At 36.3% G+C, this 62,473-nt stretch overlaps 1 protein-coding gene across 1 annotated transcript; it reads right to left on the reverse strand.

Annotated features, from left to right (window-relative positions):
- Positions 1–1,077: 1,077 nt before the first annotated feature.
- Positions 1,078–53,520, reverse strand: LOC109052320 (sodium/potassium-transporting ATPase subunit beta-1-interacting protein 2-like). The gene is made up of 3 exons (XM_042778114.1): positions 52,521–53,520; positions 6,304–6,441; positions 1,078–2,546 (listed from the first exon to the last, which is right to left on the reverse strand). The coding sequence occupies exons 1-3, from the start codon at positions 52,572–52,574 to the stop codon at positions 2,388–2,390; spliced, it is 351 nt and encodes a 116-aa protein (XP_042634048.1). The 5' UTR covers positions 52,575–53,520; the 3' UTR covers positions 1,078–2,387.
- Positions 53,521–62,473: the final 8,953 nt, after the last annotated feature.

The raw sequence follows: 62,473 nt of genomic DNA on the forward strand, positions 1-62,473 counted from the left end.
GAACAGCAATGAAGACTCACGGAGAGCCTCTCGAGAGGGCTGTGGAGGCTCTTGATTTTTCCCACAAAGCTATAGCCGTGACAAGCTGCCAGCCCCTCTGACGACGAGCTTCAGAAATGCACATCAAGTCTGCCAATCCAGTGGACCAACAGCACCAAAGCTGCACCACATCAACTGGGCTTCACTTTATGGGTGGCATTTTGAGGCTTGTTCTGTGAACACAAGCACTGAAAAGGATCTGATCACTATAAATAAAAAGGGATAGCTTACATAAAACTGAAAATTCTTTACCTTCAAAAGATCACAAAAGATGATATTTTGAAGAATTTGAATTTGTCCATTCGATGGAAGTCAAGAGGGTTCAATGTCATTTGGATCAGAATTGTGACTGTCAACTAATATGTTTTTAATTTTTTTCTTTAACTGAAATATGTACTAAGTTAATAAGTATTAAAATTACTAAAATAAAGTTATATAGAAGTTATATAGAAATATAAAAAATAACAAAACACAAAAGCAAACAGCAAAATAACTAAAACCTAAACTATATTTTTGTTTTTTATTTTAAAGAATTCAAAATAGCAATACTATAACATAAACAATACTAAAATTATTAAATATACTAAATTCCAACAGATTTGGAAAAACACAAGAGTGAGTAAATAATGACAATTTTAACTGTTCGGTGAACTGAGTGCGGTATGAAAGCATGAAAGCTAAATAGAAACATTTAAAATAAAAAATAATAAAAATGACAAACGCGAACATAGCAAAATTACTAAAACCTAACAAAAAAAATAATAAATAATAATATATATATTACTGTTCACAAAACAGTAGAAAGATGAGGGAAATTTCAGTACCAATATTTCCTTTTTCTAATCCCTATTAACATCCTTTACTGTGGGAATTTTTCTAAACTACAACTCAACGCTAAAATAAAAAACAAAAAGATTAAAAAATAAAAATGTAATACATATAAAGTGCTCCATGGATCTGGTAATCAAGTTACATGCCTGGTTTGCCATTTTTTGCCATTTTAAGCCAAGATGGAAAAATTTCTATACACATGAGCAGACGATTGACTATTTAATAAATTATTAGCTGAAATGAAAGAAGCAAAGATGGAAAAATAGAGAGATTTTTTTTTTTTTTACAGATTTAGGCTACAAATATATGCAAGAACTAGATGTTTACAGTTTCAGAAAAAGTTTACAATTTCAGTGCGTGGCGCTGGGCTGTGCAAAACTTATCGCTACGTTGCTAAGGCATTTTGAGTAGTTGTTATTGCATTGCAACATATCTTGGTTTCTAATGTTTTGAGTGGTTGTTAATATGTTGCTATGCAGCTTCTGGAGTGTTCTGATTGATGGTCTTTGCATTGATAAGCAGTTGCTATGGTGTTCTATGTATATGTAAAGTGACCTTGAGCTATGGAAAGGTGCTACACAAATAAAACTTATTCTTCTTCTTCTTGCATTGTAACATATTTGGTTGCTAAGGTGTTCTGAGTGGTTGTTAATATGTTGTTATGGAACTGCTAGAGTATTCTTAGTGGTTATTGCGCTGCTGTGGGGTTGCAAAGATGTTCTGATTGGTTGCCATTGTGTTGCTATGCAGTTGCTGGGGTGTTCTAAGTGGTTGTTATTTCATCGCTAAGTTCTCAGTGGTTTTTATTGTGTTACTATGGGGTTGCTGGGGTGTTGTCATTGCATTTCTACTTACATGGTAGCTAAGGTGTTCTGAGTGGTTGTCATTGTGTTGCTACTTTTACAGTTGCTAAGGTGTTGTGAGTGGTTGTCATTGCATTGCTATGTGGTTGCTAAGGTGTTGTTAGTGGTTGTTAATGCATTGCTATGCGGTTGCTGGGGTGATCTGAGTGGTCGCTAGGTTACGTCACTATCTTGCTCTCATAAACAGCTAGACGGATGCAACAATGGAAGAGAATGCAAGGGGTCTCCAGATGCATTTCTTAAAGTTGACACCATCTTAAAAACGCAACAATCATGGTGGCACAGGCAACAAACAGCACAAGACGGCCAAAGATGTCCATTTTAATGTTTATGAGAGGATTTGAAAAAGCATGGGACATATGCTAATTGAAGCACAAAAATTTAAAAACTAGCATATAGGAAAAATAATAATAATAATAAAACCATCTAGATAAACTAGTCAGTCTCACTATTTGATTAGTCACCAGTTGGATGATAGGCAAACAGGCTCTAATAGCTTAAAACTCTCCTTCCAAACACTGCTTCCAGCTCTAAATAGGATTTTAGACCCAGCTGTGACAGTGAAACACTGACAAAAAAACAATAAATCTCTTTTTTTGACCTTACTACTAATGCAAGTTGATCTGCAACATACTTATTAAAAAGCTTACAGAGCTAAGACATAAACAGAAAACACTGATAGCCAAGCTGAGGGATTACACATTGCAAAAGAAGTACAAAATCAGTTGTTACCTTTGAAAGGTCACCCACTTCCAAATAGAAACAGATGATGAAGACGTTCCAGGCGACCCACAACACCAACCAGACTGCATACTGTGAAAGAGACAGGAAGAGGGTGTTTGAAAGACCTATTTTAACCTATTCAGACCCCCCCAACAACCAACTAACCATATACACATTTGCATATGTTTGATTAATTGGCCTGTAAAAGCGTAAGTGGGATATTTTCTCTGTAATTAATTCTCCGATGTGTGTTCCTTAAAACATTCAGCCTCCACAAATCTGGAATCTACCAAAGAAGCGGTGCAGGCAGATGATGCATTTTGCAGCGGAAGCAGGAACCCTGTGTGGGAGTTTGTGAGGGTGGCTCGCTCCCTGGTTCATGAGCTAATGCTTATCGAAATAGCGGGATGTGATTATAAAACAATGAAACAGATTCCCCAGCAAAATCGCAGCCGGCGCAGGGGGGTGTCTTTACAAATAAAGCAAATTTTGGTTAAATAAACACAGGTCTCATCCTGTTTCAGATCATTAGGGAATGCAACAAACCAACATTATGTTAAACGAATTTGTTCAAAAGACGAGGTTACACGCTCACGAGTATTAGCAGCTCATAGCATATTTTACTGATTAAAATGTAAGAGGTCTGTTAGGCAGGCAGTGATCTTTAGATAAAATAGATCCAATTCAAAGTAATACAGGTGAGTGCAAATGAAATACTGAGCGAGGGGAAATGCAAAATCAATCTGAATTACCTTATGGGACTTGAGCGGAAAAACACGGCCTTTAGCACTTGAAAATGAGCAGTTAGCGACATGAATTTTGAGTAACTTCCCAAAAGTGGCTCTAATAGATAGATCAATATGGACTTAGCTTTGATAAAAATGAGCATGTGCAAAGACACTACAACCTTCCTTTACAAATGTACCAGATCGATTCTAGGGGTATGCACCAATCAGATTCGAACTGTGAATTATTTTTAATTTTTTTATTCAATTCCTTAATTTGAACTGTGATAGGGTATGAAGAATTTTAATGTAAGAAAATAGAATTAAAACAAAATTAAATTCAAATAAAATTATAAAAATAATTTTAGCAACAAAATCAAAGTTCATCAAACTTTGACTGTTAACTTGATAATTTTTTTTTTTTTTAACTTTCAAGTGCAAAAGTGTTCAGCGAGACAGACAGATAGATAGACAGACATTCCCTGTGTAGCATTTCTTTGAATTCCAATTCAGTAAATTTATTTTCCTGTCATTCGAATTCAACTTCCTGTGGTGCTAGGCCAATTTGAAATCCCAAGTTTCTTCTCTCTACCAGTGCTGGAAAACTGCTAAATGTAAGCAAGCAAAAGCAAAAAGGTACCTTGCCAAGCTACCTATCCAACACTGTACCAATAAATTAGCTAAGCTAAGCTGAAAGCTACCTTTTACAGAAGATGGTTAGCTCGCTACAAGCTACATGGTGAAAGTAGCTTCTTACATTCTTTTAATAAATATGGATTATTAAAAACACTTATGTAATTTGATCTACAGGTATACATATTCATTTATTTGCTAATTGGTCATCTCTAGTTTCTATACAACCAACCAATGGACATGCTAATATATTGTCCAGGAAAAACGTAATGAAGTCTGTCAGTGCTACCCAGCAACTAAAGTCAACAGAAGTCAATAAAACAGCTTTGCTAATGAAATTTGCTAATAATAATACATGCTAATTAAAAAAACTAATGATACTCTTGATACTGAGAAAAGTAGCTAATATATTAACTAGTTATAGCAATGCTACTGCTCAATCCTGGACAGCACTTGTTAATACGTCCCTAAAAAAAGAAAAAAAAGCAAAGCTAAAACCAGCTGGTTCGCAGGGTGGTTTTAGTGAGGATTTGAGCACTTCTTTAGCTTGGAGACCAACTGAACATCAGCTTAAATCAGTAAGACCAGCCAACCATCAGTCAAAATGATCTCCAGCAAAATTGAGCATCATTGCAGCCATTTACTATTAACAGATGGTCTCTTGCACAAGAGGGCTGACCCACTTCGGCCATCCAGTGTACAGAAGATGTTCTATACTTACAAATTTGCAGTTATATATGCAGAAATCTGTGAGAGCCTCAGGCTAGGGCCAAAGATCAACACATCACTCTTGTCTTCCAACTAAAGCGTGGTTGAAGTATCTCCACATATTGCTGTATAAGAAGGAGCCTCCTCCACATGTTAGAGCTGGAGGGGTCCAGACAGAGCAATTGACTTCAATTAAGTCTCATAATCCTGCTTGATATCTCCAGCACGCATTCCAAGTTGATCCAGAGGGAGGAGGTTATGAACACGTTTTCAGCTAGGGCTGTTTCGGCCTAACCTTTCTCCCAGGAACTCACACTTGCAAACGGAGCGCACCAGACCATTGAGACTCAGAATTTTGCCATCTTGAAATCTGACATGTTGTCAGGACATTAGATACAGAAGATGTGGGCATGTAGTGGAACCTCATTTGGCCCTTTGCCAACCACTGGAACGTGCCAAGTTGAATTAGAATAAAAATTTATCTGGCCTGACAGCATTCCCAAAACGGATATAAGCAAGAGTAATGTTCGAATGTGAGCAATTTATCTCTGTAGGAGGCTCTCTCTCCATCTCTCGGACCGGCCACTGCTACTAGACTGAAAAATCGAGCGTTGTTTATTCCAAAGGGAGACACATAACACTAAAAAGGCAATCTGCTTCATCTCAAATGGGTGACATGGCCCGAGTCACATTTGAGGCAATGACCCTGTCCGTCTGTACATTGATATCTCTCTGTTATGCTGACCAGGGTGTTAAATGTCCGTTGTATCTGACTGTAGAGAAAAGGCAGTCACAACAAGCGGTTCAGTTGTTTAGTTATATATTTACACAGCAATCACTGGGATTAAAAAATTGGACCAAAACTACCATAAGGAATATTCATTTCTATGAACCAAGAGAAAGCTGCAATAAACCCATTGATCTTTGTTGATTAATCTTAAACATTCTGACCAATGAAGGAAGAGTTTGCTCATATCCAAAAAAAAAAAAATCTTAACATCAGCCTAAACTGGTCTTAGCTGATCTCCCTGCCTGGTCAGGCTGGTCTGTTGCCTGGTTTTACAAAGGGTTTTGGGTGCTTTTCGGACGGTCAGGCTGAGAGACCAGCTCACCACTCAGCTTAACAAAAGTTTAGCCAACCCCTGGAAACTAAACCAACTGAAAACTAGCCTGACCAGAATGGGAAACGATCTTCAAGCCAGATAGAAAGCTATAATAAACTCACTGAGCAAACTAGTTTTCTGTTCTAGAAGACCATCTTAAAGTAGCTTAGACCAGCAAACCAATTTAGGCTGGTTTAAGTTGGCCATTTATTTTAGCAAAGATGTGACATTTATTAACAGATGGTTGTCTTTATTTAAATGTAGAGAACCAAAGTAAGAAGGAACTACAAACTACAGGTCTAAAAAAAACACCCTACAACTGTCTGAGAACTGTGCATGATACAAAAAAAAATACATTGACAAGTCAGTCCATGGTCAGTGTGAAATAACAATCACATCCAATCATAACACATTTGATGCTTAAGAGCTCATGTGGAGCAGGATAGACCAGTGAGATTCCATTGAAACCAAACGACTGTCAAAATGTCATCACGGTTGTAAAACGTTAAGACAAAAACTTATATTTGTTGCTTATTGTTATGTTGTGTTGCGCCTGCTAGGATTTGAAGTGAGACACTTTTCTGACACCGGTGGTATTAATACAGCAAAATGACAGCATAACCTGCAAAGGGGAAAGAGAATGTCACAAACTGAATATGAAAATATGTGGAAACTCACCCCGGTCACATATCGCGGTCTGAACTGTACTGTCCCAAAGAGACCTAGAATCACTGTGATGATATGGATGAAGTTTGTGAGGATTGGAGCCCACTGGTATCCAAGGAAATCAAATATCTGTCGCTCCAGGATGCTGATCTAGAAATGAAACACAGAGGAAAAAGATACTGACTTACAAAGCAAAGACGAGGACAATACACTGACATGTAACCATTTATTTGCATAAAGGCGTAAACAGATTTCCTTTTAAACCAGCTTCAGGGGTTGCTGTAATGACACCCCTCTGATGTCAGCTGGAAGGCAGGGTGAGATGACGGACTGCGGGGCCACATGCGCCTACATTCTACATGCAGCCAGAGGAATAGCCCTGTTACACAGGCGATTAATTAGGACCGAGACGTGCCGCTCTCCGGAGTCATACCCCCCACATTTTTCCGCAAAAACCAGAGATGACTTGGAAATTAAAGCTGGCAAGTCCAGCCTCGCAGCTCTGGGTGCTCCAATCTCAGCCAATGATTGGACACGACACTGATGTCAATACCACAAGCTATGGCACTTCCAAAAGCAGACCAAAACGGGGTCACGGCTTCATCCCCAAAGGACCTACAAGCAGCCAGCCTCATAAAACTAATGCTAATAGCACCCGTGTCTCCAGCTGCATTCACAAGAAGCTGTGTTTAACAACCTCGGATGCTCAAGGTCTTTTCTGGAAAGGAAACCAAACAAAAATCACAGCACTGAATCACTTGATTTGTCTTGTGATGTAATAGGGGGTAAGTAAAGAGCAAAGATGCGGGATGAAGGTTGTTAAATTAAGCTATTGAGGTCACAATGACATTTGTGTTTTCAGCGGTTGTATTTTCAAACATCTACTCAAGTGAACATCAATAGAGGCTTCAGAGGGTTCAATAGCAGCATGGATCAAATGACTTAAACTCGTACCGAGATGCTGTATTTAAGGGTTTCCTATTCAGTGCTGTTTTTGCAGCAGGGAGACCCTGTTCAACCCTACAGTCCACCCAGTGGATCAAATAAATAAAATATTTCAACTTTTGCTGAAATTAATTATTAATTGTGAAAGTTACAAAACAGATTTCAGTACTTCAATAGGTTGATATATTAACATTATATCAGTTAATGGTATTTAAATGTAAATTTTAGTTAAACTGTAAAACCTAAAATGTTTCTACTGTATTTTTTATGGTATAATTCTGGTAACCACAGCTGCTGTTTTTTTTACCATAAATTTTTAAGAATTTTTTTTTTTTTTTACAGTAAAATTGAGCAATAGTTCATGCTATAAATCTATCACCAGTGAACAAAGCTCAGGATCAGTTCTGCCCAGTCATCTGCCCAGTGATGACCAGTTTGTGACCCCCTACACCCCTAGTCTCCCCAAGGGACATGTCTTCTGTTATCTGGGCATTTCCTTTGAGCTTCTGCTAGAGTACATCTGGTAAGCGTGCCTGTCCCAAACACTTATGTCGTTGATCATAATTAAATGTATTATACTGACAACACCAGCGCACTTCACACAAGGCTCTTAAGAATCATCACAGCTCCAGGGTGCAGTTGAGATAAGTCTTGTGTCAAAATAAAACTGGTTCCCTTTCCAAGTGGCATCTACTTTTTTTAAAACACAATAATGTTTTGCCTTTCCATTCAGCCTTCAAATAATTCTCTGGTTTTGGTGTGTTTTTATGAATCATAGAATGTGATTTCCCCCTGCTCTAGCTCTTGTTTATTTTCCCTGTCCTCCATATATTCTATATGAAACAGAAGAATGATAAGATGAATGCATTACCATCTGATTTCTTAAAGAAATAGTTCACAAATGAAAATATTGTCATTATTTACCCACCCTCATGTTGTTCCAAACACACAGACTTTCTGAAACACAAAATGATGTTTGTGAAGAACCAATTATACTGGTTGCTCTCTTCAATGCAACGACAATGCATGGGAACTAAGGATTTCAGTCTTCCGAAAAGGACACAAAAGAACCATAAAAGTATCACTTCAGTAAGATATTTTAAGACTTATGAAGTAAGACAATAGCTTTGTGTGAAGAAAGCGTCAGAATATAAAGATATAAAGTCACATGGTCTAATTTTAACATTTTGGAGTCTTCATTCTTGCATGGAAAAGAGTGACCAGAACAAATCTTCAAATATTCTCCTTTTGTTTTCTTTTTTAGAAGAACGAAAGTACAAGTCTGAAATGCCAACTGGATGAATACATAATGACAAACAAAACAATAATTTTGAAGGAGTATTCATTTAATAGGTTGTTTTCCATTATCCACCAAAAACTGCGTAAATATGAGCTGGAGAGCATGATAGGACTATGCTCAATCCATAACACCTTCATTATCAAAAGCACTTCTCGTCAGATGAGCCATGCATTACACCATATTCTCAGCAGAATTGTTCGCCCATAGTTGTGTAGCAACTACAAGCACACAGAAAAAAAGAAAAACGATTGATTGACCCAACTCAGCAGTTCCATTGCTTTTGCAATGCCTTGTGAAAAACTACAGCCACCCCAGAAATCCACTAATAAACCACATGCCATGGTGTTGAAAGGAGCCCATATGCCAGCACAAAACACAATCTGCCCTGCCTGCGAAGATGCAAAATGCAAATATGGCTAATTATGCTATATTATGTTGTTCGGTGAAAGATGGTGCATTGACAATGGCTTTAAAACACATCTTAATGGCACTCAAATTCACGGTTCTCTTCTGTCAGGATTTTGTGGACACCTGCGCTTATTGACAGAATTCCCAAAAGAGCCCTGGCATTAACACATGTCCAGTAGGGGGAGGGGGTTACATGCTTAAGGGGTTTTATGAAGAGGCTGCAGGTTCTTGTTTGAGGATCATCATTACTGTGGCCCATGGGGCCCCTTTTATATAAACAGTAATATAAACAACATTGTGGGGCAGCTGTGCTCAGGGTGACAGATTTATTAAGTCATTTTATACATGAGTAATTAGATCTATAAATATGAAAGGAAAATCCACTAACAACAAAGAGATATCCTACGGTGTCAAGCAGAAAGAAAACAGTCAGTACTTCAGAATGGTATCCATGAGTATGTATTTATAAAAATACTGAGGCTCTAAAATCTGAATAAGCTAATACATGATACATGCCATTCAAAAGTCAGAAGTCAGTATTTTTTAAAGAAGTTTCTTATGCTAACCAAGGCTGTTTATTTGCTCAAACTACCGATACAATAAAAACTGTAATATTGTGAAATATTATTACAATTTCAAATAAATTTTTTATATTTTAATATATCTTAAATCTTTTTTTTTTTTTTTTTTTTTTTTTTTTTTTTTAGCCACATTAATCCAGTCTTCAGTGTCACATGATCCTTCAGACATCAAATATTATCAGTTGAAACCAGTTGTGTTGCTTAATATTTTTGTGGAAACCGTAACATGTTTTTCCAGGATTCAGTGATGTACATAAAGTAAAAAAAAATATGTATTTCAAATATATTTAAATTGTTTTAATATAAATGTAAAATCTCAAACACTTTTAATAATTAACAGCATTAATAATCTAATATATCCTTGTTGCATAAAAGTATTAATTTCTTTAAAAAACATCCCACTGATCAAAAACTTTGAATGTTAGTATAAACACATCAACTCGATTCTACATGAAATGCTGCATGTTGCTTCAATTTACATTTTCTTATTTGGTAGACGCTTTTATAACTTACAGTTCATTCAATGTAATCGTTATAGCAGTATGTGGTAATTGAACCAATGACCTTGCTGGCACCATGTTTTGTCAGTTTGAGCTATGAGAACATTGCTTTAAGCTATTAAAGTGGTAAACAGCCCACAGTTAGCATAATATAACTTGACGGAAGAATTGTTTAGTGCAATTATTAATAGTATGCAATTATTTATTGTACATATTGCAGTTGGCATCATTTTATTGAAGCAATAAGCCACTCAAGAACATGTTCTATCATTCTACCATGGTTGAGGAGGATTTTTGCATTGTTTTTTGGTAACAACACCCTTTAACTGTGGTAAATTGTCAATAAGGAGTGAGAGTGTCAAGCTAAAAGCATCCCTAAACCGATTCTGTAATGAATATCGAATCCAAAGGTCAGCATAACCAGTTCCTGTAATGATATTTCCCTTCCTTATGTGCACATAATGTTTTTTCATGATTATTACTTGGCAGCAGAAGCATCCCATTAGCGATTAGCTGCTATAGGGCATGCTTTCAGTCCGTGATTGAGATTAAAGTTCATTCTCCCTGTGAGAAAGCTGAATCTCATTCTCCCAACCTTGTGCTTTCGCTCGCCTCTCTCCCGCTTCGCTTCTCTCTCCCTTTCCCCATTTATATATTTCATTCGGTGCGCAGGGACATGAGCAGCCTTTAATCATAGAGACAAAAGCTAATCAATCAGCAGGGGCAGGTTGAATAGAGAGCTTCACGGCACATTCAAACGAAGCTGGCCGAGTTATAGTGTTTCCCAGTGTTAGAGCCACAGAGCATTAACTACAGAAGGAGCTTGGGCTAATGAAGGCGGCTCCCATGCAGCACGACAGAGGGAAGGCGCATCTTGGCCTGCCTCTATTGTCCATCAGTAATCCAATTCCATCTGCTGCTGCCGCCAGTGATTTTAATGTTGCTCTGCAGAGATGAGGCTGCAAGTGCCATTGTGTCTCATTTATGTCTAAACAGTGGATTTGGATGAAATATAGCTCTATAAGTCTCACAACGAACTTTATGCAACAGAAAAAGACACATTTATGATTCCAAATGAATATGATGCTTTTTCTTTAAGGTCTATTTCTTTTATCGCCAGAATATTCTCAGACAAAGCCAAAAACTGTAAATAAATATTTGCAAGTGATCAAAGAACATATAAAACTTCCCTTGTACAGTAATGTGAAGAAATCTAAAATGCACAGTGACAATCAGACACATTCAAGGACCCCTGCTGTTTTCCCCTGCATGTTATTCACAATGGACATGTTCATGCAAAAATTAAATTGGGTATACTGTATCAATGAACTATTTGCAAGATAGAATGCATATCAAAGCTGATAAACGCACAAATCATACATCCGTCCATGAAATTATTTTACAATGACGGCATTAAAAAAGGAACTCTAAAGAAAAAGGAACATTTTATTTTTCTCCATTAACTGCATTAGGAGGGGAAATCTGAAGGAAGAAAGGAATGAAGAAAAGAAGAAAAAAAATTTTCACACTATTTTAATATATATTAAAATGTAAGTTATTCCTGTGATGAATTTTCAGCATCATTACTCTAGTCTTCAGTGCAGTAAAAGGGAAAAAATGATGGAAAGAAGGTAAGAAGGAAGGAAGGAAGGTTGTCCAGCTGGAAGTGCTTCATCTATCATGCATGGAAGAATATTGGAATATGATGTTTAACAAAATATGGTGTATATATCACAAATATCCATTTTCATACAAAGTAAACACATTCATGCTTTGGATTGTCAACTTTGTTAATAGTCCATCTCAGGAGAAATAAACAGACAACTCCAATTCAAGGGCTTCATTATGTCATAGAAGGAAATGGTGCAAATAGAAGCACATTAAGTGCACAGAGAGCCTGCAAACCAATGCAATAAATGCCAACATTTACATGCATCCAGTAAGAGGTTACTGAAAATGCATGAGGTTATTTACTCATACAGAGCTGTCTGAATGTGTTCATTACCAGACTTGCCATTTGCACAAATCTTGAAATTGCTGAATGACGCAGGCTGGACATTTGACGAGTAACTTTTTTTTTTTTTTTTCTTTTTTTTTTTTTGTAATAGACTATGATGATGAGTTCCAGTGTCAGCCACAGGATGTAACAGAGAAAATGATGTTTTTAATCATGCTGTCCATAGCAGCTGTCAGAATTTGTAGCTAAGCTTGAAAAATGCTGTTCATTATCTACATCGCACAATGGTCCGTTTCATATTCTTGGCCTCTTGCTCTTTGACCAGAATCATCACAAAGGTCTGAATGGCAGCAAAAGAAAAGCACTCTGCTAAAGTAATTTTGCTTAACACCCACAGAGCCAAGATAAAGAGACCATGAAGGAAATGGCAGACATTAATATTAAATTTCACATTCTGAAGATCAAACAAAAAATGTCAGAGCTAGATATTGTTTTTCATGTGGTATCTGTTTCTCAGAATGTACAAATACAACAAAGAATTGTTCTTTGACTTCTATATGGGAACATGCAAATTTGCATGTGTAATAACACTGAAAAAAAAAAATTGAAACAAAATTTTCCCTCAGAAATTGCTAGTAAATTTGACAATTACAAAGAAACAGCAACACATTAAATTAAACACGAAATTATGAAGAAGAAAAGCATAGTACTTTTTTCTTGTACAATGCACTCCAATAATCCTTTAAATCCTTTCATATTCCAATAAAAGATGATTTTTCGAAGTTGTAAATAAAGTATTCACTTAAAGTATGTGCTTTGAGAAAAAGAGAAAAAAGTGTGAAATAAATCTAAAATTGCCCACTGCATGCATATTTTTATAATATAGCTAAAAATTTAATCCACCATAAACCTCTCCTCCTCTTTAATGCAGGGGGTTATGGCTAATATTAGCCAATATATGGGTAATATTATCCAAAACAGATGCATACTTTAAAGTCGCGATGTAATAAATAGCGATAGATCTTTTCTTCTGTATTGTAACGTACATTCGCATGAAAGAGATCATCAAATTTTTTTTATGTTGGTTCTATCCACTAGTTGTTGACTGGATAGAAGCAAAACATAAACAAAAAGGGGTGGAGTTTAAGTGGATAAATTGATTAAATTTGCCATAAGTTCCGAAAGAGCGAAATCTGTCATTTCACAGGAAGATTGAATTATATTTTAATTAAGAATTATGAGCTCAAAAAAAAAAAAAAAAAAAAAAAAGAAAAGCATGGTTCACGATAAGACACATTTTTAAAAAAAGATTTCTATTTCATGCCAACTTTACCCTAAACATAACATACTATGTAGCCTGAACAGTATGCAGATTTGGAAGAATTGACTTTGTGCCATGAATTACTTCAGAAACTGAATATTATAGACTTTTCACACCCATACTTGAGAGCCTCATTGATACAGTCCAGTGAAGAATAGCTTCCCAGAGGTTTTTAAGGAACCAAGTGGCGAACGTTAATTTCCTTGGTATGGATGGCTCTAGGGGTGGGAGGAGGAAAGCAACTGAATTAAACTCATCAAGATACAGCGGTGTTAATGATGATAATCTATTTTAATATTCGTTTGCATATAAATGAGGCTGGAGAAAGAGCTGTTGCCCGAGGGCCATAAAGATGATCGAGACTGATACGGGAATAGACCCAGTAGTGAACTCAAATGTCAACTAAGCAGGGTGGAAGCTGCTAGCATGCGGAGAAGGCCCACTGTGAGAGCTTCCACAATGGCTTTACTAATAAATATGTAAAATATGAACTAGTCAGGGTACAGTAGGAACTCTAGAGATGCATGGAAATTCAATCCAAATGTCATATATCCTTCAGGTCCTTCCACAAAACCACTGAAGCAACATTAAAAATAGATCCTTGACATAAAATCCACTGCATGTGATGGTACATGAATGACACAAATGCATTAAATCATTCAACTGTCCCTGGGACAGCGACCTCAATAGCTAGTAGGTTAAAAAAAAAAAGTTACCATGAGTTGACTTCAGTGGAGAAGCCCTCTAATTGGTTGACCTTTAACTGTCATCTTTATTTTCCAGCTTCATAATTGCTTGATGCTTTATTTATTTCACTTCTCACTGGGTGTGTTTGAGGAAAGTTCCAGTTCTCATTTAAGTGATTCTGTCAGAGAACCACTGGTAAATAGCAGCATTTCCAAGTTTCTGTGACTTTCTTAAAAGCCCAAAAGCTCTGCTTCCACAAAGAGCTGGAATCCGCTCATGGAATTAAATGGGAAATATTACAGGTCAGAGAAACCTGTTTTGAGGGCTTTAGAGACCATGAAGTCACCGTGTAACAAACACCGGGCCCTGTTGAGCTTCACGCTTTTCATCCACTTTTTGAAAAGCACAAAGATGTTTCATATTGGCAGAGTCAAAAGTCCATCACAAAAGTTACGCTCAATAACTCCCTCAAACCCCAGTCTGATGTTTTGTTACCTAATATAATAACGCTTATACATTTTTAAACGTGGCTTAAGTGTCCAAATAGTTTTTGGGGCCACTGTATTTGTGCTCGCTTTCCCTGTATGTAGAGAAAGAAATATTTGGCAATGTCCTAAAATAAACTATTGATTTTGAATACGCGAGGCCAAGCTCAGAGGCTGGTGCAAAAATTAGATACAAATACGAGACATCCACACCATCTGTGCTTTTGCCTTCATCTGAGGCATTAGATTCCCAATCACAGGACCAATAAAAGCATTTCCGCTGTGCTTATGTAAAATAAAGCCGTGTTTTTAAGAATTATGTGCAAATATGCGTTTGCTGATTAACAGGCTGTAGAGATAAAATATTTAGCTAATAATAACACACATTCACAGAAGAGCTGACTGACTCATCTGTCACATACATTACAGGGTTTTTATCACTAAATAAATGACAAATTTCTCACTTCAGTTGGTCAACAATAATAAAACAGATTTTCACTGCTTGTTGTGTATCTTATTATTGCTAATCAAATAATTGAGGAGTCTGCTAAAACAAACAATCTTACACACTAAACACTAATGCTCCTATGGTGTGAATGTCATAATGTTTCATACAGGTTATATACATTTATGTATGTATGTATGTATTTTTTAAGCAACAAACCACAAGGTTAAAAGTTTTTTTTTTTGTTCATTGTGACACTGACAATATATCCATTGGTGGGACAGTATTTTGCATGTCACACCTTATTTTTATCCAGTTTTTATAACATTTTAACAGTTATGTTTTGTTTTATTAAGTTAGAGGCTAAAACCTGAAACTCTTTTCCCTAAAAATAAATAAAAACAACAACAACTAAACTGTAATGTGATAAAAACTAGAATGATACAATACAACTGTATGGACAAAATAACAAGTTATGCACTTTTACTGAATACAGTATAATACTTAAATAATTACACATATGGTTAGTTAATCTCTTAAACACTTAAACTCTTACCGGGAAGTGTCCTGTGATGTAACATGCTTTTCTCTTGATAAACATAATTTTGTTGTTAAAAATAATCTTTTTTTAATTATCATGGATTATTCATGATTAATTTTTTATATATTTTTTTATTCAGCAGGCAAGGATGCATTAAATTGATGAGAATAAAGACATTTATAATGTTTAAAAAGATTTCTATTTCAAATAAATGCTGTTTGAACTTTGTATTCATCAAATAATAAAAAAAAAATATATATGTACTTTATATAAAAAAATGATTAAATACATGCAGGCTTGGTGAGCATAGGATACTTTTTTCATAAACATTACAAAAATGTACAGAATCCAAACTTTTGAACAGTAGTGTGTATAAATACACATTCATATAAATCTGAACCTAAAATATTGATGCAGTCAAAAAAAAAATCCATAAAGTTTATAAAAAAGCCAAAATTCAAAAGCATGAAGACCTTAAATATAACATATTTTTTATATCCAATGAAACTAACTAATATCACAGGCAATGACTCATCGCTGCATAAAATGGTTATGGTCTACGACATGTGTGCAATTCTAGTTTCACCCACAGAGCATCATTTGGGTCAAAATGTTGAGTGCAAGGGGCAAAAGATGCAAATATTCATCAGACTCTGCCATTCTTAGGTAAATCTCCTGTGAAAGTCAGGCATGTTCAACAGCCAGAGGATTACTAAGGTCACGTTGCCACAAGCCCACATGCTCTCTGATGACAGGCACCCTCTGGGGAAGAACATGTGCTGATGGAGATGGCCTGTTCCATTCAGCAGAGATGGGGGACAAACCATCTTCCCACACAGACACCCATAAAGCACCTCTTTCCCACTCATCACCTCTTAAATAGGATCTCAACTGTTTCTTCTTGGCTGAAAAGAGATAAAACTGGAGAGCAAATGGAGACTGTTTTTCTCTCCTGAGAGAAAGACTGAAATGTGTCAATCTCAACATCTAAAATATGCTCAGATTTGTCAAGATCTGAACTCAAACATTTCTCATCAAAATTCTTTCAAGTCCACACTATCCATATTTATGTTAAAGCTCTACGCACTTACTGCATGTCAACACTTGTCTCATTTGTGTCTATCATTTTATCATTTAAAATTAGTAATGACAGCTAGATATGGCATACAGGCATAGGACAGGTCTTTCACTTGTTTAATGCTTATGTTATTTCTTCAAATGCATAAATTCAGCCTTACTTCAAGATGGGAATATGAAAGATGAGAAACCCTGTTCTTCCAGATTCTCACATAAACGAATGGCAGGCTGAGTGAGATGTCTTAGTTTTGTATCATGTCTTTGTTCTGGCATCTGGATGTCAATTGAGCAGCACGTCCCTTCTGTTAGTAAAGCATTTCAGAAGAAAAAGACGCTACTGTGCAGTGCGTCACTTTGATCCTGAGAACTAGACACTCAGCAGGCCACAAACGGAGCACAGAAGGTTATGAATTACTTTTTAACCAAATATACAGAGCTACACCCATCCTAAAAAATTATTTGAAGAGAGATCTGGCAAAAATTTCTGCATCATTAAGAATTGTAGACCCTAAATGTGTATTTGAAGACTCCAAGCAATGACTTTCCTTCCAGTGTTGACATGTTTCTTTTGAAACAAGCCATTTGCATCATTAAAACACCAAAGCCATGACAGCAAGTGACACATTCAATTAAACATGAAATTTTGAAGTAGAAAGATAATATTATCTAGTAAAGTATTTTCTTGTAAAACATATTCCAATCATCTTTGTTTTATCTACAACTAAAAAATAATAAAAATAAAAAATACAAAAATCATGAACTGTTCAAAGATTTGCAGCCTGTAATATTTTTTTCATGTTTAAAACAAGTCTCTTATGTAAACCAAAGCTGAATTTATTTGAACAAAATCATAGCATTGTAATATTGTGGCATATTATTACAATTTAATTAACTGTTATTCTATATTAATATAAATGTAATTTATCCCTGTGATGGCAAAGCTGAATTTTCAGCAGCCATTACTCCAGTGTTCAGAGTCACATGATCCTTCAGAAATCATTCTAATTTTCTAATTTGGTGGTCAAGAAACATTTCTTAATAGTATCAATGTTGAAAACAGTTGCCCTGCTTAATATTTTTAAGGAAACAGTGATGGAAACTTTCTCCCAGGTTTCTTTGATGAACAAAGTTTGAAAGCCTCATTTATTTTAAATATATTTTTGTACCATTATATATATTCAGGGTCACTTTCGATCAATTTAATGCATCCTTGCTGAATGAAAAATATTAATCTCTCTCTCTCAAAAAAAAGAAAAGAATCGTACTGATCCCAAACTTTTAAACGGTAGTGTACTTGTACAAATACAGAGTCAAACACTAACAAACATGGATTTTGTTGCTCCTTTTCCAATTCATGAGATGAACGAGAAACCTCTGACACTAGCTTTGACTGCAAGTGACATAGACAGACTTACAAAGGTCAACACCTATCTGATATCAAAGCAGAAAAATGTCTGTTGCCATAAAGTAGAGGAGATTATGGTGGCTCATCTCTGATCCCTGTGTACGTCTGGGATTTAGGGGCACCTTTTCCAATGATTCCCTGACCTTTTCTAAGAGAGAATGAAAAAAAGCACAATGGATTAAGCGAAACAAGTAAAAAAAATCAAGCAAAGTGGCTGTCAACTTTAATTACGAAAAAAGTCCTGAAAATGGTTGCATTTTCCACAAAAGTGCTTTGGGACCCTGGGTCTGAAAATTGTGCAAAAAGTAATATTGTGCCCTGGGGCCCTGGCAAAGTCTCACTATTGTGTCTTGACTTTGGAAAAGTTAACAGCTTGTTCCTAGGTGAAATATATTCCGGGCAGGAGGATCCTGCAGAGGCTGTTATCAAAACTTCCTGAGGCTTAATGATATCACTCCATTGGGAGAGGAATTGATCGTCTGCGTCGTCCACGGGAGAGAGTCACTGATTGCTTGATTCATCAATCATCTGACCCTGTCATCGATCAGATGGAACATTAAGGCAGCCAGCCGATCCACAATTGTGTCCCTTAAACGCCAAAAAGAATCAAAATAGAGGCAAAATAACATGGCTTGAACAGTATGATTCAACAAACAAGACCATGTTTTCAGGGAAACGCATTGACTGGTTGCTATCTGCAGTCTGCACAAACAACACAAGGCTATCAGTATACTTGAAATTCCCTCCAAATTCAATAAAAAAAAAGTGAATAGAAAATAAGATGAAGAAATACAGTATTCCTTTCCTCACCTCCCAAGTAATTTCCTTCAGGTAATGTCAGAGGAGAGGACCCATATATCTTTCTCATTTTGCTGAGGTACAAGGTGGTGTGAGGTAATACATAGGAAAGAGAGCCGTGAACTTAGCCCAGAGTAAAGTGATGCCACTCACAAACAGGACTCCGGACTCTCAGCTTTGGTTGCATTTTAATTACAGCTGTGTGGCATTTTAAACTTGCCAATCACTGTTTAAATGCTAATTATTGTTGTTAAATTCCACCCAGTCATTGTGCATGCTAACATATTCCATCTCCCTTGTGGTTGCAGTTAAGTATTGTTCATGAGATGATTATCTTGCATTAACTATTCACTTCGGTAGAGCCCTTGACCTTTACCAATATAATTAAATCTTTAACACCTATGGTGCCATAACTACAGTTCTGTCAGGAGCACTATTGTCAAAATGATTGACACTTAGCATACAGTTTGGATTGGCGGTATGGTTCTGTTCTAGGCAAAAACTCCCTGCTGATCCATGCAGCCTGTCATGAATGAGCAGGGAGAGCAACGATAACCCCCTAGGATAAACAGAACATAACAGAGCAGATATAATTAATTCTTAATGATATTAAAGTCTAACAACATTATTCAAAAAGAGTCTGATTCAATGAGGAATATCAGAAAGCCAAGTACTGACTGCGGCGAAAGGAGGAGGGCTCATGAGCAAGTGATAAAGCTGCTGAATATAATTGAATAGACTATATATCGGAATGCCGTGATAGGCGTTGTATTCCTATAGGTAGATGTTGATCAGCTGAGAGTCAGCCGATGGCAAGCTTGACTCACGTGACCTGCCAGAACTAGATATTTTGAGCTCCTCTATCAATAAAGAAATTAGTACTTCTATTCAGCAAGGATACATTAATTTGATCAAAAGTAACAGTAAAGACTTTTACATAGCAAAAAGTCTGTCAAATTAATACTGTTCTTTATTCATCAAAGAAACAATGTTTAAGATCTCCATAAAAATATTAAGCAGAACAACTGTTTTGACAATAACACTAATAAGAAATGGTTATTGAGCACCAGATCAGAATATTAGAATGATTTCTGAAGGATCATGTGACATTGAAGACTGGAGTAATGATGCTGAAAATTACGCTTTGCACCACAGAAATAAATTACATTTTAAAATATATTCAAATAGAAAATAGATGTTTAAAATTGTAATAATATTTCAGGGTTTTTTATCGATTTTTTTTTCTCCAAATAATGCAGCCTTGGTGAGACTTTAACCCCAAACTTTAGAACAGCACCAAGTAAGTATTGGGGCCCTATTTTAACGATCTGAAACGCAAGTGTCAAAGCGCAAAGCGCAAGTAACTTTGTGGGCGGGTCTCGGCGCTGTTGCCTATTTTCCCGGCGGGATAAATGACTATTGCGCCAGGTGCAAATCTAAAATGGGTTGGTCTGAAGTAGCTTCATTATTCATAGGTGTGGTTTGGGCGTAACGTGAAATAAACCAATCAGAGCGTCATCCAACATTCCCTTTAAAAGCAGGTGCGCAAGTTCCATTATGGATTGCTATTATTATGGCGTATTTACCAGGCGCACGCCAGGAGCGGTTCACAGCCGAGGAGACTGATGATACATATAGTTCTTGCCACTATTGGGGCAAACAGGTCTGATCCTTAATTACTACAATTAGCCTGAATAATTTGTAAGCTAGATTTATGCCTATTTTTTTTCACATCTTCGTGGCAACACCACAATGATTTCCGTCATCTCATGTGTTAATATTTTTTAGTGTAACAATTTATGATTTGCAAAAATAACTGTTGCATCTGTGTAGATTACATGAGCAAAGTGTATGCGCGTTGTGCACGCTATACATTATGGTCAAGCATGCGCCCTTAAAAATAGCATAATGAACAACGCGCGCCACTGACTTTAGACTAGGTTTTTTCTGGTCAGTGGCGCAATTGTTTAATGGACCAGCAAAATAGCACCAGGGATTGTTTGCGCCGGAACACGCCTCCTTTATTGCGCTGAACCGCCCAGGGAGCGCAAGTTCATTCACTAGTTTAGCGACGTGCTTCTGTGGAGGGAAAGCGCGCTTTTGCGCGGGTGCAAAATAGGAATGACACATGCGTCGGTGTACAAAGTCAATTGCGCTGGGTGATATTATATTATACTATACATTTATTTGGGATTTTATTTAGATTCTGGTTAGCCTGATACTGTACATAGCATAGTGCCACTTGTGTAACTGCCTTTGGGGAAAATGGGAATGCTAACAAATTCACCACACAATATATACCTGCTTAGTTTACCAGCCTGGCCAAGCTATTGTTTAGCTGGTTGGCTAGCTAGACTTCCAGCCTGACCAGCTGATACTTGCCCTAAACTTCTCTAAAACCAGCTAACCACACAATACTATTAAGCCAAATAAAAAAACTAAAACCAAAAAAAATAATACCAAAGATGCTCAAACAAACAAAAAATAACATATAAAAGGCAGGGTAGGTAAAAAATTTTCTTCCAAAAATTTTCTTCCAAATTTGTTTAAACTTTCTATATATATCAACGCATAATTAAAATGTAAGTACTCTGATAAAAAGAGTATGAAAATCGAGTGACTCTAGGCCGTTTAATCTGTTTTAAACACAGCTCATTATTTCCATTCGGGACGAAACATTGGATTGGCTTAGGCGACTGTAACTCTCTCGCAACCATGGCAACCACCATTTTGCCACACATGACCTGCCCACTTGCGCGCGCACGTTTGATTTGAGGAATTCAGGCACGGATCCTAGGAATACCAAAACAATGGCAGAGAAACAGCAAGCAAAAATTCACAGTACCGGCCTATGCAGTTACTGAAGGCAAACCAGGCAAAAAAAGGAAGACAGTAACAGTACAAGAAAAGGCAATGAACAAAAAAGTATTTGGATAAACAAAGAAATAAAACGCGAGCGGCGTGGCTTTCCAGCGATGGCGAGAAACTGAGGGAACTCAAGGGGCTGAAAAGTGACTCCTTGATGGCTTTATTTCTGCTGGACAGGTAAATCTTTCTTTTTGTATTTTGATCATACATATTTTTTTGTTTATTTTTTCATGAAGCATGTGTCATTAGCACACGTAGCTGCGTAATATAGCTAACATAACATTACTTAGCGAGCCGTAGTAGAGACGATAAATAATCTATAGGGAAGGACCCCAGAAGGGAGGGGGAGTGAATGGAAATAATGAGCTGTCTTTAAAACAGTCGTGAGAGGTCTACAACACTCGATTTTTTATACTTTCTTTTTCAGATTACTTACATTTTAATTATGTATTGATATATATATAAAGTTTAAACACAATTTGTAAAAAAAGTTTTTTATACATAAATAAACACACACATCCATTAAGGGTATCAACTATCAACAACATACAAAAAAAAAGATACAGACAGTCAAAGAAAGAAAGACTCATATTTATGCACCAAATACGACTAGCACTACCAGCTCCAGAGGAAAGTTAAGTGTGTATCCATGCTTTCTCGTGTTGAGCCAGCAATGCACAAAGATCAGAACAGAGTTACTGCTACTGTGATTTCTACCTCCGAGTGTCACAGTGTCAGCTACTTCAACCCACCATGATGAGCTGATTGCTGAATGTGAGTACAGCGCATTACTTTATGAGATTAAATGCATTGCACAGGTCTCTGGCTCCTGCTCACTCTCTTTCTATCCAACCCCTAATCATCTAAAAAGCTTTTGCTTTGCTATCTCAAAAACCCTGCCTGAGGGAATAAGCTACTATTTCTATACACAAAGCCTCACTGGCATTTAAATGTAAAAATTTAATACATTCTGAAACAACTAAAATCATAGCATCAGCTACCATTTCCACTGATCTTTCATCTGTCTGAATGGGTGAAACTATCAGCTAATGAAGCTAACAGATTTGATTGGAATCAATAATCTCAGGCAGTGGCGTAATGTTCTAATAAGCCACTTGAGGGGGAAATGGCAGTGCTCAAATTGATTTCAGTCCTTAATTCTCTCACGCAGAGCTTTAAACAGAGAGCCAATTGAGGACAATGTGAAAATGAGACAGGCTTCAGGATATGCTGGACTTGCCGTTTATGTCAGTACAGAAAACCGATACTCCAACTGCTTGAAAACATTCTCTGGTTTCACTTCACAGTAATTTTCAATCAGTATTTTGTCTTGTTGTCCAGTAAAAAATATCTGAACTATCCTCAAATCAAGATCAATTTACTTCAAAAACAAAATGGTGTAAGATAATATCTGTGTTGTCCAATTTTCCTTAAAAGGAAGTTTTCTAACAAAACATGCAAAACAAATAAAAAAAAAAAAAAAAACTACCTTTTAAGGAAAAGTGTACCATGAATTCATACACATATGAACTCATTTTTTCCCCTTGATTATGGCAAAGACTGAAACAATGTGCATGACGCACTTTAATGTGAGTTACAATCCCACCAGGTAGCTGTATTTTTATACAAAGTACTTTTAACTGAAATTCTGCACCTACTGTATTATTTTTTATAGCTGGTTCTTACCGATAGTCCACATGGTGAGGAACGTATCACCACAACCAAAACTGACAATCACAGTTGAACACGCACACTTCCCCTCAATCAGTGTCATTTAAATAGCATTAGGGGGTTCGTCATTAGATGAAGACTTCCTGTGATGTAATTTATTGGCAGGAAAATAGATGGTAATCGCTCATGAGAAAAAAGTAACCTTAAAAATGTAGCCTAAATCACCTCATCTACCATTCCATTACAGTGGGGAAAACAGGAAAGACGAACAGCGATCGATGCAATTCTGGATGATGCTCTATCAAGTAATATGAAATAAATTGGCAAGTTAGCACATCTGTGGCTTTATAACATCAGCAAACTCTGTTGAAATCTATAGGAAGTGGCAGCTGAGAGAGGACAGGAAGAGTAGGCCAGCACTGCGCCCAGCACAATTAATTACTTTCAGACATGCATGAAACATGTCTCAGATGCATGACCTTGACTGGACCACAGCTGTGCACAGCTTGTTAGTCCTCTAAATGCACAAGAGCACATCCAGGGCTTCAAGCAGCGGCAAAGTGCACATACAGTATATACCTAGATCTGAAGCCCTCACGAGAGCCACATGAAACAACAGCCCTTCATCAAAAGGGTTTTCATCAAAAGCGTTTTTTGAATGCTCATCTGATCTGGTGGAATCGTGTTCTCATTAATCATATAACATTAAGCCCAGACGACTGAAGGTCACGCTCCCCAGCGGAGGGCCAAGTGTACATCAACAACAGAGTTCATTAGGAATGCAAACGCTGAGTAAAACAAGATCCAGGGGAAAATAACCAGTGGGGGGTGATAAATGTGAATCCCTCAAACAATAAAAAAAAAAAGAGAAGATATTCCTGACTTCCATTTCCATTAGCAATTAACCAACAACTAATCCCAAATCCATCAACAATAAAACAACAACATAACCAGTGTATCTACTACTAAAAAAAAAAAAAAAAAAAAATCATTTTAATTTAGACATCAAAAAAAAAAAGAAAAAAAAATTCATTTTAATTTACACATCACAGCAATATACAGTATGAAAAAAATGAATACTAAAAATTTAATTAACATTATAAAAAATATAATTAAAATTATTCTTTAAGAATATATCATTTTTGAGATTAAATTTAAATTAATGCATTATTAAATTATGAGTGTTATTATAGATTACCTTTGATGACGATTATATATCTAATATTGACCAATATGAGAAATAGCCAATTAAATATCTAAAACACAAGTAAATATCTAATGTTGACCAATATGATAAAAAATTCTAATAATATTAATATCGTAGTGATTTATTGTGCATCCTTAGAATCTAGTGTGAAACAGACAACACAACCAGAGTCTTATAAGCAGTTTCTTTTCAGTGAATCAAAAACACGAATTATCCTGATAAGATACTGAATTTTTAGACTCACGAATTAACCATAAATTATTAATTTCAAATTCAACTTGAAATCAGCTATTGTTACTGTATTTTGTGACTTTTTTTTAAATATTCTACAAAAGTACTAAAAGAATCATATTAGCAGTACTAAAAGAATCAAAACAGACCCACAATCAATAAATTCTGATTATGATTTAATTAAAATTTCTGTCCAAATAACCATGTTTCAAGCAGACAAATTCATATTGAGGTAGCTAGATAAAAGTCAAAAGTCTGCAGACTAGCAATCCACTTTCCTTCCTCTTTCTCTCTCTGACATCTTAGTTAATTGTTCGCCTTGACTATCTCTCTCCTCCACCCTATGGGCGAACGCAGCACCCCATCCCTGGTCGGCCATCCGACCTGTGCGATAAATAAATAAAATGCATACAAATGATTTCCCGCTCATGAAAACAAAAAAAACTAAACGGTTGATATATGGATTGGTAACTCTTTTATGAGGAGAATGGTGGGCTCAAAATTGAATTCCTGCATGATAAATAGCCTGCATTATCTCCCCTTTGCCCGAGGAAGCCACTGGAGCTACTTAAACAGAGTGGTGATGACACTGGAAAAATGCTCACAGATGGACACCCAGAAGGCTAAAAACATTAGCGTGGTCCACTCTATCAATAAAGCGTGCCCATCTCGGAAGGAAATTGGCCGCTCTTGGCTTATCTCCCGTCTTAAAAGCGTGGCATAGCAGAAGAATTAAGTGACCGATACCCCGTTGCAGCGTACTTCAGGGGCAGTGCAACTCCAGACTATCAGTCATTTACATCGGAGAGCATTAATAATAGTGACAGCCCTGCAAGAGGAAAGATGGCCGCTGCAAACAGTTTGAACTTTCCATATTTGATTTCTATCTCTGCACTCCGAAAAAACTCTGGGTTGTTTTTTAAACCCAAATGCTGGGTTGAGACCGCTGGGTAGGACGCTGGGTTGTTTTAAACTTTTCAAAATTGGTCTTGATCATAACCCAGTGGTGCTGGGTTGGGAACGCGGACGTGAAAGAGAGCAAGCACGTCACGTTAACATCGGACGACGCCAGTGCGAGAAGCTGCCATTTTCTCAGTGTGAAAGAAGTGAGAAGTGAGTGAAAGACATTATGGTAAGTAAAGATTCAAAATTGTTTATGTCCGGGAGTATTTTGAGGTTTCATGAAAGGCGGAAATAAAAGAGCTTATATTGAAAAATACGCGGACACGGTTTTCGCCTCAGAAACAGAGGTCTTAATGGCCTCTTTTACTGAACGGAAGAGGTACTTTTAATATAACGTACGTGAGTGTCTTGTGTCATATTTACATAAGATTTTACAATGTGAGGAGGAGGCGCTTTTCTCAGCTTCTTTAGCTCTGTAGCTGTTAATGCCATACTTTCTGCATTTCTTCTTACGTGCATGTTACTTTTTGACTTTTCTCTTGTTTTTAATAAATATTTACCTTTTGATAGTTATTCTTTGTGTGTAAAAGTGATTTTAAAATGAACAAAGATTTAAATGCCTAGCTCGATTTGGGTTCATTTTAGCCTAGCAATGTAGTAATTTTAAACCATAAAAAAGCAACCCAGCATGCTGGGTTAAACATAATATAAAATAACCCAGCGCTGGGTTCGTTCCTTTTTGACCCAGTGCTGGGTTGCCAAAATAACCCAAATTGGGTTGTTTTCAACCTAGCAGTTTTCAGAGTGTGTTGAGTGAAACAGGAAACAAAGCCTATGGCGCAAACAAAGAGAAGAACAAATATCACTCATATATTGCGGCTATTTACGAAAGCATCACTTTTACCTAGATAAACACCAAGTTAATGACTCTTCCAGATAATTACAGCTATTTAGACCTTTTATAGAAAAAAAAAAAAGAAAAAGAAAAAACACCCCGACAACTGAGTCTGGTTTCCATAACCCAAATACAGTCTAGACTCTAGCGAGAGGAAAGCAGCTAATGAGGTGTTTCAGACGTAACGCTTGTACCGAGGTCATCAATTTTTCAAGTCATTTCTCGGATGTTGTTGGTTCACAGACAAATGCTAATTTGCATGTTGAAACAGTCATGATGGAAAGGAACATTTCACTTGAGTCTTCAAATCAGAGAGAAGCATAATAAAACATTATTAAAAACAACATTTTTACAATTCCTTGGCCTAATTAGTTGGGACTTTATGTTTGAAAGTTTGAGAACATGAGTTTTAGAAGCTGTAACAGTAACAGTTCAACTAAGTTTTTTTCCTCTTTAATAAACTTTTTAATTTCACTAAAATAGTTAATTTCAATTTTGTATGGTGCAGCAAATTATCTTCAGCAGGTTTTGCTTTTTTATGAAATATATTTAGATAAATATCAGCTTCTAACAAAATGAATACCCAAAATATAATGTAAGATGTTTTTTTTTTATTTGACAAAATAATTATGCATTTAATTATATTATTCACAATTCAACAAAACACTATGAAACACTGTATATCTATATTTCATTTGCTTATGAAATTGAGACTAGGAATTTGATTTTTTAAACATGCAAGTATGTTTACAACATATCATATAAAATTAAATCAAGCTGCAGCTATAGTAGTGTTGTTTTTGGTGGCCTGTTTTAATTTTAGTCTTAGTCTTGTCTTTGTGTGAAGCTGTCATTTTAGTTTTTATTAGTTTTAGTCACGTTCATACTCTTTTTAGTCTAGTCTAGTTTTAGTCGACAAAAACTGATAACATTTTAGTCTAGTTTCAGTCAATGAAAATGGTATTTTAGTCTCTTTTTAGTAATGCAATTCTATTTAACCCAGTCAATATAGTACAAGTACCTAGAAGTATAGACGAAACCAAAATTTTCTTTTATTTTCGTTGACGAAATTTTCGTTGACGAAAGCAACACTATCTGCAGCATCTTTTAAAGCCATGTAATTACCATAATAAAGAACTTTAGGGAATAGTAAATACTAATCAAAGGTTACATTCAATACCTGGCACACAATGTTGTTAGATTTAAGACTGAGTAAGCTTTGATTCTTTGTGTCAATTAGGGGAAAACACTTGTTGTGATTATACACAACCTTGAAATCCAAAGCAGAGCTCTTGTTAAATCATTGAAAATTGCAGGCGTAAACTTGACGATTTGCATTTAATAACCTCATTCTCTGAGGTTGTGAACAAAAAAACCCAGCTCCTGCAATCGAAATAAATGAAGATTGATATAATTTGAAAATTATGAGAAAATTGAAAAATACTCTTCGCTTGATGGTGGACCTTAATCAGGGCCTGGTGCGTCTATCTGCCTGTCCAGTGTGACAGACTGGTTACACTTCAAATCATCTCGAAGATTGAGGTGGGAAATTGGGTCTTATTTCCCCATATGCTGAAAATAATCAGAGTAATTTCTCTCTGACGGCTGGAGCCACAATTGCATGATGAAAAGGGAGATGGATAATAAAAATCAAGCTATCCCATTCTTGTTCTGGAATGGGCAGGAGTGCGAACACACGAGGCACTGATTGCCTCCCTGTTGCATAAAGTCTACTCTTGACCTTGGTGTACACGTGACCAAACCCAAAGAATATTTAATAGCAAGTTTAGTGAAGATAATGAATACTTTAATTACTATTCTGCTTCTGAAATGCAATAATAGCATACTGCTAACAGAATAATACGTTATGCACTGAATACTGCATGTAAACTGTATACAGTCATGGCCAAAAATATTGGCCCCCTTGGTAAATATGATCAAGGAACGCTGTGAAAATTCATCTGGATTGTTAATCATTTAGATTTTTTATTTAAAAAAATCACAAAAATGTATCCTTTCATTGGATAATCAGAATTTAAAATGGGTGGGGGGGGGGATACCATTATGAAATAAAGGTTTTTCTCAAATACTCGTTGGACACAATTATTGGCCCCCCTAGAAATTCTTATGAGTAAAATATCTCTGAAGTATATTCCCATTCATATTCACAATTTTGAGCACTCCAGCGTGATTATAAACATGAAAGTATCCAGCCATGGCTGCCTGTTTCACAGAAATATAAAAAGGAGGGAAAACAAAGCCCAAATTCCCTTAATCATTCATCACAATGAGAAAAACCAAAGAATATATTTCTGATGTGCAGCAAAAGATAAATGAGCTTCACAAATTGGTGAAGTGGCTTTAAGAAAAGAGCTAGAGCAGTGAAAATTCCCATTTCCACCATCAGGGCAATAATTAAGAATTTCCAATCAACATAAAATGTTACGAATCTGCCTGGAAGAGGACGTGTGTCTATATTGTCCTAATGCATGTGAGAAGGAGAGTTTGAGTGACTAAAGACTATACAAGGACCACAGCTGGAGAATTGCAGAAAATAGTTGAATCTCGAGTTCAGAAAACCTTAAAAAAAAAAAAAAAAACAAACACAAACAGAACCTAACATAAACAAACACATTTTGTTTGGGAGGGCTTCGAGAAAAATTCTCCTAGCTCATCCAAAAACAAACTAAAGCATATTCAGTTATCAGACACGACTGGAACTTCAAACGGGACTTTCTTCTATGGTCAGATGAAACTAAAAAATGAGCTTTTTAGCAGCAAACACTCGAGATGGGTTTGGTGAACACAGGGATAAAAAGTACCCCATGTGTACAATGAAATATACTGCAGTATTTTTGATGTCGTGGGCCTATATCTCTGCTGGAGGTCCTGGACATCTTGTTTAGACACATGGCATCATGGATTCTATCAAATACCAACAGATAAAAAATCAGTAAGTGACTGACTCTGTTAAAAATCTTATAATGGGCCATGTCTGGATCTTCCAACTGTAGAATAACCCAAACACAAACCTCAAAAACAACACAGAAATGGGTCACTGAGCTCAAAACCAAGCTTCTACTATAGTCATTCCAGTCCTCTGACCTGAACCCTATGGAAAATGAGAGGAGTGAACTGAAGAGGAGAAGCACCAACATGGAGCTGGGAATCTAAAGGGTCTGGAGTGATTCTGGACGAAGGAATGGTCTCTGGTCTCTTGTCAGGTGTTCTCTAACCTCATCAGACATTATAGGAGAAAATTTAGACCTGTTAAACTGGCAAATGGAGGTTTCAAAAAGTATTGAATAAAAGGGTTCCATTAGTTGTGGCCAATGTATATTAGAGAAAAACATTTATTTCATAATGATATTTCACCACATTTTAAATTCTTATTATCCAATGAAAGGATACATTTTTGTGAATTTTTTAAATAAAAGATCAAAAGGATTAACAATGCAGATCAATTTTCACAGCCTTCTTTGATCATATTTACCAAGGGGGCCAATATTTTTGGCCACGACTGTAGACTACCAGTTTACCAGTTTTTCAGCAATGATGCATTAAATGTATTAAAAGTCACAGGAAATGCATTAATAATGTTACAAAATTTTTGTTATTTCAAATAAATGCTGTTCTTTCGAACTTTCTGTTTATCAAATAATCTTGAACCACAGTTTCCATAATAAGCAAAACAACTGTTCTAAGCATTGATAATAAGAAATGTTTCATAAGCACCAAGAAACTTGAGCATATCAGAAAGATTTCTTTAAAAAACAAAACAATATTACAGACCCAAACTTTTGAACAGTAGTCTACATTTTAAAAAGTGACTTATGAATACAATTACTTCCAGTTCAGTCATCACACTGAAAATTACTAGTCAAACTGACTGCATTGCGGGATTCTGTATTCAACACATTTTGTTGACACGTAGGTCATCCAAGTACTCTACATATTCAGAAAATGTGCATACTGTGCACAATACACATACTGTACAGTGCAGAAACTGTAATATTCTATTCTAAACACAACCTATAATAAATCATCTTCAGCTAAAAATGGCTTTTACAAAATACAGCATAAAATGTGATGGCTATTGCCACCTAATTGGATGTAAATTATTAGAGCATATAAATCAGTAGCCTAAATAATATGATTCAGATATATTTAACTAAAACTTGTTGAGCAGTGGAGGAGGCCGGGATATTTTAATAGTGAAAAGAGGTATAGAGGACTCTTGAATCGGGATGCTGATGACGGAACGTCTTGTATGAATGTACACCATTATAGCATCCAGTATGCCATGACCCTCTCAGCAGCCAGTACATCTGGCAGGAGACACTCCATGCTTTTCATCTAATGCAATTTATCAGCCAATTCCATCCATCTTATATAAGCCCGCCACTTTAAGTCTCACACTACTTAAGATATCGCTATAGAGCTACCACACACATACACATTTCAGAATTGTCTTATGATACAAGACTAAAATACGTCACCTGCAACTTCCTCTACCGATGGACCAAAAGAAAGAAATTATAGATACGCAGATGCACACAGGTGGAATTAAATGAAAGCATTTCATTATTTTAATGGATGATTGAGCTGAGTCAACATTTGAGTTTCACTGCACAGGACAACGGCTATCCTTGATGTATGGATTTTTTATAAGAGCAGATAAGCAAAGACTGTTGACTGTCAGTTTGCATAACAAATTGGTCTGTCTTCAGTAGTTAACCTTGAAGAGGTCCAGGACACGGTCTGATTAGTGTTAAACAGCAAACAGGCAGCGTTTTGACCCAGATGTTACCGTAAAGATTTGACATTACATTAGCAGAGCCGAACATCAACATTAAGTCAACACGCTCCTTCTGAAATAACAATAAAAAGTCATAAACAAAGCTAAAATTATGGGTGAACCATCTGTACAGTTAAAGGTGATACTGACAACAGCTAATTTTGCTAGGTAGAAGCAACTCAACCACATCATATTGTAGCCCTGGATGATCTTATCAGTCCTGCTTGATTATTCCTTCCCGTAAAGGCAATGTATAGTCAGAAGATGTTGCCGATGCAGAGAATGGACGGAATCACAGAATCCAGTCACAAAAATGGAATTTACTGAAAAACACAGAATGTCACCGAATTTGGCAAATTTTGAATGAATAAATAAAAAGTAAGGCTGTACACTTAAAGTGCCCCTATAATGTCATTTCAAAAAACACTTTCGTTTTCTCAAATTATGCATTTAATCTCACTTCATTTTTCAGCGATTCTCAAACGATTCATTCGAAGCAATTCTAAGATTCAGCCTCTCTAAACCCTCCTTTCCGTGAGCCTACACTGCTCTGATTGGTCAGATAGCCTATTCTGTTGTGATTGGTCTACGGCGTACAGTGCATGTTGGAAACTATTCGCAAATTGCCATAGTTCCGTTCGATAAAAACTATTAACATCTATTATTTGTCATACTTACAGGTTGTGATTCAGTGGAGCCAGCTGGTTCAAATAAACTGTGTACCGAGCCATATTTTAAGAGCAAGCATTTTGTGAATTGCACATTGAACTCCCAGATATTAGAGAAGCAGTCAGTAAAATTACATGTTTGTGGGCGGGGTCAAGTTGTTTGTAGCCAGCCAACGTAGAACATAGGTGGGAATAATGCAAATTTGTTACCCCATGACGTGACAAGAGTTATTTTGGGAGACAATAATTTTATTTATCGTGCACTTTCAGCTTCACAACTTTGCAGATTGTTTACATTCACATACAGCTACATTACACACTGCATGAAAGGCAATATCAGAAATGGCATAATAGGTGCACTTTGATCAAATCCCGATATGGACTACTTTCTTTGAAATTAAACCACAAAAAGACTATTTAAATATGAAGTCTGCAGGTTCTGTCTGTCTGTACAAATGGATGGGGCAGATTCGTCTACTAACTACATGCATAACGCTCATGGTGTTTTTAACCATCTGCCATCTCACTATATGAGGAGGACATGAAAACATGAACTTCATCTCCAGAGCTGTTTTGAGAGTTCACTTCATGAGCATTTTACTGATTATCTTGATAAAAAATATTGTCATATCATATACAGTACACAAAGAAATGCAAAGTTCTTCACAACTACCTGTCAAAATAAAAGTTGTATTTAAATTGAAGAAATTGTGACAGAAATACATTACTATTATTCAGTAGAATATACTTTTCAAAGTAATAACAATAATAATAATAATAATAATAATAATAATAATAATAATAATAATAATAATAATAATAATAATAATAATAATAAAATCATTAAACTTTAAGTTAACTTTTTGATATTTTTGGTTTTAACTGTAAACCTCTCTTTTGCAGCACTTTGTTGGCCAAAAAAAAATGTGTCAGTATTTTGTTGAACCTCCTTTTGCTTTAATTCCAGCCTTTATTCTGTTGGGATTTGTGTCTACTAACTTTGCACATCTAGACTTTGCCATGTTTGCCCACTTTTCTTTGCAGAACTGCTCGACTTTAGTTCAATTCGATGGTGAGTGTTTGTCTTGGAGTTATTCCACAGATTTTCAAATGGGGTTTAAGTCTGGGCTCTGACTATAGGCCATGCAAGGACATTCACCTTTTTCTCCTTCAACCACTGTGTGGTCAGTTTTGCTGTGTGCTTTGGATCATTATGTTGGAAGGAAAACCTTCTTCCTATTGAAAACTTTCTGGCAGAGGGCAGCAGATTTTCCTCAAGAATCTGATGGGTTTTTTTCTCATCCATTTTTTCCTTCTATCCTGACAAGTGCTCCAGTCCCTGCTGCAGAGAAACACCACATAACAGGATATTACCACCTCCATATTACCACTCAAACTTAGCTAGCATTTACAGTAAATTAAAACTGAAAACACAGTGCTGTTACAGCAGACATGTAGCGTGCCAGACTATAGCATATATCAGGGATCCTCAATAGGCGGCCCGTGGGAGAAAAATGTTTGGCCTGCGCTAATTTCAAATAATGTGGGATGAAAGTTCAAACACAGCATTAGAAAGCAACATTAACTTACATTGTGTCTGCACCGGACGTGAGCGGCGCAACAAAATATGATAAAACTTACTATAATCAGTGATGCTGTCTACACTGGATGGGACGCAGCGCGGCGCGACAAATCCCTGACAGGAAACAGTTCTATTCATGACGCGTTGACACAAAGTGCAAATGATTTGCAATGCTTTATCGCATCCAGTGTAGATATACGATGTGACAGCAAAAACATGGGAAGTGTGTAGTAAATACAAGTGGACAATGAAAATAGATGATTCAGATGTGAATGGAGTGAACAGATTTGAGTGAGTGAGTGAGTGATTGAGTGAGTGAGTGATACCATCTTTGTTATGGATGTTGGTTCTCAGTGAGTTCACAGTTTTAACGTAAGTTTGCTTTAGCCTAATTTATTTTCAAGATCTGAGGTAAAATATCTATACATAAATTCACTTTCACAAAAAAAATAACTCAAAATAATATTCAAACTCACATTAGACACTTTTAACATTGAATAAAACATAATCCTTACCTGAGATTATCACTGGTATATTTTGTATGTTGTTCCTGCCACGATGTCGCTGAAAATAAAAACCATTTCTGAAATAGAATTCCGTGTCCCTTATTGTCACGTGTCGCTGTCGCTGTCGCGGGTGGTTAGAACAAAAACGACATGGAAAAGATACTTTTTATCACGTTATTCAACAGGCAAAGTTCTTCTGTATCTAAATGCAAAAATGTTCATAATTGTTTCAATAAAACAGACTTCTTTTTAACAAAAGCAACAATAAGATAATAATTGTAATAATAATCATTATTATTATAATTTTATATAAATAAAATTTATATATATATAATATATATATATATATATATATATATTATATATTATATATATAGGTCAGTGGCCCTTGGCTTGGTATTGTTGGCAGAATTTGGCCCTCAGCAAAAAAAACTAATTGAGAAACCCTTGCATATATTTAGATAATTACATCATAACCATTGCAAACTCTCACCACCATTCATAAAAGTTACCAGGCGAGTAACATGTTTCATCACTGTTGGCGCTCTGAACTATTTGAACCCTTTAAACTGTCCTGCAGATGGCACCGTGAGAAAGTTCAGCGCTCTCAGGACCATTCCGTCCATGACGTATTTAGAAAACATAACCTTTTTGCAGTTTATTTAGTTAATTGCTTAAGGCCATTTCACTTTTTTTTCCATTACTGATCTGCATGATTCACGTGGGTCATTTTAGACTGGAATAATTCTTGAATTCCAATTCTGGATTAATCTAGAAGAATCACATCCCTGAAGTAGAGATGGTCTCACTTAAAACACACACACACACACACACAAAAACACACACACACACACACACGGCAATAAAGCAAGGGAGAAATAAATTGTGCAGAGAGATAACGGATCAATCAGTCCTGAAGGCTTGACAGCAAGGGACAGTTTGTCTTATTTCCAGCCACCCTCAAGCAGGCAAGTGCTATCAGCTCCTGAGCTGTGCTGAGCTTATCCGGGTCGCTCCGAGCTCTTGCACTTTCTCTCTGATTGTCTTACTCTCCACGCCTGTCTCAATCTCCCTCATCTATAGTGTCCATCTCCTTTGCCTGGCCTCTCATTTGTACACACATTTCCTCTCTACCAACTTATTCCCTCTTTCCGCCACTTCAATTTGACTCCCAATCTTCCTTGCTCTTGTTCTACCACTCGCAGCACTTCCGCCTCTCTCTCTCCACTCATCACTTTATCTAACACAAAGCTCCTCAAACTGAACACTATTAATAAGTAAATAATAATCATAACATCTATTAAAAAAGGAAATTATATACATATATAGTATAATATTAATTAAATATTTTTTAGAAAAATAAAACCCAATTTATAAATACACACTCAATACTACATTCAAATATATTAATATTAACATAAAATCATTATATGACATATATAATATCTCATATATAATTAACATAAAATCATTATAAGAGTAAAATAATAATAAAAAGGTGATACTTGGCATGAAAAGTCTGAGACCCATTACTTTTACACATCAGCCAATATCTTTAGCAGCCTGTCACCTTTCAGGTTTCATTCCAGCCTGATGGTGCATCTTGTTTACCAGGCAGGGTCTGAGTGATCTATCTGGGAAGTGTTAAGGCTGCTGTGGGGTTCTGGTGGACTGACCTGTTTTCAGAAGGTCTCTGTGTTCAGCATGTTTGTTTTATATCGATGAATGTCACAGACCCACAGCAAAGCTGCTCTTATTCACACGATGCCTCCATGGCCAGAGAGTCTATACTGTATATTTGAGCACTAAAAGCAATTATACTTTTTTTTAAGGATTTTTTTATTTAATTTTAACACACTATCTACCTCTGAAATATTATTTAATTTACTATAACTTAGTTTACATAAATTTAGCTTATAAGATTTGTAATTTAAAAAAAAAAAAAAAAAAAAGTCACCAAGGCTGCATTTATTTAATTCATCTGAAACACTGTAAAAACAGAAATATGGTGAAATATTATAACTATTTAAAATAAATGTTTTCTATTTTACTATATTTTAAAATGTAATTTATTCCTGTGGTTTATTGCAGTCTTTGGTATCACAAGATCCTTCAGAAATCATTCTAATATGCTGATTTGGTGCTCAATAAAAATGTATTATTATTATAAATGTTAAAAACAGTTATGCCGTTTAACTTTTTGTGTAAATTGTGATTCTTTGATGAATAGAAAGTTTAAAAAGCATTTATTTCAAATATAAATATTTTAGAAAAAGGTCTTTACTGTCACTTTTGATAAACTTAATGCATTCTTAATAAAAGTATTAATTTCTAGTTTCATAGTTTCAAGCTGTCATTTAGGGAAAGACTTAAAACAAAAATTATGTTTTTTTTTTTTCCTCTAAAATGTCTGGAAGTGCTCTCTGCTGATAAAAAATCTTGCACAGGCCCCCAGTGAGTCGCTGTTCTAAATGCAACCTGCATTCACAAGTCCTTGTGGTCCTTTAATCATGTACTCTAAATGCATGATAATTTTCCTCCATCAACAGTTTTCTGACAGTCTGACACCAGTCACGACCTATAAAATGCAGCGAACACTGCCGTCCGTAGCCCGTCTAGTAATGAATGTGTCAGAAATTTTACCACTTAATTACCAGTCACGGAAGACCGGAGGATATGCTATTGCCTGTGAACCTGTTTTTGGGCTGCTTAGCGCAGACGTGTACAGATTGCAGAGCAAAACTCTAATGACAATTCACGAGTTGAATGGGATTTTGTCCAGCAAGGAAAGCTCAAGAGAACAGAAGACTACTCAACCCTTTATTTCACCCGGTATGAAATTCTATATATAAATCTAAAAGTGGTCCCACCATTAAACACCATCAAATGGTCAATGGACCTTCAAGCAGCAGCTGTGACCTTTCATTTCATACGTCAAGCAATTAAATAAATTAAACAGGAAAACAATATTGACCTGCTCCTGTCAGGCCTACCAATGAGGGTCACAAGGGCATTGACCTCATTCTCATTTTCCGCTATTACTCACGTCCATGTGACATCGTCCAGGGTCAGCACATATTTCCCATAAGTGAAGACTCTATTAATGTCAAGCCCTAAAAATGATGATCGATAACCTACAAGTGAATCCTTAAGAAAATGTTGAATGATGCTACATTACTCAATTACCGTTTAAGGTTTGTGGGCAGAATCCAAATGAAAAATTACGTTAATGGCATAGTTCACACAAAAATAAAAATTCTAAAGTCTATAGTCCAATGTTCAGTTTATACAGAGTATACAGAGTATTTTTCCAAGTTTCACACTAGCCTACACTGCATTATATCAACTTAATTATATCAAGAAATACCAGCAAATTATGTTATACAGGGTAAACAAACACGCCATTGTCCACATTCTCATGAAGCAAGCCATAAATGTCTTGGATAATCACAAAATAGTCAGTGGTAGATTGTGTGTTAAAATCAAATATTTTTCCCTCAAAAAATATTTGCTTTTAGTGCTCAAATATATAGACTCTCTGACCATGGAGGCACCATGTGTGAATCAGAGCAGTGACTTTCATCGATATAAAGCAAACATGCTGAACACAGAGACCTTCTGAACACAGGTCAGTCCACCAGAACCCCACACCAGCCTTAACACTTCCGAGATAGATCACTCAGACCCTGCCTGGTAAACAAGATGCACCATCAGCCTGGAATGAAAGCCTGAAAGGTGACAGGCTGCAAAATATTGGCAGATATGTAAAGGTAATGGTTCTCAGGCTCTGTTAGAAATACATAGCAGGTGCCCAGAACATAAATGTGCATCTAAGTAAAAGTCTATAAACAAATTATACATAAATAATAATAAATAAGTATTTAACATGTTACATTTACAGAAGATCATCTGGTGACATAACTGCTGTCTGAGTTTGAGTCATGCAAAAAGCAATGACTTTGTAATCTACAGTAAGCCTAATTTACATAAAATGTGGCACGTTTGACCTTAAAATAATGGCAATTTAAATACTACTGTCCTGCTCAACTGGAATGCAGTGGTTTGTAAATAACAGTGTGTTGTAGTGAAAGTGGTACAACTGTTAAGTGAGTCAACCTTCCACTGAAACATATAATGCACAGAAGAGTATGATACTTTCTTTCTAACTTACTAGTATAGTATTACAAAATGGCACATTGCATACTGTAATTTCAGAAGACTAAAATACGATGACACCTACAAACCATCACTCACTACAGCACGTTCTGGAAACTATGACTGCTCTCTGCAAAGGCTACCATTTCTTTTCATCCTCCTCAGTAATATTCTCAGAAGTGAGGTAAAACACCAAAAGTATCATGGGAAGTTAATTATTCTCTCTCACAAACTCTTAAAGCCTGAGAAGGTTATGTATGTAATACATACGTCACCTTCTCATACTATGTATGACCATTTTTCAGCTCAGTAGCAACAGCTGTATCTGCTGACAGGGATGTATATGACTAATCCTCAATAAACTGGGACAGAATATCCACCCCTGCATTCACCACTAGAGTCATGTCTTCTATTTCACACAACACACCAGTATCACTGTCACTCAAGCTGAATCTCCCCACCAACCAGAAAAACTAAAGTGATATGCAATTACCAAGAAAAACATACCAACCATACCATCTCTGATCCAGCAATGAGCTCAAGGTAAACTATAAAATAAATAAATAAATCAAATAAAAAAAAATAATATGTAAAATAATCTATTCATTATATATTGTTTCAACTAGGAAAATAAGTTGTTACAACATGCCCCATGAAACTAAAATTATTATTTTATTATGATACATAGATAGAATGAAAGATAGAACGATAGATAGAACGATAGATAGATAGAACGATAGATAGATAGAACGATAGATAGATAGATAGATAGATAGATAGATAGATAGATAGATAGATAGATAGATAGATAGATAGATAGAATGACAGAGCCAAACAGATCGACAGAATGATACGTGGATAGAACAATAGATAGAACTAAAGATAAAGACAGACAGAATGATAGACAGAATGACAAACAGATACAACGATAGAAAGATCATTAGAATGACAACAGACAGATACATCAATAGAATGGTACATGGATAAAACAATAGACAGTAAGCAGCAATTCAGGGCCAAGCACTACAAGAACAGCATGTACAGCCAGCATAGCAATCACAGCAAACTCATGAAAGCACATCACACCGAACAGTCAAAACTCCACAATGTGCATCTCATTTGACCAGGATACAGCCTCTGATCCAATTTTGGGTCAACATTGTTAAGTTTGCAATACCATAATGTTTATTTCAATAATTTTTCTAGAACAAAGTGGCAAACATTATAACTGTTTGAAAAGTGAATTTTTTAGCTGGTGGTGGCCATCATGGCCATCACTACAAGTGTGCCAAATTTCATAATTTTCCTACAAACGGTTCATAGGGCTGCCATTGACTCCCATTGGTGAAAAATAATAATAAGGAGGAAACTTTTGGACAGGTTTAATACACCGCTAGTGAAGTTCTAGGCTATTAGCAAGTTGAGATCTCAATTTAGCTAGACTGGCTGTAGTGACCACAGGACACACAGAACAATAATGGGAGCTGACATGCCTGACCTTTCCTATTAAAAGAGCCTGGCTGTTTAATACCGGCTGCCTCCACATCTCATTAGCCAGCTCAGCACCTTGTGCAGCACTATGCTCTGTGACTGAACCCAGCAACTTCAGCCTCCACTCGTTAATTAATTTCTGCCCATTATACACCTCTCTAGCTCTCATTTCTGGGGTATGCGCATGCACATGAGTGTATATATGCATTCAGGGCCGGACTGGGATGCAATTTCAGGCCGGGAAATTTCATACTCATCCAGGCCACACAGAAAAAAGGGAGCCAAAATTTTATTTTTTGGGGTACTATAGCTTGTCACTGGAGCAGTACTCTTAAAAGGACATCTTTGTACTGTTCCAGTGACAAGCTGGTGTGTCCCAAAAGGTGGGATATTTTCACCCCCCCGCCCCCTCCCCAGCTCTTAATGCATCGTGTTTCCTTCTGGAGCATCAGTGAATGTTTGAACCTTTTTTAATAGTTGTTTTTGATTCCCTCAGTTGTCCTCAGTGTAAAAAGATGGATCTCAAAACCATACAGTCACTGCTGGAAAGGGTTCAAATATGCAAAAGATGCTGGAAAACTGAAGAATCTGCAGGAACTGTATGATTTTTCTGAAGAACAGTGCTCAGTTTATCTTTTCAGAACAAACAAGGGACTCATGAACAACCATCACAAAACAGAAAGACAGTCGTGGATCATCCACGTATCCACACACAGTATTAAGAACCAAGGATTCCCAAATTTTTGAATGGGGTTATTTTAATAATTAAAAAAAAAGTGTCTTGTGGACTATATGTAAACTTCTTTTATGTAAAATATCTTACTCAGGACAGTACTAAATAAAAAATAACATGCATTTAGTATGATCTCTGTTATTTTGTTAAAATTATTCACATTTTCACAGATTCTGCAAGGGGTTCCCAAACTTTTGCATGCCACTGTACATTTAAAATTCTATTTAAACAGACACCAGTGACTTTTATTGGTGGCATGGGCAGTTTAACTTTCCGTTACTGGAGAATAAGTTCAATCCTAATAAATCTGTGTGTAAAATGACATGGCATAGCATTTTAAGTTTTTTGCCCGTTCTTACTATAAAATGAAAAAGGCTGTTTCTTTGAAATCCTCACTCTACAGAATCTTTCTCAAGGGATGACAGACAAGCATCATAAGCACTAGGAAATCCATCATTCCTGACCACTTCCCCCAGTCCAACAAGGTCACTCCGCTGAAACAGACAGTCTGACTCTGGCTCTGTCACCTCCAATGCAATCAGAACCTCCCCACAGCGCTGCATGGCTCATAGGTTTCAAGGAAATTATATTTATGAGTTGCAGACAGCAATCACTTTTCCACTGGGTACTACTGACACCCAGAGCAATGCCACCAACACACAGGCAGGCCGACTCACGATCATCACTTGTTTGAGATTTCTAGCATGGGCCGTTTTGGGTATTGAGAAGAGACGTCCCTAAACGACCTAACAAATGCCGAAAAAATGGGTCAACAGCAAACTTTTCCAAATGGAAAATGATACACATGTGTATTTGTTTATAGGGCTACTAATGTTAAATTACTCTTCCCGGCAGGGCTCGACAGTGCAAACATTTCACTTGTATTTATGACTAAAAATAGATTTAGTAGGCCATGTGGCCCATAAAAAGTTGTACATATCTTAAATGGTATAACAAAAGTCTTAATTTTAAGAGGTCTTAAACTGAGGCTGGGAAACCGAAATCATGATACAGCTTAATGTTTAATAAATAAATTTTTTAAAATCAATAAAAAAAAATCAATGATTTAATGAAATAAACGTGCACATTTGCACACTTTGTGCATTCCTCAGGCATATGGCTTCATAAAAGTTTGCAATAAATGAATGCCATGCATTTATGCCCAGCAAATGATTATGATAGACTGCTTATGACAATGTTTATGATTTTCATATTGTAATATGCTTTAGATGGTTGTAAGAATGCATATTTTATCGCCATCATTTGTTTGAATGAACAGCTAGAAGTAGTAAAGACATTTCATAAGAGTCCTGATGTTTTTCGTGCTTTTTTATAATTAAAAGTCCTGCATTATGTAGAATTTTTTTTTATATGTATGTACACACATATACAAAAAACAGATCATAATGCTATCATAGAGGCAATCATTTATGCAATCAGCAGATGCAACTCTGCTGTGAGATTAGTCTTGACTGGATTTAAATGTTTTAAATGGGTGCTAAATGGTATATCTTTAAAATATAGGCTAGCTCACGACCCTGGGTTGTAGCCATGGCGTTTGAAAATCTAAGCCCACCCCCAACAAGCGTAGAGGCAATCATGATGGCTGAACAATAAAGAACAGACTAATGTATGAGGATTGAATCGAACTGGTTAAGCTGTTGTCACTAGTCGACCAACATGGCTGTTAAAAAGCTGGTTGACCAAAGAATTCTAGCTTGTTACGCTAGTTAATAATAAAAAAGTTTGGACACAACACAGCACGTTAGCTTCCCTTGAGGATTGCAGGGATGCGTTTCCAATCACTGAGGGAAGTCAAAAACAATAACAATCAATTTGTCAGTTCCACTTTTCAAACCAAGCCCAATGACAGCAGATCAGCAAAACCTCATTTTAATTTAGTATGTCTAATGCAGCTAATATATTCCATAAAGGCTTCTCTTCCTGTGCTCTAAGAATGTAATTACATTTCCACACTGTAATATGAAGTCATCGGCAATGGCCTGAGGCACATTAAAGCATGTGATCTGCCAACATGTGCCCTGCTAACAATGCCTTCAGTCTTCACAACCTGCTTCCATCAAAACCACCTCATGTGGACAGCACACATCTGCTCCTCAATAGAAACACTAACTGTGGCTATCTTCTCATAACAGTCAATAATGTCACCTAAATACACTAAATGTGGACATGTGAATGAGATGCACAGGTAATTTTGTTTGAAAAAGGATTCCAGATCTACAGTACCAAGGACAACACTGTGAATGCCAGTTAAAAATTGGGCAAAATTCAGAATTAGTAAAACTAATAATACATGAACATTTTATGAGCTGGACGTTGAATTAAATTAGCCACATCCAAACGTTGAATAGGAATTTGACATTAAATATAACAACAAAATAATAAATAAATAATAATTACAAACAACACCAATAAAAAATCTATCATAAAAACGATACATAATGCTATTAAATAAATATTATATTACAGATGTATCCATCCATCAATAAATTAATAAATTACATATGTAAAAAAAAGACATATTATAAAATAATATCTATCTATCTATCTATCTATCTATCTATCTATCTATCTATCTATCTATATTACATATATAAAACGATACATAATGCTATTAAATAAATATTATATTACATTTTGTAATATATAATACATTTTGTAATATATATATATATATATATATATATATATATATATATATATATATATATATATATATATATATATATATATATATATATGTGTGTGTATATGTACTGTATATGTATATGTATTTGTGTGTGTGTGTGTGTGTGTGCACTTAAATTCTTAAATTACTTAAATAAAACATTATTCAAAACTTTCCAACAACACGTCACTAAGCCAAAATTCAAAGTCTGCGTTGACTAAGTTTGCTTTTCTAGAAAAGTGTTTCAAATCTGAATCCCAATACTGCATCCTGTTCGCTACAAGTGCAATTCAAGAATCAAAAACTGAATTGGTTAAAAGAACCTGGTTAAAAAAAAAAAAAGAGCAGGTGTTTCTCAAATAGTGTTTGAAATAAAGAAGGATGGCTGTATAGTATGTGCTAGATATTGGCTTTGACCCTTCAGACCCGCAGATTCTCAGCTGACCAGAACAGATGTGGAACAGCCCACCCCATCAGCGAGAGCACTTCTTCATCTGAGCCATGCCACAATGACAGATCACATGTCTGGACAGCTCTTGTAGGTCCTGCAGCAATGGTGCCGTCCTTGACCAGGCATGCTGTGGCGGTGTAAGAAAATCTCTTATCATGTTACGATATGCAGAGGCACAGTCGTAATCAAGCTAAGTGCCATGCTGAGGCGTGAACCCTGCTAAAATGCCATTCCAGGCACCCATAAAACACTTTATGGAAAATAAAGACCAATCCCACTTCTAAGTATCGATCGTAAATTATTGTAACATTTGCAGGCAGTCAGCAGAGAGATGTTAACCATAAGTTATCAAAGGGTGTGTGTGGCTGTTCTGCTTGGTCATGTTCGCATGTCTTGTAAAGCAGCTCTTCGGATTGGATTACGTTACCTTCATATTACTGTTACAGCTACATGCAATCAGTTTAAAGGAACAGTTTAACCAAAAATAAAAATTCTGACATCATTTATGTATCCTCATGTCATTTCAAATGAGTATGACTTTCTTTCTTCCTTGGTGAAAAATGATGAGATGATTAAACATCCCCTTAAATTATGAAATTAAAATAGTTCTAAAGAACACAGGAAATGAATAGCAGTAGGCCTGTGTATACATTAAAGGCAAACAAAGAAATCTTAAACCTAGATTTCAGCTTGGTTAAATATTTATGAATCCTCTGGCATCAAAAAGCACTCATCCTAAAAGCTTTTCTTTTAACAGTATGTTCTCAGAAAACAATCTTTTGGATTACAGGACTACACGCTTTAAACAAGACAGTTAATACATTATCTTACAATCAATTTATAAAAACATACTGTGCCATATTTTGGATTTATGCATGAAATTGATCAAAAGTGACAGCAAAGACATTTATAAAATTACATAAATTTTCTATTTAAAATCAATACTGTTTTGAACTTTTGAACTTTCTATTCATCATAAAATCATAATAAACTGTATCATAGTTTCCACAAAAATATTAAGCAGTACAACTGTTTTAAACATTGAGAATAATAAGAAAAATTTATTGAGCACCAACTCCGCATTTTAGAATGATTTCTGAAAGAACATGTGACACTGAAGACTGGAGTAATGAAGCTTTGCGTCACAGGAAAAAAATTACATGTTAAAATTAAAATATATAACCGTTGTTATATTATTCACAATATAATATTTATACTATTTTCTTAATAAAAAAATCATATTTTCTTAACTTTCGAACAGTAGTATATGTATAGACACACACACACACACACACACACACACACACACACACACACACACACACAGTGGTTAATGTATATGTGTAGATACTACATGGCTACTGATCAATTAAAACATTTGATCAGATTAGTTACATATGCCAATTCAAGTAACAAATGAATCATAGTTAATCACATATCAATATTTGCTAAGAGAAGCACCAAAATGAGATCATTCAAAGACATAACTATGGCAGACAAGTAAAGCACTGAACAAGACATTCTAAAAAGTGTCTTTTGAACTCAGTATATTGTTTCTTCTTTCCATATTGAACATAAGTCAATCACTGACATACAGTCCATAGAAAAAACATTTTGCAATCAAGTCTGTCCAGAGTAGATTTAGACTTAAAGGAATAGTCCAATCAAAATGAACATTTTCTGAAATTTAACACCCTCAGGCCATCCAGTGTAGACTTAGATAAGTTTGTTTACTCAATGGAAAAGATTTGGAGAATTTTATCATTACATCACTTGCTCCCCAATAAACCCTCTGCAGTTAATTGGTGCCATCAGAATGAGTCCAAACGTCTGAAAAAACATCACAATAATCCACAAGAAATTCACATGACACCAGGCCTGTGAAGCAATGCCTTGTGAAGCTAAACAAACAAATGTTTGTAAGACACAAATCCATCGTTAGGGCATTTTTATTTTCCATAATCCATAATAATGATTCCTCCAGTGAAAAAGTTAATCCCCTGTTGTCCTTTCACATCATTTATTCCCACCAAAGTTTTTGTTTAAAACAGTTTTGGACTGTTTTCACCAGTAAATGGTTCTTGATTTGTGCATATTTCTCTCCTGATTCAGACAAAACAACTTCTTCACTGGAGAAAGCAATATTACAGATAGAGGGCTTGTATGTTTTAGAGAGAAACAACAGTTTGAATGATGGATTTGCTTATTAAAAATATGCCAATTTTGCTTTAATGATGTTAATTGATAGACATGTTGTGCATTATTGTGATAGAATAGAAACTCAGTTTGATTACACAGAAACTATGCTTGAATACACATACAAAGCTATGTAGCAAAAAAATGCTTTTATTCACAGCCATTCTACTGCCCTACTTCGTTTTGTTCTTCTGAAGCACATAAGCACTTTTGTCTGTATTCTCATGGGATCACATCCTCTAGGTTCTACCACTGCAGTCAGAGGTAAAAACGCTTCTGCTGTGGCAACAAGGCAGAGGATTTATCAGACAGGTGATACAAATGCATTATGGGTATTCATATTTCCAGACAATAACACAAGGGTCTGTTTATTATTAGATCAAAAACTATAGGCAACCGCATTAGGAGAAGATGTTCTAACAAAGTTTGCTGAAACCCAGCCAAACCGCAAAAGATGATGGCTTCATTCCCAGATGCAAAGTGAGGTAACTTTACCGTAAAACGACTTTCGCAAAGTGGCTGAATACAAACTGTGGCAGCAGACCATCGGGTGTGGTGGTGAATAATTTGATGGTTTTTGAAGAATGACAGTAGAAACGACAAGCAAGCAGAGAATTGGTAGGCTGTCAGCCTAACAGACTAATTAAAGGAACTGATTACACAGCTTAAATGTAACAGCATTCACAGATGTGTTCAAAGACATGCATTAAAGATGCAATGTATAATTTCTGTATAGCATTACCTTTAAAAAAAAAAAAACCTGTTAATGAAATGCTGAAATTAATTAAACTGTCAATTATAATCAAAATAGATTAATAAAAGTGTATGGCGTAGTGATTTTTATTATTTTTTCAGTTTTCACGTTCTTGTTAAAATGTTCATATATACTTCCAGTAAATTAATACATAACCTTTGAATATGTGGTATAATTTTATACTTTATCACCAATTTAAATGTTATTTATTTAGTTTCAATTAAATGAGATGCCATTTTATTCAGAGAAAAAATTCATGTATATGACATGATGAATAAATATATGACATGACAGCATAATATGAATATGAGAAGGTATAATATAATGACATTATTATACATTCTATTCAGTGTTATTTTAGTATTATTGAGATACTTTTATAGTTTTGTTAATAATTTGAAAAAAGAGTCCTAGAAATTTTTAGTACTTTTGTCCTGTTTTTGTAGTTTTTATTAGTTTGTGTTGTTTGATGTCTACATAGTTTTTATTCAATTTAATTTTAATTTTAGTTATTTAATACATCAATATGAGAAATGTCGCCTTGTCAACTAGCTGAAAAAAAAATTATTTATTAAATTAAAAATATATATAAAATTTCAGTTCCATATTTATTTTAAGTAATGAAAATATTTTTATGGTTTTAGTTTTAGTTACCCCTATAATAACCCTCAAACTATACATAAAAAAATTAAAATAAACAACTGTAAATAAATTATTGCACCGCACATTACTGAAATGTTTACAAACACCAAAAAAAAAGAAAAAAGAAATGTAAAACAAGAAATAAAAATAAAATAAATAAAACAATAAAATAATCAAAATTCTGATTTAAAGTATGTTAGATGAGCCACTTGAAAGGAGAACTTTTTTTTAAAACTATTTGTATTCTCAGCAACCTGTCCCGAAAAAACAATTAATGTGATCTGTGCACTTTTTTTATGTGAACGGCTGGGTTGAAAAAGCTGTGCCAAGAACATAAAATGCAAATTCAAATCAAATAGCTTTCAATATTCAAACAAAACCAGCCAAAAGGCATCATAATACACATAATGCATTTCTTGTACTTTTCTTGGCTTTGATGGATCAAAAGGGCAACTATAAGGAGTCTGGATCCTCCGTGTTCAGCTACCGGGCAACATTCCAACATTTATACCTATTGTTGCTAGGAGACATTCCCGCTAATGTTTACAGCTCGGCTCAATCAAATGGGAAGCTGGCAAATAGTGTGCAGCACAGAACAGGTATCATCACCGTAACCTTTTGTGTTCTGAAATCTCACGACTATGAAAGAGGCATCCGGGGCGGGAAAAGAAAGGTTAATTTAATGCTGAAGGAAGGAGAGATGTCTGAAAAATGTCCTGCAGCAAAGACTTCTTGGCAACATATGTTTGAGGCACTTGTGTTTATTGGTTTTGTTAAGCTGGAAATGATTTATAACATTTGAAAAGCCATTAAATCTATCTGCCTTTTTAGATTTGGATTGTGGTGTGGAGAAGCCAATTCAATTCACTTGCCAAATATCAAGGACTTCTTTTCCCTGAGAGGCAGCTCTTCAGTCACAGTCACAAAGCCAAAGAGCTTCAGTAGTTCGCTACGCTACTCTGTCTCTATCCTGCTTGTCAATCTGGGATTCCTTATTGTCAAATTCAAGAAAATATTAGCAAACAAAGCGATCTGATTCAACAGTCCTACTTGCATAACAAATCAATGGATTTCCACCAAGCACGATGTGAAGAGTTTCCAGTGACATGTGAATGTGAAATTGCTGTCACAATAACAGCCAATCAGAACATATTTATTCCTGTCATATATGCAGCCTTCATTTAGTTCAAACAGTAGAGAATGGCGCTAGCAACGCTGAGGTCTTAGGTTCGATTCCCAGGGAAAGCGAGAACTGATAATATGCACCTTGAATGTGAGTCGCTTAAATGTCTCTTCCAAATGCATAAAAGTAAATGCAAATATTTGATGTTTAATATTCGTGGAGTTAGATTAATGAGATTGCACGGCAGTAACAAAAACCAAGCAATCAACAAAATGTTGCTGAATTACATGAAAAAGATAGCTTTGCCACATGTCGTTTTATTGTGCTGTTGTCTGAGAGAAAGTTTTTAAAAAAGCATATTAATTAGCCAGTTTAAATTCATGGTGTACAATACATTCATTTATACATGGTAGAGTTATGGCATCAATGCTTTGATGAGATATGTAAATATTTGGATTCATTATGCAAAAGGCTTCCTAAACCATCTGTCAGTTTTGGGAAACCAAGGTCATGATGCAAAGGCATTGCACAGCAATTTAGAACAATATTCTGCCAATGTGATTGTTTTGTTTGGCAAAGGGTCTGTTCGAAGTCCTTTCCGTATGTACGCTAGGAATCCGTTTACTTCCAATCCAGAAAAAAAGAGAGTTGTCGCAGCACTTTTACATGCTTACGGACAAACGAATTCACATATAATACGCAGTATTAACCTAAAAAAGTATGTTTGGCAAATCACTTGCATTCAGGAGAGTAATTAATTTCAAGAGCAAAAAGCCTTTCTCCTGCATATATGCTAGCTGATTACGAGGACGGAAAACAACAATTAAACCTTTGTCTTTGTGCTGTTCCAAGAGGAAAGCATGACAGCAGACATTCATACCAGTTTGAAAACAAAACAATTATAGAAATGTGTAGCACCAGGTGTAGAATACTTCAAGAGAGTTTAGAAATGAACTCAGTTTGTGACCTCAAGAAACAAATAAGAAAACAACAAGATGGATGAACAACATGATCCAAACCTGATTTCATAAATGTATCTGAATTGACAAATGCAGAAACTGATTAAAATTAAATCATAAATCTTGAATGCATAGAGCATCTCCTTCAGTAGTTAACTCAACTCTTCTGCCACAAAAGCCTCTTTGAATTATCTACATTTAACAGATATTTTACTCTTTTTTTTTTTCAGAAAACATTGATAAGTTTAATTTAACTGCGATTAGTTTGATTAATCAACATATCATGTAATTAGAACCAGACTCAGCAAATAGTTTTACAATATTTATGATAATCCAGATTATATAAAACCACATTTTTGACTATCAACATTAAATCTACTGCATATTGTAGCTTATTCTGGCCAAGAACTGCCCACTTAGACAGCCTTCTGACCAACATGTAAAATGACCAACTGTTGTTGATAAGGGTATGCAGGGGCAGATAAGTCTGAAATCGATGCAGCCACAACAACAGACTGGCATGCAACAAAGTGGTAAAATATTTAAATGATTCAGTTTCCACAAAAACTTAAGATAACAAGGAAATTAGAGCAAATTTTGAGTGAACCACATTTTCAGACCTATCAGCAACATCAGCAGCAATCTGGTAACATGTAAACCAATCTTTCCGACTGCCTGATAAAAAAACTTGTGCACGCCTGATTCGCAGAAGTTCCCTTGTGGGCAGCCAATTGGAACTGACAGATTTCAGCAGCTGTATTCATCTTTGCGTACATTATGCATCAAATGGTCCATAGGGAGGCTGCCAAAGGCTGAAGCTAAGAGGACCACTTTGACAACAGATATCAAGTTTTTCATCAGCAATAATAGAGTCAAACTACTTTACCAGATGTCCTTTCAATGAATGCATCTTTGAGCAATCTCTATAAACACATCCCTTGAGTATACAATATTCTTTTCTTTGCTTCCATGTCAAAATGTTGGGCCTACAGGCCAGACTGTTGGACCACAGGCATTTATACTTGCCAGACACAAAAACCACCAGAGAGAAAACTCTTATAAATGCTTTAACTAAGGACATTTATCTGTGTTATAGCCTTAAACAATAAAAATGTCTGCTTGGTAATTTAGCAGAGCTGAGTGCATTAGCTCCATTTTATACAGCCATTCCAACAGAAGAAAAGGGTAACAAACTTTTTATTTACAGTAACTCAAGCCATGATGTGACATGGGTGCCCTACATCACTGGCCAAAATGGTCGACTAATGCACACATAAAGCCAATCTGCTACATCAGATTCTTACTAGATTAATCTGCAGACAATTTGCAGACGTTAATACACAGTAACTGGAAAGAAAGAAAGAAAGAAAGAAAGAAAGAAAGAAAGAAAGAAAGAAAGAAAGAAAGAAAGAAAGAAAGAAAGAAGAATTGCTTTAATTATCTTTTTAAATTTATGTATTATTTCCATCTTTTATGCTATTGATTTTATTAGCTTTCAGGAATAAATGCGATTAAAGCAAAAGTTCACTGCATTCTACTAATTTTTACACGGTATATACAGTGATTTTTAATTCACAACAAGTGTGGCAATTGCCTCAACCTCCATGATGAAACCATTACTGCAGTTACCAAGAAGCATATGAGTATTTGCCATTTATGTAAACCTGTAACCAATAAAATGGAGATCAAATAAAGTTTAAATGCAAAGGCATCACAACTTTAGATTATGGATATTAAAAGGCTTTTTTCCATACATACTCTTTTTCTTTCTCTCATGAAGAGCGAGAACATTACTGAGGATTTGCCTTATAAGAAAATTTAGTAGCTCTCCCTTGCTGGACAAGAGGAACAAATACAAAACACTGGAATACAAGAATGTTTCCAAACCTTAAGAACATTCAACTGAGGGCATCTCAGTTATGCTCAGAATGAACTCTCTCTCAGAATAGTAGCAAACATGGGGAAAAGGGGATCGGAAAAGGTCAGAGAAACAGAGAGGACAAAAGAGAGCTTAGGTCAGAAAAAAAAATTAACTGGCCTCAAAGTTTTGACATCAAACAGAACAAAAACCACCCTAATCCCAAACAACACTAGAGTACATTATAAGACAACAGTTGCTTAAAAGTAACTTGGGAGCTTATGACATTAGCCTGCTAAAAATGACTCGCTTATGACATCATCATGCTCAAAGACGAGCTTCTAGAGTAGGGTCAGATTAACAGACACCAGGTGGTGACATCACCCACTGTGGCTGATTCTTCGGGATAATGACCTGTGTGATACATTAACCTACAGACGTCCATTTGGATTAGTGTAGTCACGCTTTTGTTGTCATGTGATCTATCACGCACGCCTGATTCACCATGCCAGCTGGTTGGCATGGTGAGACTGTCGCTGGCCACTATCCATTACAGTGATTCAAAAGGTGTCACAGAGATAGTCTGGGAAAAGTAAAATTACTCAGTTCTGTGAAGTCTTACAGAGTGCAATGTTGCTGTACAAATACCAGACTGAAATCATCTTTTCAGATGGGACTAGATTAGAAAACATTCTGACGGTTAAAAAACCCTCTCAAGCTCTAGCAGAAGCAATCATTTCCTGCTTTAGTAGGTCATTGAGACTTGGCTTAGCTTCTTTAACGTAAAACTCCTAATTGGCTGTCAGGGCCCATGGTAGTGGAAAGATAAACATAAATGATAGTGGCCCCAGGCTAATGACACAAGCCCAGCCTTCATGAACACCATCATCCCTCCGGTGTAATATAACAAGGCAGGGTTTCCACATATAGCCCCACATTATTTCCACTAAGATTACTCACGGCCACATACATCTAGAGCTATATCACTGACCACTTGTCGGGTGGACAGTTGTGCTCTTAAATTCTCGGGTTCACTTCTGGGAGACACTGCAGTTTTTGCACCATTACAAGTGACTGACTCTCCTCTTTGAACCAAACCTAATTTCACAACTGTATAAAATCACATCAAATAACCAGGCACAGGCTTCCAGAAACCAATTCAGATTAAAATCCTAGGTGAGTAAGCCGAAAGGTTGTAGGTTCAATCCCTCTATGAACTTTCACCCAAGCTTAAACCAATAAAACTGTTCCTGTTCACCAATATAACAGTTTTCTTATTAGACTGAAATGCAGTTTGGTAATTCAGCATATAGAATGGTAACCGGAAGGTTGCAGGTTCGAATCCATGAACTATCATCTTCACCGCAGGTTTAGAAATTACTTAAGCGTTATCACTTACCAATTGCATGCCACATATAAATGCCAGCGTGCATCTACCACTGCAACAGCCCATCTTGCCTTCCTTCGAGTTCGTGTTTCCACGTGGGTCGCTCTAACTCCACAAGATAATGCCGAGGCAACGGGTTTAAAGGGGTCTTTCTTCACTCCAAAAGGCGATAGAAGCGAATCAAATACGCCCTTCCGATAAAAGCATCCCAAGCGCTCCACAATGTAGGAAGAAGATATAAAGAAAACTGCATGTGTTTTTTAGAAAAGTAGAATTGAGCTGTAATGCAAAGTCAAAGAGATACGAAAAACACTTCCCTAAGTTAGTGGAGAAATAACGGTAGCTCCAAATCCAGCAATGAAAGACATGTCAACGTGATCTTCCACGGGTCCGTGTCTCAGAAACAAAGCCACCCAGTGTTGTTTACGCTCTCATTGCTCCTCCCTCGCGAGAAAGAAACCGAATTAACACATTTTAGGCAGCAATGATTTGCTTTATTTCTCTGGAAGCCGCGGCGCGCGTGTTCAGTTGTACAAGCAGGAAATCCACGGGAATGGTGATACGAGGACAGTAATCCAAGCGCGCGTCCTGTAGGAGCCTTTCAGTGCGACCGAAACGTGTCTTCTCGGGTCCCTCAACTACTACTGGTCCCTTCCAACGTTAACTTAAACAGTCCGGGTGTAGAGGAGGACAAAGAAGCAGTGCATCTTGCACCATCTGACGCTCCAGATTGAATGAAACGCACGCGGTGCTGCTCTCCGCGGGGATGCGACTCGGTTTGTTTCTCACGCAGCGTCTGGTGCTGGTGCTGATGCTGTACAGAGCGCAGATGAGGACCTGGACGTCCCTCAATGCACCGGATGAGCTCTCTGCTCCCCCTCTCAGTGGGCGTGAGAGCAACACGATATGGAAATAATGACTGTGTGGTGTTGAGGGGTCACTGGGCAAGATGCAGATATATATAACGGGCTGTAATTGCTTCATTCGCCCTCAGAAAATTTCAGGTCTGAATTTAAACGGCTCCCTCGGGTTTCAAAGTCTACAATGAAAAGTAATGTTTTTGTTAGCAATGTCGCTGAATGCCGCGATTGACCAATCAGAAAAAAAGTATTCGATAAAGCCGTGTAATATTGTGCAATAAATTCTTCACATACTACATATGCACACTTTATGTAAGGATATGTGTACTTAGTAGATAGTGTATAGCCTACTTTTATAATTGATGCTGGTGCAATGCAATCTCTAATGGTCTACTAAACACAAGCCCACACCCACAAAGAAATACACACAATCAGTCTCTCTATCAATGTTTATTATATGCTTACATTTTCCCAGCAATCTTGAGTGGCAGTAGCATATTTACTTTCGTTTTCCGGAGATAATGACTTCAGGCAAAACTGCGGACCCCCCCTTCCTGTCATGCTCGTCCCCTGGTCCAGTTTAATCTTGGATTCATTTCACTCATACCTGGGAAAGCGATAGAATTAGAGATTGTGTTATGTTTGTCTGACTGTTCCATGACACATGACTTATCTGAGCTTTCCAGCCATCACGTCTGGACCTTGGATTTGCCAGGTTTCCACAATGTCCAAGCAAGCAAACTGTTATAAACAAATTCTGTGGAATTGCAAGCCATTAACCTCAACACATGACAAAAATAAATAAATAAATAAATAAATAAATAAATAATACAACACTACATTTTTTTTAAATGCCATATATGAATAATCTAATATTTTGTTGTTGTTATTGCATGCATGTTTATTCTTTGTTCCCTTGAAAGTCATTTTAACTCTTTGAGACATAGCTGTCTTCGATTCAGATCTAAGATTTGATTTGATTTCATTCACATCACAAAATTTTTATTATCTGCCTGAAAGTGTCAAACTGTTTGTATCTGATAGCTTTCTCAAATCTTAATCTAGATTGGGCAAATTTGGGCGAACCATTAAAGAATATGAAATTAAGGAGTCCTGCGCATCTGTAGCAGCTGTATGGGGAGATATCGATCCATTATAATTTCAAGAGCTACTGCAGAGCCCCTGACTTATATCACTTTAAATTGGACACCTACCCAGGCAGATGCACTTTCCTGCTTTGTGCTTTAGTCAGGTTGAACTTGAGTGAGTGAGTAAGTGAGAAGACTTTATTAATCCCGAAAGGGAAACTGGTTTGCCACCAACTTAAAACATACAGCCAACAAGCACACCACACAGCTAACACACATAAATAAAAACATGATTAAGAGACCAACAAGACATGATTATAACAAGATACAGTTACACAATTCAGAAATGCAAGGCAAAGAACAGACAGTTCAACAACTTGAACTTGGGTTCTCCTGAATGTTTAATTTGATCTGTTCATATTCCATCAGCATGCCATCATAGGATTTTCAACCTCCTAACAATGAAAAATCAGGACATTATTCTTTCAAAGGTACCCTTGCACCTTAAAAATGATCTCGTAGGCTTAACTCTGGCTGTTAAAGCTGCATTGTATTATTTAAATAAAACAATGGTTATTTCACAGATTTACAAGACTGATATGACAAACGCTGTGGCTTTGAATGCATTTATAGGCCGACTTCACCACGAAACACCATATGGTCATTTGTGCAGTTGTTTCACTACATCTCATAGCTAAATTTTTAGTAACTTTGTAGCATGTTTTAATCACAATATTATAATTTGTTCACCAAGATGGAATTAGTATAAGATTTGTGACATGAAAGCAGATGGTTGTCATGCTAAATAGATGTTTTTTCTGTGTTGCAATGGATGAGCTAAGGGCTAAAGAAATTTACAAAACGGTGTATACATTTATTCAGGTAGATGCTGTTTAATCCAATATATATATAGCAATTGTTTATTTATTTTGTCCTTGGCCTTGAACACCCATTCTGCAGGCTTGTTTATTACCTCAAGTAACTCTATTTGTCACACACTGCAACTATGGGTATGTGTGATTGCAGCGAGGTACAGTATATTAGAGGTAATTAGTCTACAAAGCCAGTGTTAACAAATAGTAGCAGTCTTGCTTTATGCTACCTGTTAGTATGTCTTAATAAGTGTAACACTGAGAGCTGATTACATAAGCTCCAATAATGAGGTGTTCAATAACAGCCTTCAGAAGGGCTGTTCAATTAATTTTTTTTAATAAGCCAGTGATTGGCCCCTCTGGGTGTTTCAGTGCCCCCTTGTGGATGTGGAATAACATTTCTGCATGCTTTTTTACAACTCTGCATTAAATACTGCCATCTATTTTATGTCAGGGCTGTCAAATGACAATAAAAATGTGCTGATTATATTATTTTGCATTAAAATGCTTACTTTAAAGCTTAACATGTCCACCTGGACCAGAATTCCACATGCTCCTTTTTGAAAATAATACACGCAATTATCCAAGCGTGCAGACAGTAAAGTTTGAAACAGCAATGCATGGAGCATAATTAAAAGTTATTTTCACACAAGCATAACAGATGAATCATGTTCACCACACAAACAGTGTCTTGGCATCAAACAATGACTGCTGCTGTGTTAGGGAAACCACAGCGCTTTTGCAGCTCACTGCCAGTTTTAATCATTCAAAACCTGCATTCCAGAAGGCCATCAGATATTGATGATAATTTCCTGCCCCCAGTTTGTTTATTGCTCTGCAACAGAATGTTTGATCAAAGTTTGCAAGTGATGCAAGTTGCTGTTTAAATGAAGCAATCCACAGAGCAGACAAGAGGTGAAAAACTCTCAAAAATTGAATAGTTCATCCTAAAATGATAATTCTGTCATTTACTCAAGAAACTATTTTCTCTGAGAAATTGCTGGTAATAATTACAAAGCAACAACAAACACTGAATTAAATGTGAAATTCTGAAGCAGAAAAAACGTAATATTTTCTTACAAAACATACTCAAATAAATCATTTACAATGTAGAAAAATAATTTTTACAGTGCTGTTTTTTCTTTTTTTTTTTCTATGTCTTTCATTAAACCAGCACCTCAAAGTGACCAGGTGCTGTACAGCTACAAAAAATAAATAAATAAATAAATAAATAAAGGTGATCATTGGACTCTTGCACTTTATTCCAAGTAAACCTTTAGACCAATTTTATGATGAATCTTTTGGTAGTTTTTAATCATTTTTGTATTATATACGATAATTTTATGGCAAAAACTGCACAACAATTGTTCAACTTCTGTGTTCCTACAAGAAAACAATATGAACAATATGAGTTTGGTAAATACACTTTAAAAAAAGGGTGTAGGATTTAATTTGAAAATTTTCACTATGACATTTACAAGTTACACATTGAACTAAACATTATATATATATATATATATATATATATATATATATATATATATATATATATATATATTATTTTTTTTTTTTTTTTTTTTTTTTTTTGATGATATGAAATAGTATTTTAAAATGTACTCAAATTATCTTTACTTACTACTTCAATTTTTTTTTTTTTTACAGTGTAATGACAGAATTTCATATTTAGGTGACTTATTCCTTTAACAGTCGAGTTGTAATTGTAAACAACCACAGCACATTTCACTCAACTTTCTATTCGTATTTGTTAAGTGTTTGCCTTACAAACACAGCTGACCCATCACCCCAGACATTACGCATCACCACCGAATAAGGCTGTTTGCACAGCCTCTGCAATTATCCTACACATTTACCTAGCGTTTTTCCGCACATTTTCTATCGTGAGGCATCCACATCTGCTTCTATTGATAGCTGCCAGCGAGCTCTGCTAGCTGCTAGTGAACTTGAGAGAGATTGGTTGAACTTTCATTGTAACACTCTTAGTGGTGCCTTTTAGTGGAGAGCTTTGAAAAGGAATGAATGCCAGAAGAGTGTCTGCAATGCAGGGTTTTTAATTGATGGTATGGTATCTGAACAAAGAAAGTGCAGCAGGCAGGGCTCAATTCAGATGTCCGGAGTACCTTCCTTGAGTGGGAATCAGTGATGTATTGGGTTCCCCCTTCTCAAGACTTTAATATGGGATGTTGCAGCCCTGTCAACTCTAATTACACATGAACACATCCAACAGTATTGGGCCGCATTCAGTTCAGAGGGATATGCTGCCAAAGAGCATGTCGCATGGCCAAATCTTTATACAACTCCAATAATATAGTGGACTTTACAATGATGGAATGTTTGCAATTTAGCCAGCAGAAGCAATCCTAGCTGAGTCACTAATATCTTTAAAATAAATAAAAAAGTACTGACCATTGTGTATGTAGCATCTGGTTTTTGGAAAACACAACAGTTTCAACATTAACGAGGAGTGACTGGGTGTAATTTAAGAACATAATGTTAAAGTCTCTTCAAGTAATGTTAACCACATTTTTACTTACTAAACTAACTAACTTTAGCTATGCTAAAAACCCATTTAGGACTCTAGAAGGAAACCAATGGCTCAAAAATGCTAATTCTCCTCCAGCTTTTAAGACTATGAACAGCTCTATAAGAGATCCTTATTCATACAGTACGATCCCATCAATTCTCCCATAAAACAAGAGGCTCAGTTTGCTCCGTGTTACCTATTTTCTTCCTTGTTTACTGCTCTGATATTGTCTAGCATGGCGAGCATCCAGATGGCCAGTTAGAGCTGACAGGACTAAATTATGATTGGGTTTGGCATGGAATAACAGGGGTTTGATGCACTCATAACATCCATAACACCCCTCCCTGTGAAATACAATGACAAAGCCCATTAGGCCTATTTTTGATCTTTTTTTCCCCTCAAATTCCTGTTCTCCAAAAGCATTTGAATCAGGGCCTGACCTCTCCTCCCATTATGGTCATTTAGCGCTGCTTGCTATTGCACTCCAGACAGACTGTCTTTAAGTATTAATGACTTCATCAGCAGTTCTTTTAAATTACCCATTAAGATGCAGTTTTGTCCGATCCTTTAATGCTGGGTCTGCTTCCTCTCACCAACAGCTACAGATCTCACCATGTGAGAAGGAACAAAACCTGACGTCTATTAGGGAGACGAACAGTTCTTTAAGTTTCTGCCTGTGCTGAAGGATTATTTCCCAATGAAGCGGGCCAAATCTGTTTCATGCCAGGTTAGTAACAGTAGTTTTACCTAATAAATGAAATTAAATGATTTGGAGATAGTGTGTTGTTTCTGACAACTGCAAACTGTAAAATCATTGGTTGTCAGACAGGGAATGCTATAAAAGTGATTATTTTGTTTTTATAGACAAGTTTATGCATCACATTTTCATTTCACAACCTGCTGGTTTATTGCTTTCTCTTTCCATAAACCACATTTGTATGGCTCTTCTTTTTCTAAATTAGCTCTTTAAAATCATTCATGGACGGAAAGAATATGGCTACTTTGGAGGATTTTTCATCATTATACACTCATCAGCTATTTTATGCTTCTTCCTTTATTTATTTTTTTGTTGCTTTCATAATTTTTTTGTATTTCACAGACCAAAGACTGAGAAAAAAAAAAAACAATTCTGCATATATTTCATAAAGCTTTTTGAAGAAACAAAGTAAACTGTATAAGCTATTGACTAGTTACCTGCCTTATATCACTGATACTGTGTTACATTTGACACATTCCCAAAATATTACCAAACACAAATCTGTTAAGTAAATCTGAATTTTTGTTTCTACTGTATATCTGCAGCACTGCACAACATATCATTGGTGAAAAATCCAGCTCCACATAAAAGTACATTTTACATCAAAGATCTTTTGACTGGCTGGGACTGCATTATGTACCTCAGCAGTTTTCAGTTCTACATGGACTGCTGATTTTGTACAGACATTTTACAACCCCTAAGGTTGAAAACAAATTCTTATTCAGAACAGGTTACAATGATACAAAAACACCAGAACTGAATGATTCTTGCACATGCATTCCTCCAATTACAATTACATCTTTTCTGCACTACCTATTCAATAGGACTATAACAGTGTTATGAAATGTACAACACAAATTATATTGTCCAATTATGATATTCTTAGTGGTTTTTCAACAACTTGCAATGCAACCAGTGTATTCCAATTTCCAAAAAAGTGACTCCTAGCAGTTGGTTCTTTTTTAGTGGATAAAAAATTTACTCCATTACAAACGTAACCTCGGTTCCCTGAGATACAGGAACGAGCACTGCATCTGCTAAGGGGGTGAAAACTCCTATGGGGAAAACTCCTTTTTCTCAGATGACTGAAGCTTTTTCAATAACGCAGTGTAACTGCATGGCCATTGGTTCGTGCAGTAAATTAAAAACGAACCAATGGCTCGGAAACGGAGCTGCATGAGCCTATGGCGATGAAGCCCACCAGAGCCCGCCAATATGGGCAGGGCCATCTGGCTATATAAGTGGGCATGTCGCCATAGGATTCTCAGGTTACTTTGACTGAAGCGACGACTGGGTCGTGCAGCTGTATAGCATGACTAAGCATGCAGTACTCGCTCCTGTATCTCAGGGAACCGAGGTTACGTTTGAAACAGAGTGCGTTCCCTTTTGATACTTCACTCGTACTGCTATGCTTAGAGGAACAACTCATACTTGCCTTAAGCACCATAAGAGGCTCAGAATAATAATAATTTTGCGAGGAAACCCTGCAGGAGGTACTAGGGTTAAACTCGTAGAGGTCAGCCCAGCCATAAGTAAACGTTACTGTAATAAAAACTTACAGCCCCAGCACTCCGTGAGAGCCAAGAGCGTAGGTAGGCAAAGCCTGAGACGGGTTCTGCCCTGAGGCAAGACTGAGCCCATTAAGCAAAAAGGACATCCAGATTATAGTACCTTGCGAATGTGGACGACAAGGCCCAGCTGTCTGCCACACAGAGTTCTGCAATGGACAAACCACTAGACCAAGCCCAAGACAAGGCCATGCCTCTAGTCGAATGGGCTCTTACTCCCATGGAGCAGCGTAGGCCCAAGGAGGAGTAAGCAAGTGCAACAGCATCAACTACCCATTTGGAGAGTCTCTGCTTAGTGACCGGAAGCCCTCTGGTGTGGCCACCAAAGCATATAAAGAGTTGTTCTGACTGGCTGATCGGGGCGGAAAACTCAATATCGGTTCTCAATGCCCTGATTTGGCAGAGTAGTTGTAACACCTGGTATTCCTATGAGGGGGGGATCTCCCTAAGCATTAGATACACTTGCTGTGACCGTCAGCGGCATGCAGGGGAGCCCAGAAAAAAATGCCGCAAAATTTGCTCTTTTAAAATCACTCTTTTAGATCGCCGGATGGTGGCAGGGGATCTGGAAGACAGGAGCTGCTGCGCCGATGTAGGCGGCTGCGAGATCAGCCAAGCAGAGAGGTCTTGATCCACTGCAAGGCATTTTAACGGTGTAGCTTCAAGTCCCTTGGTCTCAGCGAAGATCGTCGTCATCAATGAAGGAGAAGAAATCTGAGAATCCAATGGCAACATGCCCGTTTATATAGCCAGACTGCCCGGCCCATATTAGCGGGCTCTGGTGGGCTTCATCACCATAGGCTATTGCAGTTCCACTGCCGAGCATTGGTTCGTTTTTAATTTACTGCACAGACCAATAGCCATGCAGTTACATTGCATTATTAAAAAAGCTTCAGTCATTGGAGAAAAAGGAATTTTCCCCATAGCATCTTAGCAGAGGCAGTACGATTGAAGTATTGAAACAGAACATACATCACTCATAGATTCCAATTTTCCAAATGAATGACTCCTACAAGTCAGTCATTTTTAGTGGATTTAAAAACCATGTAGTGCAACTAGTGGAGCTGCATGAAATTAATAACTCCTATGTGTTGTTGGCTTTTAGTGGTTTAAAAATATAAAGCACAAACTTTTCCCAAAATATTTATTCCTTAAATCTTAATAGGTGTATAAAGTGTTTAAACTGGAATCTTTAAGAGGAAACTAAACCAAAACTTAATGTATTCTCAGTTCCCTTCCCTAAAAACAACTGAACCTAGATTTATTTCTGTACATCTGTTAATCTTCAATTGGTTAGTTATCCAGCTTCCACTTTTAGCATGACGTTCAGAGCTGATAGAGCCATCTACAAAACACAATGCTTTTTTCCCCCTCACCTTTGCACCATAGATAGAGATACAGATGGTCTATTCAGACCTCTTGTCTCATTTCAGGGACTTGAGAAGCTATTCAGAGAGGCAGCATTTAAATGTAAATCTGGCTAATTTAAACCCTGCTATTGTGAGATAAGGAGGTCACAGATGTCATCGCAGTGTCTTTTATGTGATAGCTGTTCAGAGACGACGAGCTAGGATTGAACCCCGAGGTGACACTGCGGCGCACTAAACAGGACAGAATGTGTCTGGGTCAACCTTCTCTCAGTGTGGGCTCCACACACACAAACACACACACATACGAAAAAGCACCCATGATTCGCACCATAATGCCACTCATTTTTCCTCCTTATTGCACCTGATTTTATCAGATTTGCATGTTTCATCTTGACCTGCAAAAGGGTTGACTGACTACGACAGCAATGCAGATGAGTGGGTGAGAAATGCAAAGCTTCTGTTGTATACTAAGCTCTGACAGGATGAGAATAAGGATGCAAGTTTGTCTTCATGAATATGGGTCTTCCTATAAAATGAAGAAAGAGAAAGGGTCAAATTTTAGTGGTAACATAGTAATGCTTTGACTCTTATTTGTTTTGTTTTTTAGTCCATAAACTCTGCTAAAAGCTGCTATTGTGGGCTGATTCAGACGGTCAAATTTGCTTCTGTAATAATTTTATATTTTAGTATGCAGTATTTTTACATTAGTGTGCAGAAAATAAAACATTCCTCTAATTTATCTTTTAACTTGAAGATTTTAACTCAAAATGTATGTGTTTTAGCTTACAGTCCATGTAACCTTTAATGTCCTCTATATGCTACTATACTCATAGACATTGAGAAAAAGTCTTCTAGCAGCTAGATATAAATTCTTTGGTGAAAACAGATAAAAAAAATACTGATAACTC

The sequence above is a fragment of the Cyprinus carpio genome, chromosome A20 (assembly GCF_018340385.1).
Source record: "Cyprinus carpio isolate SPL01 chromosome A20, ASM1834038v1, whole genome shotgun sequence".
In the NCBI taxonomy this organism is placed as follows: domain Eukaryota; kingdom Metazoa; phylum Chordata; class Actinopteri; order Cypriniformes; family Cyprinidae; genus Cyprinus; species Cyprinus carpio.

Coding starts and splice junctions, on each gene's coding strand:
- LOC109052320 (XM_042778114.1), bottom strand. CDS start 52,574: ATGGGCTGTTGCAGTGGTAGATGCACGCTGGCATTTATATGTGGCATG. Junction 6,442..52,520: donor TTATATGTGGCATGCAATTG/GTAAGTGATAAC, acceptor TTTCATTTCTAG/ATCAGCATCCTGGAGCGACA. Junction 2,547..6,303: donor GACCGCGATATGTGACCGGG/GTGAGTTTCCAC, acceptor TCTCTTTCACAG/TATGCAGTCTGGTTGGTGTT.